The sequence below is a fragment of the Heterocephalus glaber genome, unplaced genomic scaffold (assembly GCF_053883595.1).
Source record: "Heterocephalus glaber isolate CG9 unplaced genomic scaffold, H.glaber_assembly_v1.0 deba00000818, whole genome shotgun sequence".
Classification (NCBI taxonomy): domain Eukaryota; kingdom Metazoa; phylum Chordata; class Mammalia; order Rodentia; family Bathyergidae; genus Heterocephalus; species Heterocephalus glaber.
In genome coordinates this window covers 13,025,073-13,086,020 of record NW_028258164.1, presented here as the reverse complement: position 1 = coordinate 13,086,020, position 60,948 = coordinate 13,025,073, and the positions used below count along the sequence as shown (strand labels likewise).

At 41.5% G+C, this 60,948-nt stretch overlaps 3 protein-coding genes and 1 pseudogene across 3 annotated transcripts; 3 read left to right on the top strand and 1 right to left on the bottom strand.

Annotated features, from left to right (window-relative positions):
* The first annotated feature begins 906 nt into the window (after nt 1-906).
* LOC101726339 (spermatogenesis-associated protein 31E1-like) lies at nt 907-6,174 on the top strand. The gene is made up of 4 exons (XM_087207794.1): nt 907-1,194; nt 1,993-2,047; nt 2,611-2,671; nt 2,936-6,174. The coding sequence occupies exons 1-4, from the start codon at nt 967-969 to the stop codon at nt 5,865-5,867; spliced, it is 3,276 nt and encodes a 1,091-aa protein (XP_087063920.1). The 5' UTR covers nt 907-966; the 3' UTR covers nt 5,868-6,174.
* Nucleotides 6,175-7,305: 1,131 nt separating this feature from the next.
* LOC101726709 (protocadherin beta-14-like) lies at nt 7,306-12,404 on the bottom strand. The gene has a single exon (XM_087207793.1). The coding sequence runs from the start codon at nt 11,955-11,957 to the stop codon at nt 10,647-10,649; it is 1,311 nt and encodes a 436-aa protein (XP_087063919.1). The 5' UTR covers nt 11,958-12,404; the 3' UTR covers nt 7,306-10,646.
* Nucleotides 12,405-28,502: 16,098 nt separating this feature from the next.
* On the top strand, nt 28,503-47,147 carry Znf425 (zinc finger protein 425). Its single transcript, XM_004860463.4, has 4 exons — nt 28,503-29,690; nt 31,192-31,318; nt 32,218-32,355; nt 35,152-47,147. The coding sequence occupies exons 1-4, from the start codon at nt 29,673-29,675 to the stop codon at nt 37,050-37,052; spliced, it is 2,184 nt and encodes a 727-aa protein (XP_004860520.1). The 5' UTR covers nt 28,503-29,672; the 3' UTR covers nt 37,053-47,147.
* A 10,862-nt stretch (nt 47,148-58,009) lies between these two features.
* Nucleotides 58,010-60,232, top strand: LOC147828970 (serine/arginine-rich splicing factor 1B pseudogene; annotated as a pseudogene).
* The last annotated feature ends 716 nt before the right edge of the window (nt 60,233-60,948 follow it).

Genomic DNA, 60,948 nt, shown 5'->3' with positions numbered 1-60,948 from the left:
GTCTCAAGGAGCAACATTTTGTTCTCCAGCAATCCTTCAGCAATGTTGCTCCTCCATTTTCTTCAAGGAACGAATTGCCATCTGAAAGTGTCTTGTTTGTGTATTTGCTTATTTTCAGTTACCTTCGAGTAGAATTCAAACTCCATAAAAGCTGGGATGCTGCTTGTTTCCCTGCAGTATCCCCAGTGACTGGGATGGTTCCTGACAAATATATGAGGTGTGTTTGAACTATACAGTGAATGTTTAAAATAAAAAAAAATTTATTACATTAAAGACAATGCCATTATTCCCCCTGAAAATACTCCCTCTCGCTTCAAAACATCCTGTCATTCTTGCCACTTTCTTTTTTTTTTCTTTCCTTTGGTGATTTATTAAGTTTTGTATATTCGGTCTTGTGAATTTTTAATACAGTAATTTCATTTTTCTTTAAGATACTCTAGCTGAAGAATGGTGAGATTAATTGAAAAGATCACACAAAATTCACAAAGCTAAATAAATATAAATTTTGGTCCTACTTCTGAGTCTATATAAACAAGAACATATTGTGTAGGATAGCAGCAGCTGCAGAAAGAGAATTCAATGTGATAATCCCTGTCAAATAATAAAAATTCCAGAGAAAATTAAAAATTTTCAAACATTATGAAACTGAAAGAGCTCAGGCAGAGATTTCCAAGGAAGCAGTAATGTCTGGGCTCTAGCGGGGGAAGAATAGAAATAGAGTAATGTTTGTGTGTGACGGGTTGAGCAGGTGGAGCTTCCAGGAGAGATCAGGAAGGCTCAGGAGATTGGAGGAGCTGCTGCACTGCAGGGGGGGTGGGGGGCAGCGGTTCTGGTCACCCCTCCCTCCTGGGGGGGCCTTTGTGATGAGGATAGTAGAACTCTGTGATGCGGGGGCCTGAGCCCTCCTCCCTGACCTGCAAGAGAACTCTCAGGGTTCAGTTGCCCGAGGGCGACAGTACACTTCAGATGTTGGAGAATCCTCTATCTCTTCTGAAGAGCATTAGAGCCTCATGGCTATGTTTCATTCCCACCATTTGGGCGATGGATATGATCCTCGCCGTTGCTGGTGGAGTGGCTATTTACCTCCTCTTATGTCCCTTCCTTCCGAAGGATGATCTCTGGGTACCACCACCACCACCACCACCACCACCACCACCACCACCACCACTACGGAGAAAAAAAATTCTCAGAAAGGTAAGAAATCCTCAGGCCAGACCTAACAAAGAATAATTCTCTTTTTCTTCTACTCTTCTTTCTATTACTTTTCCAAAGCAAGGGGAGACAAATTTGAGAGGGGAAGTCTCAGGAAAGATTAGAATATCATTCTTTTTGTTTGTCTGTTTATCTGTGTTTTGGTTTGTTTTTGTTTTTGGGTTTTGGTTGTTTGTTTGTTTTGCTTTTTTGAGACAGAGTCTTGCTATGCAGCCCAGGCTGGCCTTAAACTCACAGCGATCGTCCTGCCTCAGCCTGCCAAGCACTGAATACAGGTGTGTGCCACCATGGCCAGCTAGAACATCATTCTTTTGGAATGGCTGAGCAGGGCAGGAGTGAGAATGGGCTGGATTCCCAAGAGAGTTGGAGAGCTCTGCAGTAGGACAGGCCCAGAGCACTGGTACCTAGGACAACCTCTTGTGGCAAGTGACTCTGGCCAAGCCTTTCCTGTATGTTGAGCTGATCTATGGGCTGTGCTGAGCCCCTGAGCGCCTCCTGATAGAGCCCAGAGACACCTTTGACTTCAGGAAGCAGAACCCTACTTGGCAGCTGAGATGTGCCTGTAGCTATCCCTGCTTCCTGAGCAGAGATATTGTACTGTGAAATACATGCTTAGAAAATTTTGTGTTTTTCCAAGAGGAAAAGCAGAAGCCACTTTTTTAAAAAATGAGCTTTATGTGCTAAATTAGAAAGTTATATTATTCAAGAACACCAATAGTATTGATTAGGGAGAGGAGAGAGAGAATTGGACCCAAGCCCCCTCTCTTTCTTGTCTCTCAGTACCACGTGGTGAAGAAGTGTTGGAAGTTCAGAAAGAAGAGCTGCACTCGGAAAGGTGAGGTTTGGTCCTTCCACCCCAGAGGTGACTTGACCTTGCTTGTCCTTGAGCGACCAGGGCTTCCCTCTGTGAGAATGTCAGTTAGGGAGGCCCGAGAGGGTGGCTCGTGGGAAGGAAATCAGAACTGGGAACATTTCTCGAACTTTGTGCTTGGAATGAACCTGTGATCGGCTGGGGGAAGGGGGATGTCCAGGAGGGACGGAGCAGGCCTTTATGGGGCAATACTTCCTGGATTTAGTGGTGGGACCTTCAGGTGCAACTGTGCACACCTGCTTCACTTCGCTACAGCACATCCTTCTTGGAGACGATCTGCCCTTTCTCTCCACAGGAAGGTTATGAAGAGCACGGAGGTTGGTGGAGACGGGGCCCCTTGTAAATGATAAAGTGCTGCTCTCTGTGTGACTTGCTATCACTCCCACTGGTTACATATCTTTGGACACTGATGCATGGGCTAGGGTTGAATTTGTCCATTTTCCCCAAAGAGACATTCCATTCAGTAGCCTGTGTGATCTTAGACCTCTGCCTTCTCCACTGAAACCCTTCCCTCCACCCTTTTTCAGCTCGTAGGGACTGCAGGGAAGAAGGCAAGGGGACTGATGACCTGGCTTCATCTCTCCAAAGGTGAGAAACTTTCCACTTCTCTCTGTGTCTGCTTCCCACCAGGGGCTATGATGTGACCTCAGGGACTTGGGCTGAGCTGGGGGAGGAGGGAACACCCCAGGTTAGAGTGGGGTGTGACTAAAGCCCTGGGTCCAGGGGCTTTTAGAGCCAGGGTGTGGGCCACTGGAAGGTCCATGGACAGTAGTTGTCCTCCCCTGGCCAGACTGCCTGACCTCCTGGCCCCATCTGCTCCTGTCTATAGCTTGTGCCTTCTGTCTCCTTCAGCCACCTAGGGAATGACCTTCATGGTGGCAGACTTCATCAGCCCTTAAGAGAAGATGCCCCTGATGAGAAGTTCCAGTCGGTATGTGCTAGAGCTGACAGACCAAGAAGGCAGCCTTTGGAGGACAGTTTTGTCACCGCCTCATCCTCATTGGTTTCCCATGCTCCTTCCACGGAGCACGTTCCACCTGTGGCCTCTACCTTGTCACCAGGTCTGAAGACTTTTCCAGTTTCTCTCGGGTCACAGCCAGCCCTGAGTGCCTACCACCCCCCAGAGCCTCCGATTCCTCCAAGATGCCTTTCACCCCAGCCGCTTTTGCTTTCCCCCCCTCCATCCTATTCTCCTAGTCCCATGGCCTCCCGGCCACCTCTGCCAGACCCCAGCCTGGCTCTTCCTCAGCGGGATTCATCACCACTCCCATTGGGGGCCATCCCACAGAACCTGTGTCCACCCAACAACTGCTGGTTGTCTTCCCCTGAGCCAGAAACTTCAATTCTTGGTGACACAGGCTGTCCCATCTCTGCCCTCTCCCAGTGTCAGGAGCCTCCCGGAGCCTTGTGCCACTCCAACTTATCAAACAGTGAATGCCAGGGAGGCCACCTCACCCCCCAATCACCAGAGGCCTCAGTCCTGCCGGAGACTGCATACACACAGGTACAAGTTGGGAGTTCCTGTTTCCTCAATCCTGATGTCCAGAAAGTGCTGGATACACTCATCAAGAAGAAAGTGGAACAGATTTATAAGAACACCGAAGAGGAAGGGCAAAACATTCCCCTGTATTCCCTGGGGAATATGTTAAGCTCACTGGGCAAAGAACAAGACCTTATCAGCCCACAGGCCTTCTGGAAAACAAGATGCAAAGCTGAGCAGCTTTCTGTCTCACAGGAGCTTTTTTACCCCAAGGTCTTGTGGGACCACTTGCAGCAGAAATGCAGCCAGCTTTTCTGGGGCCTCCCCACTCTACACAGTGAGTCCCTGATGGATAATATCAGAGCATCTGGTGCCTCATTAGAGGTTTCTCCTATTGTATTCAATGGACTCCATAATTCTATCCCGGTGCAAATTCAGGCTAATGCACCTCTGCAACTCCTTTCCTCCCAGCCCTTGGTCCACTATGTGGCCCAAAGTCAAACTTTGACTCCAACCATGCCTTCATCCCAGACCCCACCTCAGAAACAGACCCAGGTCCATGTTCCACCTCTCCCAATTGTACCTTGCTCTTCACCTCCAGTTAGGGCCTGGGAAGTTTCCTGTCCTACCAAGAAGAAGGGGAAGAAATATTCCATTTCACCTACTATTCAACACCTACAAGATAAGCTTTTGAAGGAGGAAAGAGAGAATAGGAGAGTTTTACCTCCTGTGGCCAAAAAATCTCAGCAAGTTGTTAGCCAATCTACTGACAAACACTGGGCCAGCCAGGAAAACATCAACTTCCCAGTGAATATCATACAATCTAAGCTCCGGGAGCAATTGGAGCAACACTTTCAAAAAAATCACATGTGTGAACTGCCCCAGAAGATCCACCTATCTCTGGGCTTGACAGGGCTCAGGGAAAAGTACCCAGGGACAAGGCAGGCAAAGGAAAATTCTGGGCCTTCCCAGACCTCAGAGGTTTCAGATAAAAGCAGCCAGGTCATACAAAAGTTCAGGTCAGGGCACCCAGAAATATCCCAGGAAGGGAAATACTCAAGCAATGACCTGGGACAGGTCCTAAAAGGTCTGTCGGAGATTCCAAAAACCTCCCCAGTGAATGATCTAGAGTCTATGTCTGAGGGAGGATCAGAAACAAATAAGTTGAGACCCTCAAGAAGTGATTCAGGATATGATTCAGCAAGAGGTCCAGACAAGAAGCATCTAGAAGACAGCGTCTTCATGGAGACTGAGCAGAAGTCCTCTGACTGGGCAGTTACCAAGGGAGCCAGTGTGATGTCAACCTCCCAAAATCTCAATGTGAGTTTGAAGAGTTTAAAGTCTCTGAGATCCAATAAAAGCCTCCCCTCCTCCAAAATTTCTACTTTTCAGGACCCAGGAGACTCATGCCTGGGTACACAGGCAAAGTCAAAAAACCAAAACCAGACTGAAGATTCAGCCACTGGGGTCCTCCTGCTAGACTTTGCCACTGGCAAGGTCCCTCAAGGCTCTGCCTCAGAGTTTCCCCTCACTGAAGACATCCTGGCTTCTCAGACAAGTCTCCTCAGAACCCAAGGAGTGTCTGCTAGTAGCATGTCACCTTCCAGAGGGATATGTGACCCCTTAGCAAGGAACAGGATGGTCCAGGAACAAAAGGAGCCCAGGATCTCGAAACCCCGGGATCCACCAAAGAGCAAGAGTAACATGTTTGGCCCACTTGAGAGTGGAGAGGGCTTTGGGAGTCCAAGAAGAATGATCGCTAATAGCCCATCATCTTCCCGAGGGATATGCGACCTCCTAGGGAGGGAAAGAATGAGGCAGGAACAAAAGGAGCTCAGGATGCCCAAACCCCAGGATCCAAGGATGAGCAAGAATAAAATGTTTGGTTCAGCGGAGAGGAAAAAGAGCTTTGAGAGGCCCAAAGCAGGAGGGAAGAAAGTCAGGTCTGAAGAAGGGAGGGGGGTTGCGGAGCTGATTCCCCCTTCTCAGCTCAGGGAAGTAGGAGACACCAAGGGGAGAAAGTCCCCACTCCTGTCAGAGAAAAAACAAGCATCTTCAGAAAGCACCATTGGGCACAGAGGAAGGAACTTTCTCCGGTACATATACCCCGATAAAAGCAGAGGGGAGGCAGAGCCCCTGCAGAAAGTCAAGCCACCATCAACCACTACCCAAAGTCAAGTGTCAGTCACAAGCAGCAGACTCTCTATGGACAGTGGGAGCGGTGAAGCCCAGGTATTCATGACCCCTACCGGACGGATAGGAGAGGAGACAATGAGGCTACAACATAAACTTTACGGATCATGAGAAAGTGTCCCGAAAGGGAAATCTCAGACAGAGAAGCGGTCCTTCTACCACCGGAATGCCTGTGGTCAGCGAGCCAGCCCCAAGGGCCCTGCCTTCCCTCCCAGGGAGCCTGAGCTCCTAACAAGTCTCTTCCACCTTAGGCCTGTGGGGACAGGAACCTCAGACCACCTCGTTCACTGCCCCAGGCACTGTGCCCTTCAGAAAAGGGTGTCCCCCAGTCGGTCCCAGAATACTGCCTGCATCTATCCCAGATCTTCCTACTGAGGATGTCTGTTGCTTCCCAATAAATGATTTTTTTCCCCCATCAGAGGTAGTGGCTTCTGTCTGTATTGTGCTGGGGCCTGGGAAGGAATGAGTAGTTTCCCTAAGAGCAGCTTCAGGTCTGTAACTCAGGAAAGTCCTTTAGTGTCTCCAAACTTCATTTCCTGACCCCAGTGAGCCGGCTGCCAGGCACTTCAACTCACTCCTTCCTCCTGGATGGCTCAAGGATGGTCAAAAAAGTAGTGCTATGAGTCCCCCCGAATGCTAAGGGGAACAGAGGGAAGTTCTCACAGTTGGTTCTTAGGTGGGGATTGTTAGGAGCAAAGCTAGGAACAGTTAAATTTAACAAAGCTTTCTTGAATGAGAAAAAGGTTTCAGTAGCAGGCAGAACTTCAGAACAAAGATGGTTTTTGTCACTTTCTGCAGCAGTTCTGAAAGTTCTCTTCCCTGAGTGTCCTTGTGAAGTGTGATTTAAAAAATACAGTGAGTTTGATCCCCGGTACCCCCCCCCAAATATATAGTGAATGCTGCTGCCAAAAGCCATCTAATAGAAAGGCAGGTAAAAACATTGCAGTGTGTCTTCATCTGCCTTATTCACTGCAGTGGGCACCATGAAACTTCTGGCTCTTCCCTAAAGTCAAAACAACCATGAAAGGTAAACGTTTTGAACATTGAGGCAGCCATGACAGCACAATTAAAAAGACTTCCAGAAGTGGCAAGAGTGAGTGGAAAGTGTGATCAGAACAAAGGGAAGTATCTTTAGGAGATTAGTGGTCATTTTTTTTACTATAATAAGTTTTAAAAATTTAAACATTCAGCATATTTTTCAATCATACCTCATAAGAGCTTAATATTTTCTCAGTGAATAAATGAGTTGATTAAAAGGTATGAGCAACATACATATGATAGTGAGAAAAATGCATGGAGAGGAAGTATGGAAGGGAGAGGAATGGAAAAAAAAGATGAATTAAGATGCATTATGTACAGGTACAAATTCTCTATGGTGAATGTGAACATTATGCATGGCAAGGATGTACTAATAGAACAAGAACTATGTGCAGAATATGGATATTTGCAATCACCCATGAACTTGTATTCTGCTAATATTTCCCTGCACCTGCTTCTGAGGCAGAACAGGCAAATATAAGGTTACCCAAAGAGAGACAGGTATCACAGAGCTGGACATGATTACATGCCAATGAGAGTGCAGGTATTCTCATTTCAAATCCTGGGGTACTGGGACCATGCAGGTGGCTGGGCTTTTGCATAAACCCAGGGAGAGGGGCTCCTGAGTCTCTGGTCTCAGCGGGGTTGATTCATCTGGAGATTGTTTTCCCTGTGCATGTGTCCCAGTGTGCTGGAGTAGGAGCTGGTCTGCACATGTCCTTGCTGGAGAAGATGCCTTCCTCCCCCATATTAGTCTTCATGGTCATCTTTTCCCTGGGGTCATTGGCTGCTATGGTACAGAATGGTTTCATGGTCACTGTGCTGGGTAGGGAGTGGTTACTGTGTGGAACTCTGCCTGCAGCGGGCATGACTGTGGCCTGCCTTGCCACTTCCAGGCTCTGCTTGCATGGGATAAGCATCCTGAACAACTTCATGACCTTCTTTACTTTTTACCACAAAGCTATCTTGGCATCCTTGGGACTTCGTCAACACTCTCACTTTCTAGCTTACTTCCTGGATTTCTGTCTCCTATGTGTGACCATCTCCATCTTTTCCAAGCCTGTCTTCTGGCTCAAGTGGAAGGTTTCTTGGTCAGTGCCCAGGCTTCTCCTGAGCTCGTGGTTCTTCAGTGGCCTGTCAGTCATTTGATCAGCCATATATCAGGGTATATGGTAGCCATTCAGACAATCGTCTCCCAGAGTTCCCAAGGAAACTGCACCCCTTCTCATAGCATTATGACTTTCTATCAGTGGTACTTTTTCTAGCATTCAGTGGTTATGTGGTTCACTCCCCTTCTCCTGTTCCTGGTATCCTTCATCTTGCTCATGTTCTCCCTGTACCAGGATGTGGAGCAAATGAGGGGCTGCACGCTTGAGGCTCGGGATCCCAGCACCCAGGCTCACATCATAGCTCTGAAGTCACTCACCTTGCACTTCATCTTCTATATTCTGCATGTCATGTCTCTGATCATTTCTGTGATGCGACTCGTAATTGTCTGGACTCACTGGTACTGGGTCAAGGAAAAGGTAGCTTATGAGGAAGAGGCCTCTTCCTGCAGTCCATTGTCCTGATGTTAAGAACCACCAAGCTTAGAAAGGTCTTGAAAAATGAAGTATTAGGACCTATGTGGTGCCTGTTTATAAGGATTTGAAAGCTCTGGGCAAAGGGGCCACTCCACTTCTAAGTGATCAGCATCAATAGGCAGAACTGTGATGACTAATCTCATGCATAGCAAGAATTGTGAAGGTTTGGGTACTCTCTCTTTTCATTTCTTCCCCCTCCCCTTTGTCCATGACCCACTAATTCTTTTTCCATCTCTCTGTGTTCCTGCTGTCCTTTCCACTACTGCTGGTCTCTGGTCTGAGTCCCGAATTACCTTGGCTTTAGATGATAGCCTCATCTCCATGCAGGCCTCTCTGATTCAATATGCAAGCAACCCTAGTAATTTTCTTCAAATATCAGTGCGATGTGGACCTGTAACCATCATCAGCTGTCTCTGTGGGGGAACTAAGGTTGTCACTTTTTAGTGGCACAGATTCCCCAGCACCGCGCCTCACTTGCCACCCTGCTCCTAGCTCATTCTCTGTGCAGTTCAGCCCTTTCCATCTTCCCACAAAGTCCTTCCCTCCCACTTTTTTTTTTTTTGGCCACCAAAGCACCAGAACTTCCTTCTTCATTCTTCTCCCTTCCTTCTTTCCTTTCTCTGCCCATCTTTGCCACCTTTGTGCCCTGCTTAAGACTGATTCCACCCATGGAGGTTTTTCAGTTTGGTCCCATGGAAGCTTGAGGACATATGAGAGTTTTGTTCCACTGAGATCCTATCTGTGACTTCAAGTGTTTGCTACATGTTGAGTTAAAAGGAGTTGTCTGTTGTGGAAGTGTTTTTAGGTTTAGGCTTACAGAAGATGGAGAGAACACAAAGAAGATCTCCCACATTCTGAATGTTGATGTCCTACCCTTCTAGTGTGCACACCCATGATGTGGCTGCTGGTTGCCCTGGCCCAGGATGGTGTTCTCCAGACTGGAGCTTGTGCAGGATGAACCACAGGCAGTGGGAAGAAAAACATAGCAACTTTAATTTCCATTTTCTTTAATCTTCAACTTCCTATTTCTGTGGGTATTTTATATGTATTCAGTGTATCAATAACATAGTACATTCCTATAATTAATAAATATGCATATAGTAGTAACTTAATCAGCTTAGGCTGCTGAATATTATAGACTAAGAGACTTATTTATCTATTCTTCACAGTTCTAGAGCCTGAACCTCAGGGTGGCAGAACTATTAGCTTCTGGTGAGGGACCTATCCCCTCCTACCAGAAAGCTGATATCTTTTTGTTGTGTCCACATATGACAAAGAAACATTTTTTGAAGAGTTTCTTCTTATAAAGGCATTAATCCCACTCATGAAGGCTCCACTCTTTTGACCTAATTACCTCATCAAGGCCTCATTCTCCAAATATGGTGTCTGTGGATTAAGGCTTCCACATATGGATTTTTGGAGAAGATAATTATTCAGGCCATAGCTAAAGAGATGAGTGCTCATTGGAGTTCACAGTAAGAAAGTAAAATAAAAGTAGATTATAAGAAATAGGGAGATAGATTTTTCTTTTTTTTTCATTTTTAAAAACAGTTTAAATCTTTATTTCAATTTCCAAAGAAGTTTTTGTCTTCTACTCTTCCAATGGAAGATTATTTTACTCAGGATAAGACTCTGAACTATTTCATGTTTTAGTAATAAAAAGCATAAAATAACCAAAAAGATAGTAAACATGGTATATTTAAAGAAAACAAAATAAAGTCAAAGTCCAACATATTTTAAGGTTCTCCTCCACAAAAATATCATCAACTAAAATAGTTATGGGGAAATTACTTAAGAAATCAATTGTATCTAATATAGTAATTTTAACTTTCTCTGAAATTAATTTTTGAAAAACAGTGTATAAAGCTCCCTAGTACTGAATAGAGAAGCAACAACTTTAATTTAGTCTTCTAAGGCACAATTTTTACAGAAAATACTGCGATTAAGTCAACAGGCTTTTCACCTAGATTCAACATTTTAATTTTGTTTTCTCAGTATGATGCTGTATAAATTACACATTGTGACATTTATTCTTAATAGTTTCGTTTGCATCTCCAAATGATTAAGATTATCTTGTATAAGAATAATGTCATTATTACAACAACATAATTACCCAGTTCATATATTTTTAACAAAATAAACGAAAAAAGAAAAGCACAGACTATATTTTCATGCCATAACCATTAATAAAGGTTTTAATGCAACGGTGAGAAAAGCATGAGAAATGATAATGCATGCATCTACAGTACAAACTAAAATCCATGACAAATTAGATATAAAGGATCCACAGCATGTCAAAAATAATAAAAGATTTAAAGGAAATTGCTTTATTAAAATCAACTCCAAACCCATTACCAAAGTTTTCCTTTTCCTCCATACTCCTACCAGTGTTATGGACTTGAACATTGGAGATAACTGGCTTTAGGAATTTGAACTCCTTTGTACCAGTGAGACACACCTCATAGCAGTAGCTGTGGGACAGGGTCCCCGTGCCGCTGACGTCCCCCAGGGGGCCCGGGAAGGAGCTCTCAGGCGCCGAGCCCCGACCCAGCGCGGCCGGCCCGCTCCTCCTGCACAGCCGCAGCGCTACGAAGAGCACCACCGAGAAGAGGAAGAGCGAGGACACCGAGGAGGCCAGCGCGACGACCAGGTGGACGGTGAGAGGGTGGGCCGGTGAGCGCTCGGGCGCCGCCCCCGGGAGCGGCAGGTAGGGCTGCGAGAAGCCGTCCACCAGCAGCACGTGCAGCGTGACGCTGGCCGACAGCGGCGGCTCGCCATTGTTCTTGACCAGTAGCAGCAGCCTGTGCCTGGGCGCGTCGCGCTCGCCCAGAGGCCTGGCGGTGCGCACCTCGCCGTTGTGCGCCCACACGCTGAACAGCCCGGGCTCGGTGGCCTTGAGCAGCTGGTAGGACTGCCAGGCGTTCTGGCCGGCGTCTGCGTCCACCGCCACCACCTTGATGAGCAAGTAGCCCGCGTCGGCGGCGCGGGGCAGCAGCTTGGTGCAGGGCGCGGACGCATTGTGCGGCGGGTAGAGCACGAAGGCCGCGTTGTCGTCGGCGTCCAGCACGCGCACGCGCACGCGCACGCGCACGCGCACCAGCGCCTCACTGCTGAGCGCGGGCGAGCCTCGGTCGGCGGCGCCCACGCGGAACTCGAAGGCGTGCAGGGCCTCATAGTCCAGCCCGCGCAGCGCGAACCGCTGACCGGTGTCGGCGTTGATGGACACGAGCGAGGCGAGGCCCGGGTGTGGGTCTCGGGGCGGTGGCGGCGGCGGTGGCAGCAGCAGGGAGTAGGTGACCTGGGCGTTGGTGCCCGAGTCTCTGTCTGTGGCGCTGATGGTGCCGATGTGCAGGGCGGGGCTGTTGTTCTCAGGGACCCACGGGGTGTAGGAGGTTTGGGTGAAGGTCGGGGCGTTGTCTTTGACGTCGGAGACCTGCATGGTTATGTTGTGCTGGGTTTTTTTTTTTTTAAATGTATTAAATCCTTTTATTGGTACATTGTAGGTATACAACACAGTTACATTTCTCATTGGGAATTGTACCTTTACATAATGCATCTTGGTTCTTATTTTTTCTCCCATTCATAGCCCTCCCTTCACCCCCTCCACCCTTCCCTATTTACAAAGACTTTATTTCCATTTTTTCCATTTCTCATCATTTTTCCTTTCCCCTGCCCTTCCCACTATCCCTACCCCTTTGGACCTTTTCTTCCTATTTTACATTGAGATAGATTTTTCTTGAAGGGTAGGGGATCAGGAGATGGAAGAAAGGGAAATGAAGGGATGGGAAGAGGATGAAAAGGGGAATTGAGATGTGTTATGTACATGTATCAACTCCACACAGAGAAGGTAAATATTATGTATTGCAAACATGTACACAGAAGGGAAAGAGATCAGGAGATGGATGGAGTGGAGAGGAAGAGAAGGGAAAGGGGATACAAAAGGAATGAAGATGTATAATGAAATGGTGTGACAATGCCCCACAAAGAATGTAAGCATTATGTACTACAAAAATATACTAATAAAATCATTACCAAAAAAAAAAAAGTATGGAGGCCAATAGTTGAAAGAGATTGAGGAGAAGACCAGATATTGTCAAATGAGGTGTAATACCTAACAGGACAGAACAGAGATTGCAGTGAATTTCAAATGAATGATTGCATTTATGTCTTAATATTAGCTTGAGTCCAAGCTACAGCAAGAGGAGAAAGACATGACTAGAGATGAGATAAGAAGTTAAGAGTTTTTTTCCTTGGGAAAAAAACCCCTGAAGCTTTATTATTTTTCTTTTAGCCATTTTCAGTCACAGAACTTTATTTCTTAAACCATCTGTAAGTACCCAAAGATTAAAGTTTAAAAAATGAAAGCTAAACAAAAATGGTTCCTGAGCATCCATAGCTGTCTCTGCCCTGCTCACTCTAGTAGCTGAAGAGGAAGTCTGCTGAATGTCAAAGATGACCCTGGACTCCAGAAAGGGCCTTGTTAGAATGTTGGTCAGCCTTCCTGAAGAAGCCGCCTGTGACTTTCCCATTTAATGGGCCTCTGGTCTTATCTACCAAAGCATTCCTTTTCGTAAAGGGAAAAACTAGTAAAAAAAATATTTATATGAATGGTACATCATCTAGCAATCCTTACTATCATCTTAGAAAGTCCCATGAAATAAAAAAGTGAACTATCCATTGGTATAGTTCCTGTTGATGGTGTCTGAATGATTTATTGAATGAACACCTGAAATTTTATCTTCATTTGTTACTCTCCTGTCTCAGAAACCAACAAAACAACCTTGATTAGACCCCACTGGTTACTAGTTTGGTGACTAGTTCAAACAGGACTAGCAGGAAAGCTAACCCCTAAGGCTTAGGACATAAGCACTTACTCATCCTTAAGCGTTACCTGGGCCAAGATAAGTTTACACAAACTCTACTGCCTAGCCTTGGAAATATCTGAAAAATCAGAAGGAAAAGAGAGAAATCAGCACCCAAAACACAAAGTATCTATTCCTAGCCATCATGTGGGAAAAACTTTTTTGGGACTTTTATCACTTTTCCTTGGTCATCCACTTTTTAAATGGCTGCCTGGATGGTCTCTTGGTGCCCCAGGAACTGGTGAGGCCCAATAGTGAGTGTGCAGGTTCCATTTCTGGCAAGAACACAGAGAATAGGGAGGAGAGGCAGGAGAGAGAGAGAGAGAGAGAGAGAGAGATACACACATAGATCTGTGTCGATACTCAATTTCATAGATCTCTAGGGCCTATGAATTGTTCATTGTAGAGAACGCTTCTTATCCTCACTATCACAAAGATTTTTGTTTTTGCAGCACCGTGAGTGAGTTGTTGGCTTTCTACAGAGGGCAATACTGAACAACTGGACAGACTCTCCCTGCTTGAGACTCAAGCCACACATGGGCTGGGTGGAAGCAGTGAAGGCAGAAGTATCCAGGTCTCAGCTCCATTGGTTCTTCTCAACTAGGAGCATCTGGAAGACTCTGCCATGGGCAGAGCTGTAGCTCTGTGGTCAATGTTCCTGGGTGGGGGAATGGAATACAACTCATGACTTACCATGTTCCTGCAACCCTGTGAGTTATGCTTAGCCTATTTGGCTTGTATCAGGGGTTCTTCATCTGTGCATGTTCTGAATCTTCTTTCCTGAACTCTAGCTCATAAATACCAAAAAAGTTTGGTGGCTCCATCTTGACTACACAAATATGTTCAGCATCTCCACCTACAAAGATAAAATCCAATATCTCATTGTAACTGTCAAGGATTTCTGTGATCTTTGTTCAGCCTACACTTTCTGCCCAATAAGTAACCAATCCCTTATGTACCCAAACTTAGATATCTCATCCTTCTTGACATAATCACATTTCCATCTGCTTTACTGATGCTTTGTCCACTTCCAACATCAAACGGCATCTTTCTTGTCTCACAAGGTTGGAGCTTCTGCTGCCACTGAATTATTCTAAGAACTCTTGAGATGGGAGCAGAATGATACATAATGTGTAGAATCAAAGCATACCAAGCCAATTGTTTATTTTTTTTTCTTTTAAAGTCTTTCTGATAGAGTACTGAGTTGAGAATTTCCCATCCAACTTATTCTGGGTTTTTATACTACCACCCTTATGATTTTACATTATGAAAACCACAGCAAATTAAAAATTCTCACACATGGCTTCTTCCTAGGAAGATAAATTTAACTATGAGAACACAAAATGCCACAAGCCAAAAATGCAAACAGCAACAAAAAATCACCGTAGAGTACATTACACATTTATACTTCAATGACTGCCCTTTTGAATTAACTTAATCCACACATAGATGTGGTCAGGGAGCAATTGTGGTATATGACTGGGGCATGAAATTACTTTGGGGGCAGATACCTAATCGTTATCGTAGCCCAAGTGTCTTTCATAGGATTATTATGACATAGAAGATACTTAAAAATGGATAAGTGAATTTAGGGCTAACCACACACCTTTCTAATCTTACCAGTACTGAAGGTGTAGGATGTCCAAGTTTTCCACACTGGGGGTTTGTGGCTGGCAAGATTTCAGAGTTAACAGCCCGTGACATGCCTCAGTATTTCAAGTTCCAGTGGAAAAAGTCAAAGGTCAGCCAGAGAATCCAGGCCAAGGAAGAGGGTGAGTGGGAACTTTGCTCCCTAGAAATTTTAATTTTCACTACAAGGCAGAGTGAGTACAGTTGTTCACTTTTTTTCTTTTACTCGGGAACAGAAGGTTCACTATAGTTGGCCCCTGTGTGGGAGAAACAATTCTACCTGAAAGTGGATGGGAAATGGAAAGAGATGCTGAATATTTTGCATTCTATTCTCTCTTTGTGGGGTTCTCTGCATGGACCTGGTAGGACATGGTGTTGGCCAGGAGATGGGGTACCATTAAAAACTCCCTCATTTTCATGTTGCTTGATCCTGAGCCTTCAATATTGCTACACCTGACCCAGATCAACTTCTACTTGCTTATTTGCTGGTGACACGTGAACCTACCTACACTCAAATGGGGGTTGATTGCTGATTGTTTTTGACTCCTTGTAGCTATTCCTATGGAGACTATAGTTATTGCTTGCTCCATCCTCCTCTGATTAATGTAGATGGCACAACATCTGATATCTTGGGCCTCACCACATCCCTGATGCTCTCCTAAATTCCTCTTGGGCCACTTGTGAGTGACAAGTGGAGTCACAGGCTGGATGGGAGATGGTCATTATAATAAACCATTGGCATTATCATAATTACTTCCTCCTCCTCTTCCTTCTTCAATTTTTGTTGTATTTGAAATTCAACCCAGGGATTTTGCACTAAGCCACACCCTCCACCCTATTTTTGATTTTGATTTTTGATACAGGGTTTCACTAAATTGCTATGTTTCCCAGGCTGGGCTTGAACTGTTAATCCTCCTGCCTCAGCCTCCGAGTGCTGAGATCACAGGTGTGCGCTACCACATCTGGCCAGAATTACTTGTATGCACCTAGATTTATAGTTTCCAAAATATTCTCATAGATTTATTACCACATTTATTTGTGATTGTATCTTAATGGGTGAGGAAAGAAGAGCTAAGGGGATCTAATGACTACCTGTGAACTCATAGTTCTTTTTATTTGCAATTGGATCGCTCGTTTTTCATTTTTTTTACTCATTCATTTATTGGTACATTTTAGGTATACAATACAGTTACACTCCTCATTGGAAATTTGCACCTTTACATGATATAACTTGGTTCTTATTTTTTCCCCATTCCCCTGCCCTCCCTTCACCCCTCCACCCCTCCCTATTTACAAAGACTTTGCTTCTGTTTTATCCTTTTCTCATATTTATTCCTTTCCCTTCTTTCCTTTCCCCTACCCCTCCCATTTCCCTTTCCCCTTTGGGCCTTTTCTTCCTATTTCACATTATCTATTATGCCTTTTGATCCTCCTTTACACTTGCAGTTTCTCACACCAGAGAAACTTCCGTATTTACACATGTGTGTCCTATTCATTTCATCTAAAAGCATGGCCTCTCTTAATTGTGACAAGGCACAAATCCTACCTCCTGAGTCCAGCTAAGGATGAAGGACATAGGGTGTTGATTAGGTACCAACTATGGATCCCTGGTCCTGGAATCAGTTTGGGCTTTGGTCTTCCTTTGTGACTTTATGTGGGAGCCTTACTCTATAAATTGGGGCCTCAATTTACTTTATCTGTGAAATCATCTTTCATGTCTTCTTGTAATCTCAAACTGAGATTCTGAGACAATCCGAAGACTGAGGATGGATGCTTTTATATCTTACAGATAGGTACACTGGGGCACAGAGGGGTTCAATGCCATACCCAAGAACCCACAGTGAGGGCTGGGGTTTGCACCGAAGCCTGTCTGGCTCATAGGCCAGGGCTTTCTCTGTCACATCCCGTACGTCTTATGGCTATCTCAGTGGGGCTTTCTCTGTGTGATGCCACTTTAAAGGTCACTATTATAAAATACTCTTTACATTTTTGGAAAAAATTTGCCTGCTTCATTATATAGAATTGTCTTTTATGTTCTATTCCTGATGATGGACCTTCAAGTAATAGAATTGGAGTTAACCTCCTTCAATAGAGGTTTTGCTCAGTTTCCTCTTTGTCTCTTTGTGAAAGGAGCATTGTCACAGGGCCTATTTCCTCAAGCTGTTATGAGCACTAAACACTGCAAGAGCACCCAGAACCAATACATGGAATATAATCATTCCCTGCTGCCTTCATGGATATGAGCTTTGACCTCACCAGAATGTATGGACTTCATTTCTGAGTTGCCGCAGGTGTGTGGCCCTGTCTTAGGTGTCAACTTAGAGAAGTAGAACCTCCTATGTAAGGGACACCACATGAAGAGCATGATATGTTATCCACACCAGTGTTGACAATGGGCAGGGAATAGGCAGGAGAGCAGGCAAATTCACAGGCAGGTGGGGGGCTTTGGACACTTAGCCTTGACAATATTTGCATCTAGTCTGAAGAGAAGAAACCTTTTCTCCGCTCTCAGAGGGCCAACATCCTCTACTCTGGCTTAGCACTGTACTTGGGGTCACTAGAGGGACAAACACCATACAGGACCTTCCAGAGCGGCCCAACAGAAATGGCCTTTGACACCTTGAGACCCAGTCTTGTGCATGACAGAAATGGCTTCAGGAGACCCGGTGATTGACAAGGAAGTTCTCATCCTCATTATCATTTTATTCCTTTTGTGCCTGGTGGCTGTGATGGGCAACGGCTTTGTCGTTGTAGTGCTGGGCATGAAGTGGTTTCTACGGAGAACACTGTCATCTTATAATAAGTTACTGGCCAGGCTAGGGGCCTGTTGCTTCTGTCTTCAGTGGGCAGTGATAGGTATTTATAATGTCCTGCATCCAACAGCTCTCCCCTATGACCCCACAATGCAGTTCCTAAACTTCCTTTGGGATTTCTTGAACTCTGCCACCCTTTGGTCCTGCACTTGGCTTGGTTTCTTTTACTGTATAAAGATTGCAAACTTCACCCACCCTGCCTTCCTCTGGCTAAAGTGCAAGGTGTCTGGGTGGGTACCGTGGTTGCTGCTTAGCTGTGTGGGCTTTTCTGGCTTGAACAGCATCCTGTTTTGTTTTTTTTTTCTTTTTTTATGGTATACTGTTTTTTAATAAGGTCATATATATTAGATACTGACACCAAAGGGAAAATTATTTAGAATTAGTGGACTATTTGGCAAAAAGGGACCATACACACCCTCATATAAAAGGTCTTAAGATGATAATGGTGAAAAAAAGCAACCATTCTTCCTAAATAGCTCAAAGGTAATCAAATATTATTCACAGTTCATTAGGGGAATATGCTAACAAAAATGTCATTTATATTATAATCTTTTATACATTGCATCTCCAGAAGTATACAAAGCAGCTTTGAAAAGCATAAGCAAAATAGTACCAATATGCATCATTCCAATGACATAAGAGTAAAACATACCTCAATTTGACATAAAGTTTATCAATAATCTGAATATAAGTAAACTGAGAAATAAAAGCCTTAAAGAAACCAAAAAATCTAACAAGTCTAACCAAGGAGGCTGATATCTGACTTCTATCAACATGGTTAAACAGTAATTTGTGCTCTTTAAACAAGCTTTCTTCAAAAGAATGTTTAAAAGAAAAAAAAAGGTGTGCTGTTTTATGACCTACATCTCATCAGGAACAAATAAAAACCTTTATAAGAAAGAATGTTTACAGAAAATTTTTTTATCAAATTGAAAAATCAGAATCAATGCAAAACCTATTATGAAAGAATACAGCTATTGAAAGAATTAGAATTATTGACATTAAAGATAAGACTTGTTTTCTAAAAAAGACAGGTTATATAGTACAGGTATACAAACAGGTATATGGCATGGAAAATAAAATTATGTATATATATCTAAATGCAAAATTCAGAAATAGCTTTAGAAGGCTTATCCCTGCTGGGAATTTGTGAAGTTTTTACAATAGTGAAAAAATTCAGAAAATTTTTGAAAATTTTCTTTAAAAATTCAGAAAATTGGGTCATTTTTACATTAAGCCCTTTTTAAAAGATCATATCTTTAGTAAATATGCTCAGATAAATATGTAGAGTCCCATAGTTGTGCGGCTTATAATCTCTGAAAGGCAACCCAGAGAACTGGGCTGGCAATCCAAACACTATCACAATTATAAGCACACACCTCCTCGGTTCAGCAATTCCAAGTATAGGTATTTATACTACAGCTACTCTCACACAATTGTGCAAAAACACATTTTTGTTCAAGAAGGTTCAAAGAAACATTGTTTAAATTAGCAAGAATGTGACCTACATATCCATCAATAGAGATGAGATAAATTATGTACAATCACAAAGTGAAATACTGTATAGCATGAAACAAGAATGTGGTAGCTGTGTATGTTAAGAGGTGACTGATATCCAAGATAAATTATGGTTAAAAAAATACAGACAGAAGAGTAGGTATCAACCAACATTGAGAGGGAAAAGGGACAGGAAAGCAAAAACAAGTTTATTTTCTTTTGCACAGACTATCTCTAGAAAGACAAAAACTGTAGAAGTGGCTTCTGGGTTGGAGGTCTAGAAATCAGGCATAACAAGACTTATTTTCAGTGTAAACAGATTTATATTGTTTAAACATTTTTTAACATCTATTTATGCTCCTTTTAAATGTAAAAGCTTTTTAAAATTAGGCAGTGAATTACTTTGCTGTCAAAGATATTTAAGAAAAACATGGTTTTCAAGTGTCAAAATTATGCTATGAAAATAATTGCTTTTAAGAGTTTTAAAAGACTCTTACATTTGCTGCTTTAGCCTATTACAATCAGTGAAAATTACACACAGTTATAAATCTAAACTCTTTAGGAACACAGGTCTTTCACATTGTTGCTAGTCAATAAATCTACATTTGTTTAACCTAGTCCTTGTTTTGTCTGCTCAATACAGAAGCAGTTTTTGAAAAAAAAAAAAAAAAAACCCTATTTTCTTTCTTGCTATATAGTATTTATGTTCTACATTAAAGAATTTTCTACTGACCACAAATAAAATGGAATACGTGAACAGACATCCTTCTTTCCCACTGATATTAAACCCTCCAGGTCAGTTTTGTTTAGCCTATTCCCACATAGTAACAAATGAAATGCCTAAGGAGAAACAAACAAGATGATGACTTACTAAATATAGTAGTTTCTACTCTAATGTTGTTCTGGAAAAAAAAGCTTAAGAAAAATGTATTTTTAACTATATTCCTAACTACATTAAGGCTCAAGTCAACTTTGCTGTTCTGTGAGAAATTATTTCTGATTTCATTTTTTTCCAAATCCTCTTTTGTTGCCAGTTCAGAGAGTCCAGGTGGTTGAGTATCAGAGTGTTCCATCTCGGTTCCCTTTGGGGTTGCTCTAGGTGATCTGGATGTCTGGTTCTGTGGCTTGTTTACCTGTCTTCTCATTTTGACTGTGTGTGTGTGTGTGTGTGTGTGTGTGTGTGTGTGTGTGTGTGTGTGTGTGTGTGTGTGTAGGGTGGGTCTGTGTTCCTGGCGCCAGCGAGGCTCACCTCCTCTGGGCTTGGAGCTGTGGCACGCCTACCCAGAAGCCTTCTGCTGCTTGGGAGCCGTGGCGTGAGGAAGGAGGTTTATAATCTTCATTTGCAAACAGAAAAGCTGTTCTGTTATTTGTCCAAGGTCCTCCCTCACACCATTGAGGCTTGGGACTGAGTTCTGTCCTCTATGCTCTGCTGTCTGTGTGAACAAGATGCTAACTCCACTAACCAGCAATGTTTATTAAGGTCCTTTCATGGATAGGCCCTCTCCTACAGTTCCCTCCATTTCCGTCTTCTGGCATAAATTCAAAACCTAGTTCCATAAAAGCAAGTCTTTGGAGGGCAGTTAGCCAATTCCCGGTATATAAATCAATAAGGGTTTGGTTTGATTTACAGATACCTTTTACGGTATGTAGAAGAATGGGCAGCCTCCATATCCATCAGATAATTGCCAAGCAAAGAGGAGATGGCTACTGAAAAGATCTCTGACTCATAACTAGTTCTGCACCTGTCCCTAAGCTCAACTGTCTTCTTCCCCTCTAGGCAGAATAGGCACTTAACATGAAGGAAAACTAGTTCATAGAGATTTCAGTCGTAATCGGCTGGCTCCAAGGCCGGGATGGCAAACAGGCATCGCAGAGGAGAAACAACGTGGCTCGCACAAGATAGCAAAAGTAGCAAGGGGAGTTTAATAACATCTTTCTGACCCTTTTATCTCATCCAGACTCCTGGTGATAGGGAAAAGTTTTAGATAATTTAGTAGATTGAATATTAAGGTAGTTGTAGAAGCAAAATAAGTAACGTATTCCTTTAAGATTTGCTTTTCCTGTAACTCTCCTTGTTTAAGGTGAAGGTAATCTGACTCTTTAACCAGTAACTTCATTAATCTAACAAAGTTGCAATGGCTGGGTGAATTTACAATGTATATGTGCCTATCTTGTGTCTGTGACTTGTAAATAGGAACTGGAATTGTATTTACACATCAAAGACCACTAGGGATGAGATAATGGCTAAAAAGGGTATAAAAAGGGAAAAGCTGAACAAAGGGGCACACCAGTATTGACCAGATCCGTTTCTGGTAGTACCGCCTGCTTGCAGCAAGTAGAAATTTTATTATTTTATCCGGAATCTGTATCTCCGTGTATTTCTTTCTGAGATTTCTGGAACACTGAGATTAGGCTTAGCTTTTCTTTCATCCATACCAATTTTAGCATCCTCCCTAGAGTAAAAGATCATAGCAGGAAGATCGGCTAAAAAGGAAGATCTTTTTAGGAGGAATCATTGAAAAAATAATTGCATTTATTCAGCAAGATTGCAAGGCATGCTTTCTCTGTAAACAACTTTGGTTGCAGTAAATATTGCTACACTAGTGATGTGTGCTGGAAATTACAAATGTAAACCCTTTATCCTGTCAGACTTTAGAAGCTGTTATAACTATTTTGTTTAAATATCTTGCAAATGTACGTAACAAGACAATTTCAAAATCTTTTATTTATAGTTTGTTATTAACTGAAGAAAAATTGTGGAAGTAGTCTACAATGTTTCTGTTTAGAGTGTGTAATTTTCTATTATACCAATTTAAGCTATAATTGTTTCCTGAATGTAAAACAGAAACTGAAGACCAACTATAGTATGCATGCACTCATAACCTTTATCACATTTATTCCATGGACAATGAGCATTTCATTTCTCTTTTTCTAATTTTGAGACAGGGTCTTGCTATGTAGTTCAGGCTGGCCTTGAACTCAATATGTGGCTCAGGCTGTCCGCCAACTCAAGGCAGTCCTCCGGCCTCAGCCACCCAAGTGCTGTGATTACAAGTGTGGGCTATCCACAGCTAGCCTCTTTATTGGTTTTATAGTCCATAAATATTTTTTAGTGTCAGATTTATTATTTATGTGAAGTCCTGGAATCTTTCATTAAGTAAGGAAAGTGGAAACACAGTTAAATTTATCTGTAATCTCCTCTGTGATCAAATATTTGATTCTTCATTCCAAATATGTAATATATCAGATATTATAGCAGCAACTTTAATAATGCAAACTTTTTTGTGCATAGTACACTATAAATCAGGAAAAAGTTTTTAGAAATGTTTCCTAAAATACCTCAACAAGTAAAATCAATAGCTTTGGGAAATCTTAAAAATTCTTTCTTTTTCACTATTAAAAATGGTTGTCAGTCTATACCAGTTATTTCTATAGCTTTAAAAAGCATGAACTTTCATGGATCCCAAACTATGAAGATCTGTTTTATTAAACAGAATCTTGTAAGTCCTGCTGTTTGGAGAGAACAAATGTGATTGGTGTGCCTTACTTTTGTTTTGGGCTTGTTGGGTTTTTTTTGTTTTGTTTTGTTTTGTTTTGTTTGGGTTTGGTTTGGTTTGCCTTACCTTTAACCTAAACTTTCTCCTTCTTTTTCTTCATACTCTCCTCATTTTACTCATCTTTTTTAATCAAGTCGTGTCTCAAGGATGATGGATCATGTATATGTTGCACGTAAGGCTTTTCTCTCAAATTTTTTTAAGATAGCAAGTCAACATATTCTGCTTTTCTTTGTTTTTTGAGACTTGATCTTGCTATATTTCCTAGGCTGGTTTTAAAATCTCGACCTCACAACTCTTAACTCCTGAGTGCTGGGATTATAAACATTCTTTTATAAAATTTTATTTACTGTTATGAATAGAATTGCACCAAATAATTTTGTAGTAATTACAGTATTATATCTAATATTTTTTATTTTATCCTGTGGTAGGATTTATACTTATAAACTGTGTAGACTTAGCAGGGCTATAACATTCTTTCTAAAGCTGTTTAGGCTGGGCATTATGGTGCACGCCTGTAATCCCAGCATTCAGGAGGCTGAGGCAAGAGGATCACTACAAGTTTGAGGTCAGTCTGGGCTACATAGTGAGTTCAAGGCCAGCCTGAACTACCTAGCAAGTCATTTAGATAACACAGTCATAATATTCATATCTGTCAATGTGTTTTAACTATTTGAAGTCACTCAGCATTTTTGGTTCCTATCTTTGCAGGCTTCTGTTTTCTATATGGCATTCTTTATTTCTTTATTTATTATTATTATTTTTTGGTATCGGGGATCAAACTCCGGTCCTTGCGCTTGTACAGCAGGAGGTGAAACCACTGAGCCAAATTCCCGGCCCTATATGGCATTTTTAAAAGAGAGTTGGAACCATAAATACTGTTTTGCAACATACTTTATTATTTCATATACTTTAATACAATCCATATCATTAAATATTCTTCTAAAATATGAATTTAATGTTGACATGCTATTTTACTATATGGGTTGCTCATAAATCATTTATACATTTAGATTTTAGTTTTCTACCACTAAATAAACTTTTTTATTAGTACATGTTTGTAGTACATGAAGTTTATCTTCATCTTAGGGAGTAGGTGCATGAACTTAACATATCCTGATGCTTTTTATTCCCCTTCCCCTCCACATCTTTCCCCCACCCCATTTTTATTATTTTGTTTTTAGTTTATGTTTGCCACATATAATGTTTACATTCATTGTGGGTATTTGGTACATGTACATGATGCATCCTAAATCTTTTTACATCTCCTTCCCCTTCCCACCTCCTTATCCTTGATTTCCTGATTATTTTGCAGTTTATTTGTACTTTGCAGGACTCAAATGACAGAAACCATACATTATTTAAGCTTGTGTGTCTCATTTATTTCACTTGACATTATATTTTCCAGGTGCATCCATTTTCCTACAAATGTCTTGAATTTATCCTTCTTTATAACCAAATACTAGTCCATTATGTATAGACACCACATTTTCTCTATCCATTTGTCTGTTCATGGACATGAAGGCTGCTTCCAGGATTTAACTATTATGAATTATACTGCTGTAAACATAGGTATGCATGTATTACTGTGGTATGATGTCTTTAGCTATTTTGGGACTGATACCTAGAAGGGGAATAGTGGGGTCAAATGAAATTTCTAATTTTAGTTCTCATTTTATTTTTCTAATATGTCCTTCAGTACATTTTGGAGTGCTGGTTTGGTGGTCATGAATTTCTTCAGGTGTTCTTTGTCATGGAAGTATCTTATTTCCCCATCAATTTTGAAAGATAGTTTTGCACGGTACATCAATATGGATTGGAGGGCTGGGGATTTAGCTCAGTGGTTTCGCTGCCTGCTGCGCAAGCTCAAGGACCCGAGTTCAATCCCCAGTACCCCCCCCAAAAAAGACAATATGGACTGGAGATTGTTTTCCTTTAGTGCTTGAAAGACTTCACTTCAAGCTCTCCTTGACTGAGGATTTGTGTGGAGAAGTCTGCTGTGACTCTGATTGGCTTTTATTTATAGGAGATTTGTTTTTTTCTCTAATAGCTTTTTTTTTTTGGTACCTGGGATTGAACTGAGGATCTTGTGCTTGCTAGGCAGGTGGCGGCACCACTGAGCTAAATCCCCAGCCCTCTAACAGCTTTTACTATTTTGTTCTTGCTTTGAATTTCTGGAATCTTGACTATTATATCCTTTGGTGTATATTTTTTTTGATCATGACTAATTGGAGTTCAATATGCCTCACTTATCTGTATGTCAAATTCTTTTTCCCTATTGGGAAGTTTTCTGCCACCATGTAGCCCAGGCTGGCCTCGAACTCACAGCAATCTTCCTGCCTCAGCCTCCTAAATGCTGGGTTTACCGGTGTTACCACCACGCCCAACTTTCTTTATTTATTCTTTGTATTTTTTTGTAGTCTCAATTTCATTACTTTCCACTCTGATCTTTATGATTTCCTATCTTAAATTTGGTTGGGTATGGATTGTTGTTGTTTTTCAAGTATCTTGAGGGTCATCATTAGGTTATTTATTTGAGCTCACTCTAGTTTTCTAATGTGAGCACTGATTGCAATAAGCTTCCCTCTTAGGACTGCTTTCATTGTGTCCCATAGGTTCTGGTATATTTTACTGGCAATGTTATGTTTTATCTTTTTGAGACAGGATTTCAGTGTCTTTTTTTTTTTTTTTTTGAGGTGCTGGAGATTGAATCCAGGGCTCTGTGCATGCCAGGCAAGTGCTCCACAACTGAGCTACATCCCCAGCAGGGTCTCACCATGTAGTCCAGGCTCACCTTGAGCTCAGTATGTAGCCCAGGCTGGCCTCAAACTCTCAGTGATCCGCCTGCCTCCACCCTCCAAATGTTGGGATTACAGGCATGCAACACCATCCCTGGCTCCATAAATCTGGGTTTATTCATGAATTTAGAAAAACTGTTTGACAAATGTCCACTCAACAACAAAAAGTTAGAAAACTTTTATGTAGAAGGAAATTACCCTAGCTTGATAAAAAGCATCTTCAAGAACCTACACTTAACATCATGCTCAATAGTGAGAGCCTAAATGCTTTCCTCTAAGAGACAGGCAAGAGATATTCACTCTCAACAGCCCTATACAGATTGAATAATCAAGACAGTGTCATCTTGGTAAAGGGACAAACACGTAAGTCAATGAAATAAAATAAGAGTCAAAAAATACACCCACAGAAATTTGCACAATTGGTTTTCTGCAAAACTATAAAAGCAATTCAATGAAGAAAGGATAATATTTTCAGTAAATTTTATTTCACCTATCGGACCTCCATAAGCAAAAACAAAAACAAACAAAAAACCCCACCTCAATCTAAACCTCACACATTTTACTCAAAATTAAATAAAATGTACATAAAGTACATTAAATAAAATATATATCTAGACCATAGATGTACATTTAAAACATAAAACTATGAAACTAAAACAATACAAACAACTCATGGCCAGAGTTTAGGCAGAGTTCTTAGATATGATACCAAAAGCATAATCCAAAAAGGAAATAAATTATACTTGCACTTCACCAAAATTAACTAGCTGCAAAAAATACTGGGAGAATGAAAACAAGGCTGGACTTAATGACACATACCTGTAATCCCAGCAGTTTGGGAGCGTGAGACAGAAGGACTGCAAATGTAAACCCAGCCTCTACAATTTAGTGACTTGGTGAGACCTTTTCTCAAAATAAGAAAAGCTGGGCTGGGGACTTAGCTCAGTGGTGCCACTGCCTGCCTCGCAAGCACAAGGTCCCGAGTTCGATCCCCAGTACCAAAAAAAGGGAAAAACTAAAAGGGGTGAAGACATAGACCCTGGCAATGCCAGGAGGGAGGAAGGAGGGAGAGGAGGGGAGGGGAGGGGAGGGGAGGGGGCAAGGGAGAGGGAGAGAGAGAGAGAGAAGAGGAGGAGGAAGAAGGAGAGGGAGAGGGAGAAGGGGAAGAAGGGGAGGGAAGGGAAGGGAGAAGGAAAGGGAAGGAGAAGACAAAACACAAGCTACTGACTTGAAAAAGTATTTGCAAATCCTACAAAGGACTTCTGTCTAGAATATATTAAGAACTCTCAAAACCCAACAGTAAGAAAATAACACAGTTTTTAAAAGAGACAAACCATAGATTCCTGGTGAGAGAGAGAGAAGGAGAGAGAGAGAAAGAAGCCAGGCCAGGTGGTGCACACCTGTAATCCCAGCACTTTCGAGGCTCAGGCAGGAGGATCACCGAGAGTTCCAGGCCAGCCTGGGCTACATAGTGAGTTCAAGGCCAGCCTGACCTAACTACATAGTGAGACCCTGTCTCAAAAAGAAAAAATTAAGAGACAAAAACACTTCATCAAAGGATGGCAATTTAGCACATTACAAAAATTCAACATTGTTAGCCCTTAGGGAAATGTAAATGAAAATTACATTAAAATGTCTAAAAATGAAAACTACTGACAATACCAAGTGCTTGGCAAGGACATGGAGCAACTAGAGTGCTCACATAGTCATAATACATAGCCACTTTTTAAAATGATTTGGCTGGGCATGGTGGTGTACATCTGTAATCCCAGCACTCAGGAGGCTGAGGCAGGAGGATCACCACAAGTTTGAGGCCAGCCTGTGCTACATAGTGAGTTTGAGGCCAGTCTGAACTACATAGCAAGACCCTGTCTCCAAAAACAAAACGTGATTTGCAACAGGGCTGGGTATGTAGCTCAGTGGTAGAGTGCTTGCCTAGCATTTGAGGAGCCTTGGGTTTGATCACCAGGACCAGAGGGAAAAAAGTTAGCCATGTCCTTGTACATGCACTTACCACATGACTTTACCACATGACTTTACCACATGACTTAGCAGTCCCACTCATCAGGTATTCACCCTAAAGAAAGGAAGATTTTTTTTTTTGGTACTGGGGATCAAACTCAGGACCTTGCGCTTGTAAGGCAGGCACAGTGCCACTGAGGAAATCCCTGGCCCTGAAATGAAGATTTATATTCACACAAAAAGCCATACACAAATATTTATACCAGCCCTATTCAGAATTGCCAGAAATTGAAAAAATATACAAATATCTTTTAATTGCATAAATACACTTCATACCTCCATACTGTGAAATAATATTAGTTAAATCATAATGGTTAAACTATTCATTCACAACAGTGTAAATGAAAAGTACTTTTATTTGGTACAGGGACTTGAACCCAGAGCCTTCACACTGGACTGCATCCACAGCCATTTTTTAAATTTTTTATATTTGAGGCACAGTTTTACCCAGGCTGGGCTCAAACTTGAGATCTTCCTGCCTCAGCCTCCCAGAGTGCTGCGATTACAGACATGTACCACTGTTCCCAGCTAAGCACTCTACTTTTAAGAAGCCAGTTATAGCCGGGGGTTTAGTTCAGTGGCACAGCCCTTGCCTGGCAGGCGTGAGATCCTGAATTCGATCCCCGGTACCAAAAAAATGTCATAAAAGGTTCACAATGATTCTATTCGTGTGTCGTTTTCAAAAAGAGAAAACTATAGGGATGAAGAGCAGATGGATCCTTGGCAGGAGCAGGAGTGTGTGTGACTATAAAGGGGCAGCTAAGGGAGTTTTGGGGCTATCGACCCTTCTGTGGCGTGATCATGATTATTGCATATGTCCATGCATTTGGTAAAATTCACAGAACTATACACCAAAAGAAAAAGTAACTTTATTGACTGATAATTTATTTTTTTAAATTTTTATTTATTTATTTTGGTACCAGGGATCAAACTCAGGACCTTGCGCTTGCAAGGCAGGCGCCAGAACCACTGAGCTAAATCCCCGGCCCTTGACTGATAATTTAAACAATAAGAATTGTAATGACATAACTGCATTTCATTGTTCTATAACAAACATAGATAGATGCATATGCTTATCATACCTATGCAGGGACTACGATATTTTATTTCTGTCATGTGTACCCTCCCCCAAGTATCATAGGGACACTTTTCCTTTATGTTACTTTAGCTTGGCACCTTATTTATTGTCAGGATAGAATCTGAGGTTGACTCTCTTCGGTTACCCATCATTTTCTCCCTCTCTCCTTTTTCTGTCTCTGTGTTAACCCTTTCTTGTGTCTCTCCACCTACCTCCCTATTTTTATCTTGTTTTATCCCCTCGTTCTCTTTAACCACATCTTTGTCCCTCTGTCTCCCTGTAGATGCTGCAGGTGTCCTGCCTGTAGCCCTTGGCTCCACCTGTCATTTGCAGCAGCCCCCTGGGTCTGAGTGGCTGTACCTCCCTGGCCGAAGGCATTCTCTGGCCAAGGGAGGGCGATCGGCCGGCATCTGGATCACCAGAAGCACCTCAATGGCGAAGGACGGGACTTGTGGCCAAATTACCCACTTCCTAGCTGAGACAAGGCTGAGTGGCACAGCCTCCAGCGTTGTGGCAGGTGGACCCCCTAGACCACCACAGGAAACTCGGGGCGGGTGGTGGCCCTTTCTCGGCCTTTTTATCCTGGTCTGCTCTAATATCTTGATTCCGGGGACCGCCCCGCAAATGGACCCTTGCAGCCGGGTCCTAGGCTCAGGGTCGTCTCGGGAGGAACCGGGGAGGATGATGCTCCCACTAACGCTCCCTACGTCTCTGTCTGGGTCTCTGAGTCGTGGGTATCTCCGGGTTCCTGTCTCCTGTCTCCATTTCCACCTTATCTTCAGCTTTTTCTTGTTTCCTTTACTTGGAGATCCTAAATTGGAGGCTCCATCAGTCAAGCTTCGTGGCTTCTCCTTGGCTGCGGACTTAGGCGGAGCGCGCTCCTCCAGTCCGTACGGGGTGTTTGTGGGCCCAAGAGGCCACCGTAGCCCGGGCCGCCGTGTCCCAGCATGCCCCACGCCAGGGCGGTGCTGCTTTGGGGTCCCCGGGCGCTTGGCCTAGGGTTGCGGTAGCGGGAGACTACGCCGCTTCCCGCGAGGCCGTGATGGCCGAGCCAGCTTCGGTAAGGGGGCCGCCAGTGGACGTTGGTTCTGCCGCGCTGAGCCCTGTCACGGCCGGAGCGAGTCCCACGCCGGGAGCGAGGCGGTTGGAGCCTGATGTACTCGGGCTCGGGGCTCAGGGCTCAGGGCTTGAGCTTCGAGCCAGGCGGAAGAAACGCGGGCTTGGAGCACATCCAGTTCTGGAAATGAACCGGGGTGCAGGCTGGGCTGGAGCAGTGGAGGGTCTCTGCCTGTAGTCCCTCACCTCGAGGGACTCTCGCTGGGCTCCAGTGTCGCCGTGAGGCTGTCGCAGACTTAGCTGTTGCCAGGCGGGCTCTGAGAAGCACTTGTGGATGCGCGGATGAGAAGCTGGGGGAAGGAAACCTGCAAATAAGACACAATTACGACAATTAAAATTAAATTAGTTACATTACCAGCTGCTTTTGAGGATGCTGAGAAAGTAAATCTTTCAACCATTGATGATGGAAAATGGTTTAGGCCACTTACAAAAATAGTTTAAGGGGCTGGGATTTAGCTCAGTGGCGCCGTACCTGCTTCGAAAGCACAAGGTCCTGAGTTCGATCCCGGTACCAAAAAAAAAAAAAAAAACCAAAAGCAAACAAACATAGGGCAAGAGATGTAGATCAGTGGTAGAATGTTTGTCTCGCATGTTCAAAGCCCTGAGTTTGATGCCCAGCTGCACTACAAAACAGAAAAAATTAAACATATACCGCCTGCACAACACAGTTGTTACAGTTTCTGGGTTGTCATCCCAGAAAAATGAAAGTGTGTGCCCACTCGTAATCTTCTACATAGTTGTTTATGCCAGCTTTTGGGTGTGTGTGTGATACACAAACACTGGAAATATTCTTCAGTAGGTGAATGGTTAATCTAGTATGTCTATACTATGGCACACCATACAGCTATAAAAAGTGAAAAATTAATAACAATGTAGCAATGCTAATTTCCTAGGTTTAATAATGCACAGTGTGACTTTTGGGGGGAACGTGGTGATGGGTACACCAGAACCTACCTGTACTACCTTTGCAACTTCCTGTGAATCTATAATTATTTCAAAATACAAAAAAGTTTGAAAAGATTGACACATCCAGCAACCGTGGACCTAGTCTTGCATAGCAACTATTGGTTGCTGATAAGAACAAGATCCCCTTTAGATGCACTGTGTCCTTAGGGGCCTGTTGTTCATTCACATATGTAACTCCTTCATTGTTCATTATATAGCACCATCCACAAATAGCTAATATGTTTTCTTCCTGCCTTTTAATAATTATAAATGAAGCAAGACAAAGTAGCCATAGCCAGGCATGGTGGCACATACCTGTAATCCCAGCACTCAAGAGGTTGAGGCAGGAGGATTACCAGGCGTTTGAAGCCAGCCTGTGCTACATAGTTCAAGACCGGCCTGGACTACATAGACCCTGTCTCAAAAAACTTTTAAAAAAATGAAATACACAGTAGCCATAAAGTGAAAATGTATTATGCACTACTTATCTGTGATTCTAGGTAACCATTACATTTGATGATGTGGCCTTATATTTTTTGGAGCAAGAGTGGGAGATCTTGGAGATGTGGCAGAAGGAAATCTATGCACAAGTGATGAAAGCCAATTATGAGGCTCTTGATTTCCTGGGTAAGATGGGCTTCTAATGAATTGCTTTCTTGGGAACCAATCTAATGCTAGTAAGATTCCTCTCCCTGGGCTGGGGGATTAGCTCAGTGGTGCAGCGCCTGCCTCCCAAGCCCAAGGTCCTGAGTTTAATCACTGGTACCAAAAAAAAAAAAAAAAAAAAAAAAAGATTCCTCTCCCTGTTATGAGCTAGTTGACAATGACACTGTGCCCAATTTCAACTCATGATATTTCTTTTCCTTCCTACAAGGTCCTGTGGATTTCATTCTGTTTTACCTAGTTTTATCTGTGCCTTCAGTATGTTAATACTCTGAATTCATTATCTCCCTCCCAAGCCCTCTTCCATTTCTCCCAGTTAGAAATCTAAGTAATCTAAGTGTGCTCTTTTATTTCCCTATCAGTCCCTGCTTCTGTTGTCAGAATTTTCTGCCTTAACTATGGCTCTTAGGAGGAGACACAGTTCTTTAGTTAGGATAAGCTAGAACTCAACACAGTGCACAGTGTGGATACGAAAGGAAGAAAGGAGGCTTGGGTAGAGAAAGAAAAGAGAGCAGTGGATGGGACACTTAGGTACCTGTCTCCAAGGGGATACAAAAGGACTCGCTTAAAGAGGAATTTGGGGAAATTCTGCCTTGCTGCTTCTCCAACCCACTGTACCTCATGCTTGTATCATGAAAACCATGTCTACTGGATCAACTGAGTAAATGATCTCAGTCTGCCCTGGGAGATTCATTCCCTGTTTGAAGGTTTAGAACATTCTGAGATAGGAATGATGAGTCAACCATGTAAAATAGGGAAGAGAGAATTCTACATAGAGGGAGAAACTAATGCAAAGTCAGCTGTGAAAATGATTTTAAGTCAATTCAGTAAACTCAAACCGAGCCTATGTGGACTCTTCACAGGCTGCTCTTCTTCCAAGCCACACCTGATCACCTTGATGGAACAAGGGAAAATGTTATTAATCAGAGGTGAGGGAGGCTTGAACAGAGCAGGAATGACAGTAAGCCCTTCCGCTGATGAGCTGTTCAACTTTAATACTGGTAAGTCATGTTTTGGTAAGATGAATCACTGAATTTCCCTAGCCTTGTTTCCTGGATCTTTCTTCCCTAATAGTTGGCTGGACTTGGACAATAAGAAACATTGTTTGGATAGAGAATGTTTGTTTTTCTTACTTAAATAGGTAGCAAACATGAGACTATATTTTTATTAAGAAGGAAGATATAGATATATCTTTTCTTTTGTGTATGTGGGTTTTTTATTTTTGTTTTTAGGGCTTTTTTGAGACTGTCTTGCTACATACCCCATGCTAGCCTTGAACTCAGGATCCTCTTGCCTCAGGCTCCTGAGTGCTGGGATTTGGGGCCTGTGTCACCAACCACATACAACACTGTTTTTTGTCTGTTTTGGCTTTTTGAGACGGTTTCACTTTGTAGTTCAGGCTGGCCTTGAACTCACTGTGTTACCCAGGCTGGCCTGGAACTCACAGCAATCCTCCTCCTTCAGCCTCCTGAGTGCTGAGATTACAGGTATATTCTACCATGTCCAGCAGATCCAGCACTTTTTTAGTATGTTAATGCTTTGCTAAGTCCCTGAGAACCAAGGAATCTACTAAGAAGAGAGGAATTAGAACCTGGGGAATGTGCCTAAGCTTTATCAAGAGGATAGGATTCCCAAGGATTTAATTTCATTGCCACCACCTATTAGAACAGTGGTGGCGAACCTGGGGCACATGTGTTTTTCTTTTAAAACAAAAGATGTTAATGTATGAGGTTTTTTTTCTAAACTAAAACCTCAGTATTCAGGTTTAATTGCAGTGTTGGCACTTTGTGATAAGTGGGTTTTAGGCTGCAGGTTGGGCACTCGTCTCTAAAAGGTTCACCATCACTGCGTTAGACAGCATTGAGTGGCTGCCATAATCATACGGCTATGTTAGTGTTACTTAGGCTAGGGGGGAAGCTACCTAAATATAGATGCAACAATCCCTATACTCTAGATGTTTACTGTCTTACTACCGCAAGACTTAAATTAGTCAATTATATTGAACTTTGGACTTGGTCGACTATAAAATAGAACACCATGTGAATTGATAAAATAAGTGGCTGTAGTTAAAATGGCTATAGGGATTTGGAAGAGAAAGGACAGAGGAGAGAACAGTATCCCAGGAGGACTGCAAAAGGAATTAGGATTTTTTTTTTTAAGAGTAGGAACATTTAGCACTGGAGATTTAGCTCACTTGTTCCACTGCCTGCCTCACAAGCACAAGGTCCTGAGTTTGATCCCCTGTACCAAAAAAAAAAAAAAAAAAAGAAATTTATTGGGGAATAGGAATAGCTCCTCAGATACAGGAGGGGTCCTGAATGGGTTGCCTAGGAATTAGGATTTAAATAGCAAAGAATGGGCAGATTTGTTTAAGGAAAGAAGAATTGACCAGAGCCTTACAGGAGCTAAGGCACGAAGGTGGGAACAAATCCATTACATTTAGAAAACAAAGAAGACACTAACCTGCCTATGCTTGCTCAGGAATATGGTGGGAAATGGGAAGGGAAATAGAAGGTAGCATTAGATATCTGAGCTGGAAGGCCAAGGTGAAAATTTTGACTTAATCCTGTTGAAAGTGAGGAGCTTGAAAAGTTTCTTGAATACCAAAGAGTTAACAACTAAGGTAGTTATCCCTAAAAATAGTCATTCCCTTTGTGCTAGGTGGTACTCACCCAATAATCAAACTGCTCCTCTGCCTGGGGTAAACAGTAAAAGCATGTTTTTAGGAAGATTAAACTCCAGTGATGAGGAGTAGGATTTGCAGAGACAGGTGTGTTTTTGTCTCACTAAGTAGCTGATCTGTTAGAAGATTACCTGTGTTCTCATAAGATGACCTCAGAGCATCAGGAGAGCCCTTCTCTTGGGACAAGACCCAGGCTTCCTTCAGGTTAAAAAGTTAAAAACAAGAAAGGAGAGCTCCATTACCCACTTCAGCAGAACAGGAAGGAGAAGCAGTTGGGAAATGCACTGACTTAAGTGAACATCTGCAATTTTCCTTTCCAGATCCATGGGGAGGAATAATGTAACAGCCCTGTTCTCTGCCATCCTGGGTGGCTTTTACTTTGGAAACAGCAGTGGTTGTGCTTATATAAGTATCTTTCTTATAATACATAGTTTTTTGGAAAAGAAAGTAATATGTGGTGCTTTTTGTGGATTTAGTACACTGCCACTTTAACATTTCTTTCTTCTTTTTTGGGGGGGGGGACAGGGTCTTGCTATATAGTTCAGGCTGGACTTAAACTCACCACATAGCCCTCACTGGCCTCGAACTCACAGCAATCCTCCTGCCTCTGCCTCCTGAGTGCTGGGATTACAGGCATGCGCCACCACACCCGGCCACTTGACATTTCTAAGAAGATATTTTTTGTTAGCATTTTTTTTTTTGGTACTGGGGATCAAATGTTAGCTTTTTTTTTGGAGAATTTTTCTTGACATCTATGGAATCAAGGAGACAGGAATATGACTGTAAGCCTCCCTACTTAAATTATGCTGTTTATTTCACAGGTTTGAGGAAATGGTATAATAGTACAGTCAGACTCTCAGAGTGGCTCATTTTTATTGTCTCCAACTTCTGCTTACCCACAGAGGGTTTTCTGTATGTTCACAAAATGCATTTTTTCCTAATTTTTTCATGTGAAGCCATTTTTTAACATAAGGTGAAAAGAATATAAAAGTTAAGCATAAATTACCTGCAGGAGGCAAGTTCACAAAGTCACTGAGATGAGAGGTAAGATAGTCCTTGAACCCCACTATGCAGTAGACATATCGCTTATGACTGATTTTTTTTTCTTTTCCAGATGCCCAAGGAACTCTCAGGACAAAAGGAGAAGAATGCCATTTAAATGGTCTTCACAATCAGGACTTGTGTGCTAACTTATTTGGGAAGGAACCAGAGGGTTTATCAGATCAGAGAGCCAACTTTCAGTCTCCACGACTCCAGGAAACAGAGATCATAAATAAAAAACTTCACACTTCAGCACTTAATCAGGACAAGAAAAACCCGTGGTGTAAGCCTATGAGTGCTGCAGGCCACTTGGAAATTCATCCAGAGCCCAGATCCTACTCCTGCTTTGTCTGTAGGGAAGCCTTCCAGATGAAGAGCATCTTAGTAAAGCACAGAAAGAGCCACTCCAAGAACCAGCCCCGGAAATGTGCAAAGTGCACAAGTAAACCCAGAGGGCAGTCAGAACACAGGCGGACCCCGATGTTCCCTCAAAGGAAGAAGCCATTCCAGTGTAGTGAGTTCAGGCAGAGCTACTACCTGAGGTGCAGCCTGGCCACTCACCAGGCTGTCCACACAGGGCAGCAGCCCTTCCCCTGCCCCAACTATGGCAAGGCCTTCCAGTACAAGGCCAATTTGAGGAAGCACCTGCATCTGCACAGCAGGCAGAAGCTGTTTTGCTGTGGGGAGTGTGGCAAGGGTTTTGCCCAGCAGTGCAAGCTCACCGAGCACCTTTGCCAGCACAGTGGGAAAAAGCCCTTCTGCTGCTCAGAGTGTGGCAGGTACTTTACCAGGAAGGCTGCCCTAAAGACCCACCAAAGGATGCACAGTGGGGAAAAGCAATTTGATTGTGACGACTGTGGGCGGAAATTCATCTACAAGACCAAGCTCACAGAGCATGTCAGGGGTCACACAGGAGAGAAGCCCTTTCCATGTCCTGAGTGTTACAAGAGTTTCCGCCTACAGAGAAGGCTCATAGCCCACCAATCCCAGGACAGGGGGAAGCAGCCCTTCCAGTGCCTGGAGTGTGCCCAGAGCTGCTTCTGGAGGAATGCCATGAGGCCTCACCAGTGCCTGCACAGGGAGGAGAAGCCCTTCTGTAGGGACTGCGGCAAGAGGTTCACCCGGTCCTCCAAGCTGGCATGCCATGCTGGCGTCCACACCTGGCAGAAGGAGTTCCCCTGTACCCAGTGCACAAAAACCTTTCCTTGGCATTCTAGGCCCACACAACACCTCAAGATCCATGCTGCGGAAAAGCCCTTCTGCACCACGTGTGGCCAGAGTTTCCGGGGCCACTGGCATCTCCTGGAGCACACGTGGCTTCACAGCAAGGCACGGCCCTTCTGGTGTCCTGAGTGCAATAAGAGCTTCTCCTGGAAGGCCTCCATGAAGTCCCACCAGCACACACAGAGGGGCGAAAAGCCTTTTGAGTGTGGCGATTGCGGCAAGTCCTACGCTCAGCAGTCGCAGCTCACTGAGCACCTGCGGGTCCACAGTGGGGAGAAGCCCTACCAATGTCCCCAGTGTGACAGGAGTTTCCGGCTCAAGGGGAATCTGAAGAGCCACCTATTCCAGCACAGTAGCAAAAAGCCCTTCTCCTGCAATAAGTGCGGCAAAAGCTTCACCCACCAGTACCGGCTTACAGAACACTCTCGGGTCCACAGCGGCGAAAAGCCCTTCCAGTGTCCAGAGTGTGACAAGAGCTACTGCATCCGGGGTAGCCTGAAGGTCCACCTGTATACACACAACGGGGAGAAGCCCTTCCAGTGTCCCGAGTGTGGCAAAGGCTTCCTCCAGAAGAGGAGTCTGACGGCCCATCTGCAGCAGCACAGTGGGGAGAGGCCTTTCTCCTGCGGAGAGTGTGGAAGGAGCTTTACCTACATGGGGGCTCTCAACACCCACCTCACTGTCCATGCCAGGGAGAAGCCTCTCCAATCTCCAAGTCAAGCCACACAGTCAGGGGGTGACAGCTGTTAGGGGGACCCAGCTGCTCAGTTGGCTCTACTTAAGACAGGGTAAAGAATTCACAGAATGCAGCCAGACATGGTGGCACATGCCTGTAATCCTAGCTCTGGGGAGGCTAAGGTGGGAAGATTGCCCATAGTGAATTCAAGGCCAGCCTGAACCATGTAAGGAGACCCTGTCTTAAAAAACCAAAAATAAGTAAATCCATAGAATACAGGCTACAGGCACTCTGGCCAGATGTGTAATCAGCAGGACCTGATGGCTTTTAACAAAAATTACAGGTAACCTTGGCAAGACAAAGACAGACTGCAAGTCATGTTAGGAGTAAGAGTGTGTGTGTATGTTGCTGGGGATTGAACCTAAAGAAGCATTTTACACTGATCTGCTAGAGAGTTTCTATGCCACCAAAGCGTATGACAGTCCCTTCATTAAATTAGGAAACCATGGCCCGAAAAAATGTGACATACTAGAACCTTTCTCCCCATACACCTGCCAGTTTTGCCACTGCTCGGCCTTGCTGTTTAAATTTGTCTTAAAATCTTCAGTCTTTTCTCTCTCAGAGTGGATTTTCATTTTTCTCAAATGGTGAGACAGCATCTGTTTCTTGGGGGAAGTTTCTCTGTATAACTAAAAATAAATGTTCATCTCATTTATCAAAATGATTATCCATTTACATGTTATTTCCTTCTGTAGTAATTTTTTTTTTTTTTTTTTGGAACTGAGGATCGAACTCAGGACGGAACTTGGGACCTTCTGCTTTCGAGGCAGGTGGCAGAACCACTGAGCTAAATCCCTGGCCCTCCTTCTGGAGTAATTTAAATTATCTAAACTGGGTGTGGTGCCCACCTGTAGTCCCAGCACTTGGGAGGCTGAGACAGGAAGATTGCCACAAGTTCAAGGCCAGTCTGTACTACATAGACCTTGTCTCAAAAAAAAAAAAAGTCTAGAATTCCACCATTGTAGATGCAGCATTATTTAGCTAAGCCTCTGCATTTTCAAGAACTTAGGTCAGTTCTTAAATACATTTGCCTAGGGTAGTAACATGACTAAACAGGAAGAGTCCTATCTGAGAGACTAAAAGATCAAGTGAAAACAGGTAATTGGAAGAATGGGACCTATGTCCTGAGGCAAAAAATCAATTTGAAAGAAGAGACTTGTAGCTCAAACAAAACATACACATAGGAATTTAAAAGAGGCAAAGCAGTCAGACAAGGCTGCACACAGGGCCTCAGCCCTCACCCAACACAGGAACTGCCATTCCAAGAAGTTCCCAACTAGCTGGTAGGATCTAAGTAGTGTGACAGAGTTGAGCCACACAGGATAGACTTGGGGTATATGGCTCCTTGGATCACTATCCCCTTTCCAAACAGGATATTGCAGCCTGGCAGTAGTTTTCACCAGAACACACCAAGGGGGAGTGATCAGGGAGCTGCTCCCTCCCCAGACCTTCCTGTTCATTCTCAGATACTGAGCAGATAAGTGGGCAACCATTTCCTGTGTTGGAGTCTTCAATATTGAATCCTGAGTCATTGTTAGCCTACAGTTTATCCCAAGCAAGCTGGAACATTGATTTGGCACACAGAGCTAAGACTGGTCCAGTTTGAGTCCATACTCAGCACTGCAGGGTCCTTGAGCCTACACTGAGCTCTCACTGACCTCCAATCCTGGACCCACCAGAGTCTCAGTCTAACACCTAACACCAGTCCCTGGACAACCAAAGTTTACACAAGGTGTTCACGCACCCTGGGCACAGCGGAGTCTCCACCTTGCGTTCAGTCAGAGCTCCAGACACAGTCCCTGGCTAACATAGTAGGCCCATCCTCTGATTAAGCAGCATGGACTAATTCCTATTCTGCCTGGTACTCTGGACACCTGCGAGACACCACCTAGTGCTCTGCACCCTCACTGGGCTTGTAGAAATCGGCCCAGGTTAGTTCTGGGCAATTTGTCTTGCCCCTGAGCATCCACAGGACTGATGAGTCTGAGAGCCCACAGGAGCCTCCATATACCAGAAGCCTGTCCCACAGACACTGGAAAATCCATCAGGTAACCAGCAACAAGGAATCAAGAGGGCTGGGAATTTAGTTCAGTGGCACTGTGCCTGCCCTGCAAGCACAAGGTTCTGAGTTCAGTCCCTGGTACCAGGAAAAAAAAAAAGAGAAGGAATCAACAGGAGGCTCAAAAACAAGGCTCCACACCTTCCCTGGTCCGGTTACCCAGCTCGAACAGCTGCCATACATGGGACTATGGAGAGAGGCTCCTTTGAATTGAATGACTTCCATACAAATTCACACACTATAAAGAAAGGCGAGGCGTGGGATTTAGCTCAGTGGTGCCACTTCCTGTCTTGCACAAAGTCCTGAGTTCCATCCCTTGTACCAAAAAAAAAAAAGTCGGAGAGGAATGTGACTTGTAAGATTAAAGACTATTGACCTGGGAATGAAACATTCATCTGGAAATATATAGCAACTTTTTTCCCTCCATTATTGGTATATTTTTTTATTTTTCACTTTTATTGTTGTTTGCTTTGGGTGGAGGTTGGAGTTTAACCACCTGGTTACTTGTCCACCCAATTTAAATTTACTTCGAATTATATGTTTGAACATTAATACTTTTTACTCTCTCGTGCCCCCTTCTTTTCTTTCTCTCTTTCTACTAATTCCTTTAATATTTTTTCTTTCTTTTCCTTTAGTTTCATCTCCATTCCCTATTATTTAAGCCTCTCCTGTGTGATTGTCTCTATTACTGTTATCTAATATTACTAATTTCCATTTACTCTTTAAAATTTTTTTTTATTTTATCCCATTTCCCCCTCAAGGCCCCTCCCCTCCTTATGTACAAAAGCTTTGTTTCCATTTTTTCTGTTTTCACTTTTTTCTTGTCCCTTCCTTCCTTCCTCCCTCCTCCCTTGTTCCCCTTCTCATTTGAGCACGTTCTTCCCATTTCCCAACATCCATTATACATCTCAGTACTTATTTCCACACTCAGTTTCTCACACCAGAGAAACAATGCAGTGTTTAAATGTGAGTCTGATTTATTTCACTTAAGAGTATGGTCTCAAGGTCCATCCATTTAGCTATAAATGTCTGGAGCTCATCCTTCTTTATGGCAGAATAGTACTCCATTGTACAAAAAAAGCATATCTTCTTTATCCACTCATCAGTTCATGGACATTTGGGCTGTTTCCAAGATTTAGCTATCACAAACTGTGCTGCTATATACATGGGTGTGCATATACCAGTGTGGTATGATACTTTTAATTCTTTTAGGAAGATAAGAGGAGGAATAGCTGGGTTAAATGGAATCTCTAGTTTTAGTTTCTTGACAAAAATCCACACTGATTTCCACAGTGGCTGCAAAAGTCTACACTCCCAGCAACCTTCGAGAAGGGTTCCTTTCTCCTTACAGCCCCTCCAGCATTTGTTATTGGTTGATTTCTTTCTTTTTTGGTACTGGGAATCGAACTCAGGTCCTTGGCTTGTGAGGCAGGCGGCGGAACCACTGAGCTAAATCCCTGGCCCTTGGTTGATTTCTTGATAGCAGCCATTCTTTCAGGAGGTGGAATCTCAGCGTTGTTTTAATTTGCATCTCTCAAATGACCAGTGATGTTGAACATTTTTTCATATATTTATTTGCTGTTTCTAATTCTTTATCTGAAAAGTGTCTTTTTATTTCAGATGCCCATTTTGGGGGGAGTCTAATTTTTTTGAGTTCTTTATTCTAGATAATAGTCCTTTATCTGAAAATCTGGTACAATTTTTTCCCCACTCTGTGGGTTGTCTCTTCACTTTGTTGATGGTTTCTCTTGCTGTGAAAAAGCTTTTTAATAAGATGAGGTTCCATGTGGTCTGGGTTTTGTTCATGAAGTCTTTGCCTGCTCCTATATCCTCAAGCCTTCTACCTATTCTCTCTTCCAGCAGATTTAGTGTTTCTGTTTTAATATTTAGATCTTTGATCCATTTCAATTTTAGGTTAGGGCATGGTGAAAGATATGGGTCTGGTTTTTATCTTCAGCATGTGAAAAGTCAGTTCTTCCAGCACCATTCATTAAAAAGGCTATCTTTCGTCCAGTGAAGTTTTGGCTCCTTTGTCAAAGATAAGGTGGTTGAATATGTCTAGAATTGTTTCTGCATCCTCTAGTCTTTTCCGTTGATCCTCAGGTCTGTTCTATTGCCAGTACCATGCTGTTTTTATTACTATAGCTTTGTTAAAGTCAGGGATTGTGATACCCCCAGATTTGCCTTTGTTGCCCAGAATTGCCTTTGCTATTCTAGGTCTCTTCTGGTTCCAAATGAATTTTAGGATTGTTTTTTCTAATTCTATGAGATATTCTATTGGAATTTTGATTGGAATTGCATTGAATCTGTATAACAATTTTGGAAATATGGCCATTTTCACTATATTGGTTCTTTCTATCCAAGAACAAGGGATATCTTTCCATTTTCTGATATCCTCTTCAATCTCCTTTTTTTAGAGTACTATAGTTTTCAGTGTGGAGGTCTTTTACTTCCTTCATTAGATTGGTTCCTAAGTATTTCATTTTTTTGGATGCTATTGTGAAAGGGATTCTCTCTGTGAGTCTGTTATTTGTGTACAGGAAGGGTACTGACTTTTGAGTGTTGACTTTGTATTCAGCTATGCCACTGAATTTGTTTATCAAATTTAAGTCTTTTGGTGGAGTTTTTGGGGTCTTCTATGTAGAGTATCATGTCATCCCCACATAATGATAATTTAACTTCTTCCCTTCCTATCCTATTCCTTTTATTTCTTTCTCTTGTCTAATTGCTCTGGCTACTCTTTCCAGCACGATTTTGAACAAGAGTGGTGACAGTGGACATCCTTGTTTTATTCCTGATTTTGGAATGAAAGCTTTCAGTTTTTGTCTATTTTGTATGATGTTGGCTGTTGGTTTGTCATAGAAGGCTTTTATCAGATTGAGATAAAGACCATCTATACCAATTTTCTGTAAGGTGTTGGACCTTGTCACGTGCTTTTTCTGCATCTATTGAGAGAATCATATAGTTTTTTTCCTTGGTTCTGTTAATGTAGTGTATTACATTTATTTGTGTATGTGAAACCATCCCTGAACCCCTGGGATGAATCCAACTTGGTTATGGTGTATGAACTTCTTGATGATTTGCTGCATTCTGTTTGCTAGTATCTTATTGAGGATTTTTGTATTCATTAGGGAAATTGGCCTTTTTGGTTGGAAGGATCCTTTTGGTTGGATCCTTCTCTGGTTTTGGAATCAAGGTAATGCTTGCTTCCAAGAATAAATTTGGGAATATTGCTTCCCTTTCAATTTCATTAAAGAGTTTGAAGAGTTTGAGTAGTCACAGTCACGGCATTAGGTCTTCTCTAAACTTCTCGTAGAATTCAGCAGTGAATCCATCAGGGCCAGGGCTTTTCTTTGTTGGTAGTTTTTTAATTACATATTCAATTTCATTGGCTTATATTGGTTTATTTAGAATTTCTATATCTTCTTGATTCAGTTTTGGTAATTCATATGTATCTAGGAATCTGTCCATTTCTTCTGTATTTTCCATTTTATTAGAATACAGGTTCTCGAAATAGATATTGATGATCTTCTGATCTCTGCAGGATCTGTTGTGATTGCACCCTTTTCATTTCTAAATGGAAGGATTTGGGTATTTTCTTTCATTTTTTTGATAAGATTGCCTATGGGTTTGTCAATTTTATTTAACCTTTCAAAGAACCGACTCTTTGATGCATTGATTCTTTGTATTGTTTTCTTAGTCTCTACTGCATTAATTTCTGCTCGATTTTTATAATTTCCTTCCTCATACGAGCTTTGGGTTTGACTTGTTCTTCTTTTTGTAGAAGCTCAAGGTTCAACATTAGGTTGTTTGAGCCTGCTCTGTTTTCCTGAAATGGGAATTCACTGCTATAAATTTCCCTCATAGGACTGCTTTCATTGCGCCCCATAAGTTCCAGTATCTTGTATTGTCATTATAATTTAATTGTAGAAATTGTCTGATTTCTTCTTTAATTTCATCTGTGACTCATTGGTTGTTCAGGAGGGTGTTATTTAATTTCCATGTCTTTATGAAATTCCTGTGGTTTCTTTTGCTCTTGATTCCCAATTTCATTGCACAATGGTCTGATACTATGCATGGGATTATTTCATTTCCTTTGCATTCACTTAAGCATGTTCTATGAGCTAGTATGTGGTCTATTTTGGAGAAAGTCGCATGTGCAGCTGAGAAGAATGTGTATTCTGATGTTGGGGGGGGAACACTCTGTAGACATCTACTAAGTCCATTTGTTCAAAAGTTTGCTTCAATTCTAATATTTCATTGTTGATTTTTTGTCTGGTTGATCTGTGTATATGTGACAGTGGGGTATTGAGTTCCCCCATTATAACTGTAGTAGTGCTTATGTGATTTTTCATGTCTGTTAATATTGGTTTTGTATAGTTGGATGCACTGCTATCTGGTGCATATATATTTAGGATTGTTATATCTTCCTCTTGGATTGTTCCCTTTACCAGGATGTAGTGACCTTTGTCTCTCTTAATTGGTCTTGGCTTGAAATCCACTTTGTCTGCAAATAGAATAGCTACCCCTGCTTTTTTCCAGTTTCCTGTTGCATGGAGTAGTGTTTTCCATCTCTTGACTTTCAGTCTATTAATTTGTTTTTCAGTTAAATGTGTTTCTTGTATGCAGCATATTGTGAGATATTGTTTCTTAATCCATTCTGCCAGTCTGTTTGTTTCTTTTGATGGGTGAATTGAGACCATTAAAATGTATGGTTATAATTGATACGTATTGTCTTATCTCTGTCTTGTTATTTTCCTGCTATTGGGCTTCCCTCTTTCCTTTTCTGTTTAATTTCTTGCCTTGCCTGGTGGATTCATTCTCTTGGGGTTCATGGAGTTGTAATCCTTATCATCTCTTTCTAGAATATCCTTCAGAACACTTTGGAGTGCTGGTTTGGTGGTTATAAATTTCTTCAGGTGTTCTTTGTCATGGAAGTATCTTATTTCTCCATCAATTTTGAAGGTTAGCTTTTCAGGGTACATCAGTCTGGGTTGGAAGTTGTTTTCCTTTAGGGCTTGAAATGCTTCACCCCAAGCTCTCCTTGACTTATTCTGATGGGCTTTCCTTTATAGGTGATTTGTTTCTTTTCTATTTATTCTTTAACTGGACCTCCTACATCAATCTTACCACATTCTTCACATCTATCACTGCTTTTTTTAATTCATACTGAATTTCTTGTGCTCCTTTTTGTTTGTTTGTTTTTTGGTATGGGGGATTGAACTCGGAACCTTGCGCTTGCAAGGCAGGTGCTGGAACCACTGAGCTAAATCCTCAGCCCTCTTGTGCTCTTTTTCCTTCATACTCTCACACCTGTACCACTTTTATAATTCAATAACTATATCTTACTATGGCTGAATACTCCTTTATGGTGAAGAGGGGTAAATTATTCTATCAAAGGGATATTTACTATATATAATTTTCTGATTTCTCTTATATTTTGTAATACAACTATAAATCTTCTACCTAGGGTTAAAGGTGACAAAGTATTGATTATAACAGTTTGCCATTTGGGTCCGGGGATTTAGCTCAGTGGTTCCGCTGCCTGCCCTGCAAGCTCAAAGACTGGAGTTCGATCCCCCGTAACAAAGAAAAAAAAAAAGTCAGTTTCTGGCAGGGGATTTAGCTCAGTGGTTTCGCCACCTGCTGCGCAAGTGCAAGGACCTGAGTTCGATCCCCGGTACCAAAACAAAAAAACCAGTTTGCCATTTTCTAGTTTGTGTTAGATGCTATAGTTATTGTTGATTGTACTAAGTTACCCAAGGTGACATAGCCATTGTGATCAGTTGACCCTTCTTGTATGTCAATACCTGGATTGTCTGGGGGCAACAGACAATACTATAGCCTAGTACAAAAGACCTGGGTGCTGGGCCAAACAGGCTGCAACCTCTCATCCCTAAGAAACAGAAGAGGGAGCATCCTGAGACAGACTCAAAGCCCAAAAGCCAGCTACACCTACAAGACAGCTCTGAAAAGTAGTCACTACCTAGAGTGGTCTTGATACTAGTAATAAAACTACCTACTTTAAGCAACTTAAATCCTCAATACCAAAAACAAGCAAAAATAAAAATAGAAAATTAAACACAGAAGCAAGTGCAATCTAAAACACCCAATTCACCCAAAGCAAGCCCAGAGTGCATTGAGGTTGAAGAAATCAAAAGCTGGGCTGGGGATTTAGCTCAGTGGTTTGGCCACCTGCTGCGCAAGTGCAAGGACCCGAGTTCGATCCCTGGTACCAAAAAAAAAAAAAAAAGCCACCCACCCAAATCTTATGAAATGGTAGCAGCAAAAGCAACAAAACAGATGAATAAATACCTAGATGAAAACAAATCAGAAGTAATCACACAGGTAGCTAAAGAGATGATGACCACAATGAAGGAAAAGATCAACAAATCTAGAGTAGATACAGATTTTTTTTTAAAATAGAGGAGCTTAGGGAAACTATATGTATGCCCAACACAGGAAAAAACTGGATGCCATAAAACAGATACAAACAGATATCTAAAAGATTAAAAATTCTATTGAAAAAAATTCTATTGAAAGTATACACAGCAAAATCAACCAATGTGAAGACAGAAGAATATCAGATCTAGAAGACAGGGCTTGGGCCGGGGATTTAGCTCAGTGGTGCTGTGCCCACCTTGCAAGTGCAAAGTCATGAGTTCAATCCCCATACCGAAACAAACAAACAAAAAATAGAAGATAGGGCTGTCATTAGTGGTCATCAAATGAAAGACTCCTTAAAAATAGCAAACAGCCTTGAAAAATCAATCTAACGGTGGCTAGACAATGCAAAAAAGAATAAGGTTAGCTGGAATCAATGAAAAAATCAGAAGACAACACAAAGGACATAAAATACCTGTCACAGAAGTAAGAGCAGAAAACTTCCCAACCATGGAAAAAGAATTTGACCTATAGATAAGTGATGCATATAGATCCCCAATTAGCCATGATCAGAAAAAAACTACACCAATGCATATATGATAATCAAGATTCCAGGGCCAGGGATTTAGCTCAGTGGTTCTGCTGCCTGCCTCATAGGCAAAAGGTCCCAAGTTTGATCTTCAGTACCAAAAAAAAAATTCAGAAATTCAACACAAGAACAGAATGTGGCTTTTTTGTTGTTGTTGTTGTTGTTTAGTATTTTTTGTATGTTTGTGGTTTTTTGTTTATTGGTTTGTTTTTTGAGACAGGGTCTTGCTATATATCCCAGGCTGGCCTTGAACTCATGGCAATCCTCCTGCCTCAGCCTCCTAAGATCTGGGATTACAGGCATGTGCCACCACACCTGACTGAGAACAGAATATTAAAAGGTGTTACAGAAAAGAAACAAATCACCTATAAAGGAAAACCCATCAGAATCACAGCAGATATTTCAACACAAACCACTAAATCAAGGAGTACTTGGAGTGAAGTATTTCAAGCTCTGAAAGAAAATAACCTTCAATCCAGATTGTTGTGCCATGCAAAATTATCTTTCCAAATTGATGGAGAAATAAGATACTTCCATGATAAAGAACAACTGAAGAAATTCATGACCACCAAACCAGCACTCCAAAAAGTTCTGAAGCATATTCTAGAAAGAGACAATGAAGACACTAATTCCAATAATCTCAATAAAATGAATCTACCAGGCAAGGTAAGCAATTAACAGAAGGGAAAGAAAAGGAGCCAACCACAGGAAAATAATATGACCAGGATGGGGGCCAGAGATTTAGCTCAGTGGTGCTGTGGCTGCCTGGCAAGTGCAAGGTCCTGTGTTCAATCCCTAGTACCAGAAATAAATAAATAGCATGACAGTGTAAAAAATATTACAAGGATGTCAAAGCTTATCAGTTATAACCATCAATGTGAATGGTCTCAATTCTCCAATCAAAAGAAACAGATTGGCAGAAAGGATCAAGAAACAAGATCCAACAATATGCTGCATACAAGAAACCCATTTAACTCAAAAAGAAATTCATACCATCGCCTGCCTCACAAGCACAAGGTCCTGAGTTAGATTCCTGGTAAAAAAAAAAAAAAAAAAAAAAAAAAAAAAGAAAGAAAAGAAATTCATAGACTGAAAGTTAAAAGATGGAAAATAATACTCCATGCAGTAGGAACCCAGAAAAAAATCAGGGGTAGCTATTCTATTTGCAAACTTTTATGGCTTACATCTAAATGTTCCCCCAAAGTGTCATGCAGTCATAGGTGGGGCTTTTCAGAGGTGGCTCTATATAGGGTGTGCAGTGCTGGGATCAAGGATGCAATCCTAGGATTAAGGGTGTGAGTGCCTGGATAGTGCTAGGATTAACGGTAAATAGCTTAGATAAGATATGAGAGACAGAAAGAGTCATTGGTTGTCACTTGTTTGCTGCATGCTGTTTGGATGTTTTTGCTGCCTTCTGCCTGCCATGAACTATTTCTCCTCTGCAATGCCCCTCTGCTATGCCACCCTGCCTTTTAGCCACCCAATTAAGGACTGAAAACTCTATAAATTGTGAGCAGAAATAAACCCTTCCCCCTTTAACTTTGGGTGTCAGCTATTTTGTCTCAGGAATGAGAAAAAGCAACTAAGAAACAGACAAAGTGCATTTCAAGCCAAGACTGATCAGAAAGCCACTACATACTTGTCAAGGGAATAATCCAAGAGGAAGATATAACAATCATAAATATATATGCACCAAATACCAGCACACCCAACTATATAAAACAAATATTAATGGACATGGAAAATCAAGAAAGCACTAATACAATTGTAATGAGGGACCTCAATACTCCACTGTTATGACTAGACAGATCAACTGGACAAAAAAACCAATAAAGAAATATCAGAGCTGAAACAAACCTTTGAACAAATGGTCTTAGTAGATATCTACATAGTGTTCTACCCAACAATAACAGAATACACCTTCTTCTCAGTTGCACATGGGATGGTCTCCAAAATAGACTCATAGAATATGCTTAGGTAAGCCAGGCATGTTGGCCCACACCATGATCCCAGCATTTGGGAGGTTGAGGCAGGAGGATCACCTTGAACAGCTTGGGCTACATAGTAAGTTTAAGGCGAGCCTAAACTACATAGCGAGACCCTGTCAAAAAAAAAAAAAAAGAGAGAGAACAAAGTAAAGTAAATGCAAAGTAAATGCTTAAGTAAATGCAAAGGAATTGAAATCCCATGCATGTTATCAGATTATAGTGCAATGAAATTAGAAATCAGTGCCAAAAGAAACAGCAAAACTGCATAAACACATGGAAATTAATGTCCTTCTGAACAACCAGTGGGTTACAGATGAAATTTTAAAAGAAATTAGACAGTTTCTACAGTTGAAGAATAATGTCAAGTAACATATCAGAACTTATGGGACACAATGAAAACAGTCCTATGAAGAAAACTTATAACAGTGAATTCCCACATCAGGAAAACAGAGCAAGCTCAAATAAATAACTTAATGTTGAACTTCAAGATTCTAGAAAAAGAACAGCAAGTTAAACCCAAAGCCTGTACAAGGAAAGAAATTATAAAGTACAGAGCAGAAATTAATGCAGTTGAGACTAAGACAATAATACAAAGAATCAATGAATCAGGGCCAGGGATTTAGCTCAGTAGTTTCACTGCCTGCTGTGCAAGCGCAAGGACCCGAGTTCGATCCCCAGTACCAAAAAAAAAAGAATCAATGAATCAAAGAATTGGTTCTTTGGAAGATAATAAAATAGACAAACCCATAACCAACCTTATCAAAAAAAGGAAAGAAAAGACCCAAATCCATCCAATTACAAATGAAATGTGTGAAATCACAATGGACCCTGCAGAAATCCAGAAGATCATCAATACCTACTTTAAGAACCTGTAGACTAATAAGATGGAAACATCAGAAGAAGTGGACACATTCATAGGTACATATGAGTTAAAAAGCTGAATCAAGAAGATATAAAGATTTTAATAACCCAATATCAGTCAATGAAATTGAAGAAGTAATTAAAAGAAAAGACCAGGTCTTGATGGACTCACTTCTGAATTCTAGAAGTTTAGAGAAGATCTAATGCCATTATTCCTCAAACTCTAATGAAATCGAAAGGGAAGCAATATTTCCAAACTCACTGCTAGAAGCAAGCATTACCCTGATACCAAAACCAGAGAAAGACCTAACCAAAAAAGGGAACTATAGGCCAATCTCCCTAATGAACATAGATACAAAAGTCTTCAATAAGATACTGACAAACAGACTGCAGCAGATCATCAAGAAGATTATACAACATGACCAAATAGGAGTCATCCTAGGGATGCAGATATGGTTTAACATATGCAAATCAATATATGTAATATACCACATCAATAGAATCAAGGACAAAGTCAATATAATGATCTCAATAGACAAAAAAAAAAGTATTTGACAAAGTTCACCACTGATTCAGGATAAAAACCCTACAGAGAATTGGAATAGAAGGTCTTTATCCCAATCTGATAAAGGCCATCTATGACAAACCAACTGCCAATATCATACTAAATGGCCCAAAACTGAAAGCTTTCACTCTAAAATCAGGAACAAGACAAAGATGTCTACTATCTCCACTCTTATTCAATATAGATCTGGAAAAAGCCAGAGAAATTAGACAAAAGAAAGAAATAAACGAAATATGGATAGGAAAAGAAGAAGTTAAATTATCAGTATTTGCTGATGACATGATACTCTACATAGAAAACCCCAAAACTCCACCAAAAGATTCCTAGAATTAATAATCAAATTCGGCACCACTCAACACTCAAAAATCAATAGCATTTCTGCACATTAATAACAAACTCACTTTGAGAAGGTTCTGTTCTACTTCTAGTCCCCTGATAGCTTTTACCATGAAGAGCTGTAGAATTTAGTCCAATACTTTTTCTACAACTACTGACAGGATCATATGGCTTTTTCCTTTCCTCTGTTAAAATGATGACTTTTGGGGGTGGATCTTCCACTGCTGAACCAACACTGCCATCCCTATAACAAAACCACTTTCTACATACTGCCAGATCTGACTTCTAATAGTTTGTTTTGTTAAACAAATTTCTATCTCTGTTCATACTTTTTTCTTCTATCACCTTTATCCAGTTTTAGGATTAGCACAATGTTGAGTTCCTAAAATGAGGGGAGAAGTTTTCCTTCTTTTTTCTGCTTTGTTTGATATAATTTATCAGTTAAAATGTATATGAGCCTGTTGTTGTCATATAGGTAGGTTTTCAAGCTAGGAATATACCTTCTTTAATAGGTGCTACTCTGCCGGGGATTTAGCTCAGTGGTTCCACTGCCTGCCTTGCAAGCGGAAGGACCCAAGTTCAATCCCTGGTACCAAAAAAAAAAAAAAAAAGGTGCTTCTCAAATTTTATATTTCCTCCAGTTAGTTTCATTAATTTATCTTCCGAGGTACTTCTTAGAAATTGTCAAATTTATTTCAAAAAAGATTTTTGTAATATGCTTTCTTTATCCTTTTAAATTCTGTAAAATCTGTGGTAATGTCTCCTAGATCTTGATACTGTAACTTTAAAAATGTATAATTGATATTGTGTAACAGGAAGAAAAGGTCTAAAGGTGCAGGGGAAGTGGGAAGGGTAGGGGAAAGGAAAAAAGGGAAAAGAAAAAATATGAGAAAAGAAAAAAATGGAAAAAAAATCTTTGCAAATAGGAAAGGGTGGAGGGCGTGATGGGAGGGCAAGGGAAGGAGAAAAAAAAAGAACCAAGAGACTCATGTAAAGGTACAAGATCCCAATGAGGAATGTAACTGTATTGTATACCTAAAATGTACCAATAAACTTAATGGGGAAAAAAAATAACAAACTCACTGAGAGAGAGATTTAGGAAACCATACCTTTCATAATAGCATCAAGAAAAATGAAATAGGGACCGGGGATTTTTTTGTTTTTGTTGTTAAATTATTTTATTGGTACATTTTAGGTATACAACACAATTACATTCCTCATTGGGAATTGTACCTTTACATGATGCATCTTGGTTCTTATTTTATCCCCATTCCTAGCCCTCCCTTCACCCCCTCCACCCTTCCCTATTTACAAAGACTTTATTTCCACTTTTTCCATTTCTCAGCATTTTTCCTTTCCCTTCTTTCCTTTCCCCTGCCTCTCCCACTACCCCTACCCCTTTGGACCTTTTGTTCCTATTTTGCATTATCGATTATTCATTCTAATCATTGGTACATTTTAGGTATACAATATAATGACATTCAGCAGTGGAAATTTGCACCCTTACATAATCTCTCTTAGTTCTTATTTTTCACCCTTGCCCAGCCCTCCCTTCAACCCCTCCAGTCCTCCCTATTTACAAAGATTTTGTTCCTATTTTTCCATTTTCTCATATTAATCCCATTCCCTTCTATCCTTTCCCCTAGCCCTCCCACTTCCTTCCCCTTTGCCCCTTTTCTTCCTATTTCACATTACCTATTTTACATTTTAGTCCTTATTTACACTTTCAGTTTCTCACACCAGAGAAACTATTTGGTATTTATACATGTGTGTCCTATTTATTTCACTTAAGAGTATCACCTCAATGTGCATCCATTTAGCTATAAATATCTCTAATTTCTCATTTTTTATGGCTGAGTAGTACTCCATTTTATAAAAAAAAAACACACCACATTTTCTTTATCCAGTCTCCAGTTGATGGGCATTTGTGCTGTTTCCAAGTTTTAGCTATCACAAACTGTGCTGCTATGAACATGGGAGCACATATATCACTGTAGTATGATTCCTTTAATTCTTTGGGGAAGATCCCCAGCAGTGGAATAGCGGGGTCAAATGGGACTTCCAGTCCTAGTTCTTTAAGGTATCTCCATACTGATTTCCACAGTGGTTGCACCAGTCTACACTCCCACCAGCAGTGGAACAGGGTTGCTCTTTCCCCACAGCCCCGCCAGCATTTGTTATTGGTTGATTTCATGATAGCAGCCATTCTTTCTCGAGTGAGGCGGAATCTCAGCATTGTTTTCATTTGCATCTCTTGAATGACCAGTGATGTTGAACATTTTTTCATGTATTTATTTGCTATTTCTAATTCTTTGTCTGAGAAATGTCTGTTCATTTCAGATGCCCATTTTCTGATTGGGTCTTTAAATTTGGGAGGTCTGATCTTTTTAAGTTCTTTATAGATTCAAGATAGTAGACCTTTGTCTGAGGAAAAGCAAGTGAAGACTTTTTCCCACATTGTGGGTTGTCTCTTCACACTGCTGGTGGTTTCTCTTGCTGTGCAGAAGCTTTTTAATAAGAAGAGATCCCACTTGTTGATTGTTTGTGCTAGTTCACGGGCAACTAAGATTTTGTTCATAAAATCTTTTCCTACACCAATGTCTTCAAGAGTTCTACCTAACCTCTGTTCCAACTGGTTCAGAGTTTCTATTTTAATATTTAGATCTTTAATCCATTTTGATTTTAGTTTAGTGCATGGCAAGAGATATAGGTCTAGTTTTAATCTTTGGCAATTTGAAACCCAATTTTTCCAGCACCATTTATTAAAGAGGCTATCTTTCCTCCAGTGAGGGTGTTTGGCTCCTTTATCGAAGATAAGATGGCTGAGTGTGTCTGGCATTGTTTCTGCATCTTCTAATCTGTTCCACTGGTCCTCAGGTCTGTTTCTTTGCCAGTACCATGCTGTTTTTATCACAGTAGCTTGGTAGCATAGTTGCAGGTTGGGGATTGTGATACCCCCTGCCATGTCTCTGTTACCTAGAATTGCTTTTGATATTCTGGGTCTCTTCTTGTTCCAAATGAATTTTTGGATTGTTTTCTCAAGGTCCATGAAGTATGCTGCTGGGATCTCAATTGGAATTGCATTAAATCTATATAGCAGTTTTGGAAGTATGGCCATTTTCACTATATTAATCCTTCCTACCCAGGAGCAAGGGATGTCTGTCCATTTTCTGATATCATCTTCAATCTCTCTTTTCAGAGTGCCATAGTTTTCAGAGAAGAGGTCTTTGATTTCTTTCATTAGGTTGATTCCTAGGTATTTCAGTTTTTTGGATGCTATTGTGAAAGGAATTATTTGTCCTATTTCTCTCTCAGTGAGTCTGTCATTCGTGTAGAGGAAAGCTATTGATATTTATGTGTTGACCTTGTAACCAGCTACTTGACTGAATTTGGTTATTAAGTCTAGAAGACTTTTGGTGGAGTTCTTGGGGTCTTTTATATAGAGTATCATGTCATCTGCAAATAATGACAATTTGACTTCTTCATTTCCTATCTTTATTCTTTTTATTTCTTTCTCTGGTCTAATTGCTGTGGCTAATGTTTCCAGAACTATATTGAACAAGAGTGGTGATAGTGGACATCCTTGTCTTTTTCCTGATTTTAGTGTGAAGGATTTCAGGTTTTGACCATTTTAGTATGATATTGGCCGTTGGTTTTTCAAAGATGGCTTTTATCAGTTTGAGGTAGAGACCATCTATTCCAATTTTTTGTAGGGTTTTTATCATAAATGCATGTTGGATTTTCTCAAATACTTTTTCTGCGTCTATGGAGATAATCATATGGTTTTTGTCCTTGGCTCTATTGATATAGTGTATTACATTGATTGATTTGCATATATTGAAGCATCCCTGCATCCCTGGGATGAATCCCACTTGATCAGGGTGTATGATCTTCTTGATGATCTTCTGCATTCTGTTTGCCAGTATCTTATTAAGGATTTTTGCATCTCTGTTCATTAGTGAGATTGGCCTATAGTTCTCCTTTTCGGTTGGGTCTTTCTCTGCTTTGGGGATCAAGGTAATGCTTGCTTCAAGGAATGAATTTGGGAGTATTGCTTCCCTTTCAATTTCATTGAAGAGTTTATACAGAAGTGGCAGCAGTTCCTCTCTAAATGTCTTGTAGAATTCAGCAGTGAAGCCATCAAGTCCCAAGCTTTTCTTGGTTGATAAGTTTTTAATTATGTTTTCAATTTCACTGGTTGATACTGGGTTGTTCAGAATTTTTAGGTCTTCTTCGTTCAACTTTGGTAATTCATATGTATCTGGGAATCTGTCCATTTCTTCTGCATTGTCCTTCTTATTGGCGTATAGGTGCTCGAAGTAGGTATTGATGATCCTCTGGATTTCTGCTGAGTCTGTTGTAATTTCACCCTTTTCATTCCTAATTGCATGGATTTGGGCCTTTTCTTTCCTTTTTCTGATAAGGTTGGCTAAGGGTTTGTCAATTTTGTTGATTCTTTCGAAGAACCAACTCTTGGCTTCATTGATTTTTTGTATCATTCTCCTAGTCTCCATTGCATTGATTTCTCCTCTGATCTTTATAATTTCCTCCCTTGTATGAGCTCTGGGGTTGTCCTGCTCTTTGTTTTCTAGAAGCTTGAGGTGCAGCATCAGGTTGTTTAATTGGGCTCGTTCTGTTTTCCTAATATGCATATTCACTGCTGTGAATTTCCCTGGTAAGACTGCTTTCATTGTGTCCCATAGATTCCGATATGTTGTATTATCATTGTGATTTAATTGAAGGAACTGTCTGATTTCTTCTTTAATTTCCTCTGTGACCCACTGGTTATTCAGAAGTGTGTTGTTCAATTTCCACGTGTTTATGAAATTTTTCGAGTTTCTTTTGCTATGGATCTCCAATTTCATCGCGCTATGGTCTGATAATATACAGGGGATAACTTCAATTCCTTTGCACTTACTTAAACATGTTGTATGTGTGAGTATGTGGTCTATTTTGGAGAATGACCCATGTGCAGCTGAGAAGAATGTGTATTCTGATTTTGTGGGGTGGAAGACTCTGTAAACATCTCTTAAGTTCATTTGTTCAAGAGTTCAATTGAGTTCTAGTATTTCCTTACTTATTTCTTGTCTAGTTGATCTATTTGTAACAGTGGGGTGTTGAGGTTCCCCACTACAATTGTAGTAGTGCATATATGACTTTTCATGTCTGTTAGTATTTGTTTTATATAGTTGGGCGCACTAGTGTTTGGTGCATAGATATTTATGATTGTCATCTCTTCCTCTTGGATTCTTCCCTTTACAAGGATGTAGTGTACTTCTTCGTCTCTCTTAATCAGTGTTGGTTTGAAATCTACTTGATCTGCAAAGAGGATAGTTACTCATGCTTTTTTTTGGGTTCCCATCGTATGAAGTATTTTCCACCCTTTAACTTTCAGTCTATGCTACTCCTGCTTTTTGGGGGGTTCCTGTCATATGGAGTATTGTTTTCCACCCTTTAACTTTCAGTCTATGAGTTTCCTTTTTAATTAAGTGTGTTTCTTGTATGCGGCATATTGTTGGATTTTGCTTCTTGACCCATTCTGCCAGTCTATTTCTTTTGATTGGTGAATTGAGACCATTAACGTTGATGGTTATAACTGAAACGTATTGACTTGTCATTGCCATGACTTTTTCTTTTTGTTGGGTTCTCTCCCTTTACATTTAATTTGTCATGCCAGATGGGTTCATTCTGCTTTGCTTCCTGGGGTTGTGATCCTCAATGTCTGTTCCTAGGATATTGTGTAAAATTCTTTGGAGTGCTAGTTTGGTATTCCCAAAGTTCCTAAGGTGCTCTTTGTCATGAAAGTATCTTATTTCTCCATCAATTTTGAAAGATAGTTTTGCAGGGCACATCAATTTGAGTTGGCGGCTGTTTTCTTTTAGGGCTTGGAATATGTCACTCCAAGCTCTTCTTGCCTTGATGGTTTGTGTTGAGAAGTCTGCTGTGATTCTGATGGGCTTTCCTTTGTATGTGATTTGTTTCTTTTCTCTAACTGCTTGTAGAACTTTGTTCTTCTGTTGAGTTTCTGAAATCTTAACAATTATATGCCTATGTGTAGATTTTTTTTTGATCAAGGCTATTTGGAGTCCTATATGCCTCACTTATCTGTGTGTCAAGCTCTTTTCCCCTGCTTGGGAAGTTTTCTGCCGTTATTTCTGTGAAGAGTTTTTTTATGTCATCTGCACTCTCTCCTGTTTCTTCATTGACTCCAATCAGTCTTATGTTATTCTTCTTTGCATCGTCTAGCAGTTGCTGGATTGATTTCTCATGTTCCCTTATAATTTTGAAGCAATTTTTCTTTTCCTGGTCATTAGTTGCAGTCTTATCTTCTATATCCGAAATTCTGTCCTCACATTGGCTCATTCTGCTGTGTAGACTTTCAGTGGCATTTCATTTCCTGGAAATCTATTTGCATCTGTTTTTATGGATTCCATTTGTTTCCTATGTTGGGATTCCATCATCTTTTTGAGCTCCTCTCTAGATTTATTAGTCACGTCTTGCACTAGGAGCACAATTTCTCCTGTTATCTGAGAAATTTTTTCTGATTTCATTTTTTCCAGATCCCCTATTGTTGCCAGTTCAGTGGGTCCAGGTATTTGAGTATCAGAGTGTTCCATCTCATTTCCCTTTGGGGTTACTGTAGGTGATCTGGAAGTCTGGTTTTGAGACTTATTTACGTGTTTTCTCATTTCAACTGGGGGGGGGGTTGTTGTTGGCGCCTGCACAGATTACCTCCTCTGAGCTGGGAGAGGTGGGACAGGGGCCGGGAGCAGCGGTAGGGATGGTGGCCCAAAAGCCCTTTCCTCTGGGCTGGGAGCAGCGGGAGGGATGGTGGCCAGGAAGCCCCTACCTCTGGGCTGGGAGCGGTGGGACTCAGTACCGTGGTCTGGTGGTCCAGTGCCATCTGCGTCTTTGTAGTGTGGAACCAGGTGGCAGTACAGAGGAGCGCGGGGGGGGGGGGGGTTCAGTGGATTGTTGGTGGGGCGCGGGCTGATTTGGTGTCAGGGACCAGGGATTTAGCTCAGTGGTTCTGCCACCTGCCTCAAAAGCACAAGGTCCCAAGTTCGATCCCTGGTACCAAAAAAAAAAAAGAAAGAAAAAAAAATGAAATACTTAGGAATCAATCTAACAAAAGGAAGACCTATCCACTGAAAACTATTGTACTCTGAAAAAGGAGATCTAAAATGATATTAAAAATTGAAAAGACATCCCCCGTTCTTGCATAAGTAGAACCAATACTGTGAAAATGGCCATACTTCCAAAAGTGTTATACAGATTTAATGCAGTCCCAATCAAAATACCAACAGGATACCTCACAGAACTAGAGAAAACCCCCTATAATTCATATGGAACCAGAAGAGACCTACAATAGCAAATGTAATTCTGGGCAACAAAGGCAAGGCAGGGAGCATCACAATCCCCAATTTGAAATCATATTACAAATATACTGTGATTAAAACAGCACAGTACTGGCAAAAAAAAAAAAAAAGACCTGAGAATTAATGGAACAGAATAGAAGATGCAGAAGCAACTCCAAGCGCATTCAGCTACCTTATCTTTGACAATAGCCTTTTTAATAAATGGCTTTCCACTTGCTGACGATTAAACTTAGAACCATATCTCTCACCATGCATTAAGGTAAAATTGAAATGGATCAAACATCTAAATATTAAAACAGAAACATTTAATCTGCTGGAAGATAGGATAGGTAAAACTCTTGAAGACAGGTGTAGGTAAAGATTTTATGAACAAAACCTCAATTGCACAGGAAATACTACAAAGAACTGGGATCTCATCGTATTAAAAATCTTTTGCACAGCAAAAGAGACCACCAACAGAGTGAGGAGACAATCTATAGAATGGGAAAAAATTTTACCAGCTGTTCCTCAAAGGACTAATATCTAGAATATATAAAGAATTCAACCATGCCCGCCTGACAAGCACAAGGTCCTGAGTTTGATCTTCAGTACCAAAAAAAAAAAAAAAATCAGACCTCCCAAATGTAAAGACCCAAACAAAAAATGGGCATCTGAAATGAATGAACACTTCTCAGATGAAGAACTAGAAATGGCAAATAAATATATGAAAAAATGTTCAACATCACTAGTCATTTCAAAGACGCAAGTTAAAACAACACTGAGATCTCATCTCACTCTAGAAAGAATGGCTATCATTGAGTCATCAACTAATTGGGGAGACGTGGTGCCGCTGCGGATTCGCTCCTCTGTGCCCTAGGCTTGGTGGGAAGGCCCGTTCTCCAGTCCGCGCTTTTCGTCGCCGCCCTGTCCGGAGGTGGTGTGATTCGTGGCCCGGCAGGGAACAACGACTGCCGTATCTACGTGGGAAACTTACCTCCAGATATCCGAACCAAGGACATTGAGGACGTGTTTTATAAATACGGCGCTATCCGCGACATCGATCTCAAGAATCGCCGCGGGGGACCGCCCTTCGCCTTCGTAGGACCCGCGAGACGCGGAAGACCCGGTGTACGGTCGCGACGGCTACGATTACGATGGCTCGGTGGATATCGTCTGCGGGTGGCGTTTCCTCGAAGCGGCCGCGGTACAGGCCGAGGCGGCGGAGGGTGGAGGTGGTGGAGTGCCCCGAGGCCGCTATGGGCCCCCATCCCGGCGGTCTGAAAACAGAGCGGTTGTCTCTGGACTTCCTCCAAGTGGAAGCTGGCAGGATTTAAAGGATCACATGCGTGAAGCAGGGTGACGTATGTTATGCTGAAGTTTACCGAGATGGCACTGGTGTCGTGGAGTTTGTACGGAAAGAAGATATGACCTATGCGGTTCGAAAACTGGGTAACACTAAGTTTAGATCTCATGAGGGAGAAACTGCCTACATCCGGGTTAAAGTTGATGGGCCCAGAAGTCCAAGTTATGGGAGATCTCGATCTTGAAGCCGTAGTCGTAGCAGAAGCAACAGCAGGAGTCGCAGTTACTCCCCAAGGAGAAGCAGAGGATCGCCACGCTACTCTCCCCGTCATAGCAGATCTCGCTCTCGTACATAAGATGATTGGTGACACTTTCTGTAGAACCCATGTTGTATACAGTTTTCCTTTATTCAGTACAATCTTTTCATTTCTTAATTCAAACTGTTTTGTTTAGAATGGGCTAAAGTGTTGAATTGCATTCTTGTGTAATATCCCCTTGCTTCTGACATCTACATTCCCCTCGTGTCTTTGATAAATTGTATTTTAAGTGATGTCATAGACAGGATTGTTTCAATTTAGTTAACTCTCCGTGCCTTCAGACTGTGATATTGTGTAAATGTCTATTCTGCTCTGGTTTGTGTGAACTGGGATGTTGGGGATGTTTGTGGTTATCTTATCTGAGGAAGTTCTTATGTTTATCTTGCTTTTCATGTGTCTTTCTGTAGACCTATCTGAAGAGATGGATTAAGAATGCTTTGGATTAAGGATTGTGGAGCACATTTCAATCATTTTAGGATTGTCAAAAGGAGGATTGAGGAGGATCAGATCAATAATGGAGGCAATGGTATGACTCCAAGTGCTATTGTCACAGATGAAATTGGCAGTATTGACCTTACTAAAAGGCAAGGGTTGAAAGTGAAAAATATATATCTACCTTAAAACACTTGCAAACATCTTTTGCAGTTATCATCAAGCTACAATTGCTTTGCTCTTTAAACCTTTGCAATTGTGGCAAAATAACATTGCCCATTTTGTAACTATTTTGCTCCCTTCCCCCTTTTTTGTTTTAATAGGGACTAATGTGGGAAGAACTGGCTAATTTGTCACAGTGCTTAGTTACAACTGTTAGTGTGTGACCTGCTGTTGGTGTACATGTGGGTACAGGGTGTCTTTAATTCCAGTGAGATAGAGTATAATATCAATACTGCTAAATCTGCATGTCCTCTGTGTGACTGATAAAAGAGCATTGCTATTTCATTTTTTTAAGACAAAATGAAAGCAAAATATAGAATGCCAATGTATTGGTGTAGATAATCTAGTTGGGAGTACTTTTTTAAGTCTCACCTTCCCCTTTAAACTAATACTCATAATTGACTCACGTTTAAGACACTTTAATTTACAAATTAAATTGCAGATGGGAACATTAGATTTAGTTTAGACTTAGGTGGGTAACTATCAATAAACTTTTCAACTACATAACTGTAACCACAAAACCTGTAATACGCTGTACAGTAACAAGTGTTGGCATTATCAGTTGAACTGTAAATATAAAATGCTTCTTCCAGTTAGTCTCTATGATGATTTAAGTTTCTAAAATTTATCTGAACACCATTCAGAAACTTGTTTTGGGAAATTTGATAGTTATTGATGTACATCTGTTAAATTGATGACAGACATAACTCATCATTCCTCAGAAACCTTTTTTGATTATAGTATCTAACATTTTGCCTCCTCTTTTTTGGTTTTGCTGGTTATAAAGGTTTGGATTGGAGAGGGCTCACTGGATTCCAATTCTTGGAGCTGGATCACTGGATTCAAATCATAATGTGGCTAGGATAGGGAGGATGAATTACAAGGATTCATGGAGCGGGATCAGATTACCAGGAACATAGGAGTGGATTCCTGCCCCAACCAAACCGCACTCATGTGGATTTTTTTATTCAACTTAATTGGCTACTGCAAAGATTTTTTTTCCTGTTTTTGATGATTGGAGCCCTTAAGATGCACAATGGAATTGTGTTTTGCATTTTTTTTGGTAAAAGGAGCAAAGTGAGGACCTGGAGATATACGCTGGAGCAATCTCCTTGGAAGGATTCAGCACGAGTAGATAGTAAATATTTAAAGGGGTAAGGGGGGATTTGTTTAAAATAGTAATCAGTAAGTCACTTCTAAATTTAGAGTAATCAACTAATTACAAATGCCAGTGAGACTGTGGGGAGAAAAGAACCCTTCTCCACTCTTGGTGGGAATGCAAATTGGTAAAATTACTGTGGAAATGAGTGTGGAGATTCCTTAAAAACCCAAAACTAGGATGGACCAGGGATTCAGCTCAGTGGTGCCGCCGCCTGCCTCCAAAGCCCAAGGTCCTGAGTTCAATCCCTGGTACAAAAAAACCCCCTAAAACTAGGGCTGGGGATTTAGCTCAGTGGCACAGTGCCTGCCTCATAAGTGCAAGGTCCTGAGTTCAAT

Coding starts and splice junctions, on each gene's coding strand:
- LOC101726339 (XM_087207794.1), top strand. CDS start 967: ATGTTGGAGAATCCTCTATCTCTTCTGAAGAGCATTAGAGCCTCATGG. Junction 1,195..1,992: donor GAAAAAAAATTCTCAGAAAG/GTAAGAAATCCT, acceptor CTTGTCTCTCAG/TACCACGTGGTGAAGAAGTG. Junction 2,048..2,610: donor GAAGAGCTGCACTCGGAAAG/GTGAGGTTTGGT, acceptor ACCCTTTTTCAG/CTCGTAGGGACTGCAGGGAA.
- LOC101726709 (XM_087207793.1), bottom strand. CDS start 11,957: ATGGGAGAAAAAATAAGAACCAAGATGCATTATGTAAAGGTACAATTC.
- Znf425 (XM_004860463.4), top strand. Junction 31,319..32,217: donor TGAGGCTCTTGATTTCCTGG/GTAAGATGGGCT, acceptor GACTCTTCACAG/GCTGCTCTTCTTCCAAGCCA. Junction 32,356..35,151: donor GCTGTTCAACTTTAATACTG/GTAAGTCATGTT, acceptor TTTCTTTTCCAG/ATGCCCAAGGAACTCTCAGG.